The following is a 72,089-nucleotide window of genomic DNA, read 5'->3' on the forward strand; positions in this document are numbered from 1 at the left end:
TTTTCTTTGGCACTCCGCCCCAGTGTCCATCCCCCTTCAGGGCTCAACGTCCTTGCTAACACACTGTCCAGTGTCTGTGTAATGGCACAAGTCCACTGTTAGCAGATATTGTCTTCTTTGGTTTTTTCCTTTCGGGCTTCCTCTCAAAGCTTTAAAGTGTTTCGTTTTCTTCCCCAACCAATATGGGATATCACAGTCTGACTCTAATACCATTTGTAATTACATAAGCCCACAACTAGTAGATATTGTCCTCTTTGGGCTTTCCTTCAAGGTTTTTAAAATACGTCTACTAGGGAGAGGTTTCCACACTCAGTGTTTCGTTCTCCTCCCCAACTAATGTGGGATATCACAGTCTCGCTCTAATATCATTTGTAATGACCCAAGCCCACTACTAGTAGATATTGTTTTCTTCAGGCTTTTCTCTCTTGGGTTTCCTCTCACGTCTAGCATTTCAACGACTACATCTTTAATGATTCTATAGACATGACTAAATTAACATAACGACGTCAATAATAATAATATGAGTGATATAATAAGTAATTATATGTTATTTAATGATGGAGAATAATTTAATTAAATAAGTAATTATTGTAATTATATAAGGGTAAACATTGAATGATATTTGTAATTAAATCATATGGGGAATCCCAATGCAAAGGGAAAAAGCTGATTTTGGTTGTGGGGTTTTGAATCCCTTTAACAGAACATAATAAAATGTTGACAAATAATGCAAAAAGTTATGGCCATAAATGGTTCGACAGACATTTTTATAATTATATATCAAATATTATGTCACATTTTTAATATCTCCTTTTTTTTTTTATTATAAATAAATAAATAAATCATGTGTTTAAGGTTTTTGTTTATGTTGTCTCGAAATAACATGTCAATGTCTCGTGTTGTATGAAAATGTTTTCAAAATGTATTTTTGTTTGATTTCCATAAACATAGAATAGATCATATCTGTATATAATAAAATAATCTATTAATTTACTCGTTTGTTACTATGAATTAAGGAGAATCTATGATTTTATGGTTTGTTACAATGTAATCCTCATTATAAACATCTATAAATACATGAGGTGGTGACCCATATAGATCACAGTGTCATTCAACCTAACCATGATGTCCCACATTGGTTGGGGAGGAGAACAAAACACCATTTATAAGAGTGTGGAAACCTTCCCCTAGCAGACACGTTTTAAAGCCTTGAGGGGAAGCCCGAAAGGAAAAACCTAAAGAGGACAATATCTGCTAGTGATGGATCTGGATCGTTACAAATGGTATCAGAGCCAAACACCGAACGATGTGCCAGCCTTCTCGCTGTTCCCCGAAGGGGGTGGATTTGGTGGCGGTCCCACATCGATTGGAAGAAAGAAAAGAGTGCCAGCGAGAACGCTAGGCCCCGAAGAGGGGTGGATTGTGATGTCCCACATCGGTTGGGGAGGGAGGGATAGACATGAGGCGGTGTGCCAGTAAGGACGCTAGGCACCGAAGGGGGTGGATTTGGTGGCGGTCCCACATCGATTGGAAGAAGGAAAGAGTGCCAACGAGAACGCTGGGCCCCGAAGAGAGGTGGATTGTGATGTCCCACATCGGTTGGGGAGGGAGGGGTAGACATGAGGCGGTGTGCCAGTAAGGATGGTAGGCCCCGAAGGGGGTGGATTTGGTGGCGGTCCTGATGGTGTTAATTAGGATCTTAGGCACTTTTAGAACATCAATTATAGTAAATAACTAGCATGTTCATAAGTATTAAAACTTAATGAGTTTGAATACTAACCTTTTGTAGTTCAAACTTCTTTTTCCTCACGAACCGGTTTCGAACCACCACTAGTGTCTTCTCCACTATCCTCCGGCCTTAGAACGGGATTGTGGAATCCGGTGAGTGACTTAACTTGGGAGGGATTTTGTATATATGAAGAGAGTGTTTGTGAGAGGTTTTTTCTCAAGGTTTTTCACCAAGAAGAAGAAGACCTTCCATGTACCATGATCACTCTATTTAAAGAGTCATGTTTGCATGTTCATGCAAATTTGAGATCACCAAATTTTGACACTTAAAATTCTACTCAAACTTGTGGGGTTTATTTGGCAAACATGCAAGTTTGGTTAAATCAAATTTTGACACCTCAAAATTCCACTAACATGGATTTTTCCATGAAATGAAGTCAACAGTTTGACTTTCTTCATTTTAATTCAACAATTAATTTGAATAATGAATTTCAAATTAAAGTAACATTAAATGATTAATTAAACTATTTAATTAATATTTAATATTAATTCAAATGCCAATCCCAATCAATTCCGACACATAATTGATTAAGATATTTAAATCTTATTTAAATATCTCAGATTCTCTCATTTTGTTTAATTCGTAAATAAACAAAAATGCGGTTAAATATATCGTATATATGTAGCCTATATTCCCTAATTTGAATTCGAACACTTCGAACTCGTTTTGTCACAATGTTCTATTGTTTAGTCCGATATGAGCTAGTAGAGGGACCTAATGGACCTATAGATCATGGACTCCAACGATCCAAGATTAACCGGCTAAACTCATTAACCTTGTTAACCAACATTCGTTAACTACTAGGACACTCCACTATAGCCTAGTAGTTGCACTCCCCTCACTATAGATATATTTCTGTCCATTTGATATAACCATGATTAGTAAGTCGATCCTTCACAAGTTGTTCGTAACTAAAGCTGGGTCAATTTACCGTTTTACCCCTAAAGTTACTTCTTGTTCCTTATGTCTCACTGATCCTCTAATGAACAATTGTTTTGTGGTCCAACCAGTAAACCGAATCCCTCTCAGGCCAATGAGAGGGTGGGGCCCCTTGTTCAAGACTTGGAGTCAGTGCTTAAGGGAACTACCTCTCTTCTATCCCTAAAAGTGGGTAGGAGTGAATTCCATCTTGCACCCCACGTCCCCAGCCATTCACCCAGTCTTACCCCTGAAATGGGAGGCCTATTGAGTCGGCGAACTAGAGCCACTCTCACCCATGCAAATCTAAGGATAATTCCGAATAAACAGGAGTTCATGATTAGCTCAGGATTAAAACCGAGTTACCTAGGTTATCGAATGAAAAGAAAATCCGTCTCAACAGTAAACGACATTATAAAGTGAGAGTGGTTTTCTTCATGGTCTGATCTTATGCAATACTCATTGCATAGGACGCCCCCACTCACATGTCTCCACATGTACAATTTAGTGATCACATTGTTTATATCATATACAAAAGTGGGCCGCATCCATAGTGTCCACAGAATAAGGTACTCAGCCTTATCCTTATACTATAGATCATTTTGACTATATACTTGAACTTGATTCATTCTTATGTCTGTACATATAGTTCAAGTAATCATACTATAGCCAGAGTGTTCTTAGTTTATTGGATTCAGATTAATGATCGTAAATTTCACTTTATTCAATAACAATCTTTACTGAATAAACAACAATAACAACTTTATTGAAAATAGAATATGTTTTTGTTTACAAACTATGAGTTTTAGGACATAAAACCCAACAAGTCCCACATCGATTGGAAGAAGGAAAGAGTGCCAGCGAGAACGCTGGGCCCCGAAGAGGGGTGGATTGTGATGTCCCACATCGGTTGGGGAGGAGAACAAACCACCATTTATAAGAGTGTGGAAAGCATTGAGGGGAAGCCCGAAAGGGAAAGTCCAAAGAAGACAATATCTACCAGCAGGGTCATTACATTAACATTTTCAACTCATAAAATTGATGTGGATAGTTATTTTAATTTTATTAAGTTAAATTATTAAAATTATTTTAATCAATTTTAATTAAATAAATATATTTTAAATTTTAGGGTTTTGAGTTTTTTTTTTTTTTTTTTTTTTTTTTTTTTTTTTTTTTTTTAAGTCAATCAATCTTAATAATTATTTTCAAATAAATATTATAATAAAATTATATATATAATAGTAAACAATTAGTGCAATAATCAAATCAAAAAATTAATCATGCATGCTATATTTTAAAAATAAATTATCATGTATGGTGGAGTTAATTACTTTAAATGATTAGAATTATATAATTATGATAAATTATTATTAAAATAATAAAAATGGTCTTATAGCATATACTTAATTAAAAAAAAAAATTGAAGGTAAAAATAGAAGGAAAACAAGACAAAAAAATAGAAAAGAAAATATGGAATGAAGTTGAAGAAAAAATGAAGGAAAAGATAGAAGAGAAGCCTAAAAGGTTTTCTAAAATCCATTGGTTTTGAGATGGATTGTGAGATCTCACGTCGGCTATAGAGAGGATTGAAATATTTCTTATAAGGATGTGAAAACCTCTCTCTAGTAGACATGTTTTAAAACTGTGAGGTTGACGGCGATACGTAACAGGTCAAAGTGGACAATTTTTGTTAGCGGTGGGACTTGGGCTATTACAAATGGTATCAGAGCCAAACCTCGGACGATGTGCCAATGAGAATGAAACATTCTTTACAAGGGTGTAGAAACTTCTCCCTAGTAGACGTGTTTTAAAACTGTGAGGTTGACTGCAATACGTAACGGGTCAAAGCAGACAATATTCGCTAGCAGTGAATTTGGGGTGTAACGACCCTAGATTACTACTAACCTAAAGTCACTACCGTCATTATAGTCTATGCTCTTAAGCGGAATTAAACATTTAAAACGTCATCATGAAACATAATCTTCATCTTAAGAACTTAGTTTCAACTTAAAACACTGTCATAGTATTACATGTTCGAAAACATATTCAAAACAAGATAAAAACAATAATAAATAAATAATGCAAAACATTAAATGCAAAACACCTTATACTAACCTTAGTCTAGGAAACTAAAATACTACTAGCCAATGCATGTGTCATAACCTCTAATTACGATGTCGTCAACCCCCGTATATGGGTGACTTGCCTTTACCTAAAAATAGAAGTAGCACACGGCTTTGAGTATTTTAAGAAATACTCAGTAAGTGACCCCAGTGTTGGGGTTAGGGAATGCAAACATAGAGAACTCATGATCTGGACCTATCGTTAAAAATAATAATAATAAATAAATAAATAAATAAATAGAGGTGACCTCTAGTCTGGACAAAATTGGATGTATAGTACTTCCCTACATACAACCTACACGTGTGAGCGTGGATCCCTAGGCGATTCGCACCCCCCCCTTGGACCCATCATAGTTGAGTTAGCTATCTGTAGCGACGTCTGGAGATCAGCAGACTCCTGAAAGTCATATGAGGCATGATAATGATCATCATCGTAGTGTAAGTGTCTGTACTCATCATCGTAAAAGGAGAAGTAGCCCGACGTATATGTACATATAGAATGCATGAGGTACCTGTAGTTTCTCATCTTTAAAACATCTTTATGACACAATCCTAAGTTCCGTTCACATATTACTATAAGAAATATACGTGCATTAATCTTCGTACATTAATCATTAACATTAATTAGGGTTGTGTCCTAAATTCATCATCACAATGCACCATTACATTTAAAATATGCATTTCATCTTAATATAGAATAACATTATATTAAGGAATTTCATAATCTTACATCTTACATCATCATGTTATCATGCGTCATCGTCATCATACAATGTCATCATATAAAAACATCATACAATGTCATCATATAAAAACATCCTAAAATATCATATACTATCATATGACATCATCATATAACTCAAATAATTCATCATACGTGATACATCACATCCTACATCCATCATCATAAAATATAATCACAACATCAAAAATATAAAGCATAAATGATACGTGCAGGGGCCACTAGGCACGTGGCGGAGAATATTTGATAAAATCACTCCACCTAAATGGTGGTGAAAGTTTTCTATTTATAATCATTTACAGAATGAAATAAACTACAAATGATATGGAAAGAGTAATAAATGGATACAAGATATTTTCTTATAATAAATAGTTAAATATGATACCTATGTAAGTCGTAATGGAAGGCAAATATCTAGATATTTGCCTATAATAAAGAGTCAAATATGATACCTATAGTAGGTCGTAATGAAAGGCTAAATGTCGTAGGAGTGGAGTTCGAAGACTCAAGGGAGTGCTGGAACAACTCAAAACTTTCAGCTTTAGAGACTAAATCGGCAAAATAGGAGAGAGAAGTGAGAGACATATGAGTAGTAGAAAAAGTTGAAAAATCTATGCCGAGTCCACGAAGGAACTAGTACACTTTATCAATGTCTTCGAAGGGTATGTCAATGGCATGAAGTTGGTCACAGATTGTTTTGAAGGTACGGTCATAATCAGCAACATGTAACGATTCAGATTTTTCATTTTTGTGTTTTGAAGGTACGGTCATAATCAGCAACATATAACTATTTAGATTTTCCATTTTTGCCTTGTTTGGTTAAGATTTTATTTTTATTTCTATAAATACCAGATATTATGTTATGCATTTATTCTCACCAGAAAATTCATTTTATTTTTATTTCTATAAATGACCAGATATTATGTTATGCATTTATTCTCGCCAGAAAATGTGAATTTTTCAACAAGGAAGTTATTACTTTAAAATGGAAATGTATGAAAACCTTTTATATTCCTATATTCAATTTTCTCCTTCCTTGAAAACAACTTTTACCGGGAAAACGTGTGGGTTGGTTCGCTGGATAGTTTTCTTGTTCGGCGAGTTCTCGAAACCGATTGTATTGCTGTTTTGGAGGAAGAGTCGAGCGGAAGTTACGACATCAGAATCGCTGCGTCAAAGAAGGCAAACGTCGGAACGAAGGAGGAGGACGCCACGTACCGTCGTCAGAAACGGAAGGGATTGCATCGTCAGTGGCGGCGACACATCAGATTAGGGTTTTCGTGAGGGTTTGTTGGATTTCGATAATCAGCCAGGGAAATTCTTTCTTTTCGGTGAGAGGAAATAGTCGACGATAGGTTGTTGGAAGAACCGAAAAGAGGAAATAGTCGATGATAGGTTGTTGGAAGAAAAATAAAATGCGTAACATAACAAAGAGAGAGAATGACTGAAATTTTGACTCCGCTCAAAATCAGGTTGTTTGATATTCTAAACAGATTTCTTATTTAAATATAAATTATCCTAAAAATGGCCGGAGAGTGGCCAACTAAATCTGTGCCACTCCCTACAAAATTGCCACTCCCTACAAAATTGCCGTCTAAAACTTTGGTGATCCATTCGACGTGTTTGTCAAATGGTCAAACAGAGGTATTCTGAAATTGTGTGAATCTAAATAAGGAAAAATCTCCTCCTAAAACCTGTGGTATATCTACCTTATTTTGTTTGAACTCCGATTTGAGCCCTATGGCTCGGTGTCGGCTCGGTGTCCCTGGCGGCATGCCCTCTACACTCCACGTCTTGTTCGGCTGCCTCTTCTTCGAGTTGGGGCGTCGCCAGTCCAGGTGGTTCACCTCTTCCTAATAGGTCTTCCATCTTCCGGTATCTGGCCGAGAGGTTGACTAGTTGCTCTATCTCCAGCTTTAGGATGTAAAGGCGGTTTGCCGTGCACCAAACTTGCGTGAGCAATCGTCGTCGATCATCGCGGATCCTAAGTAGCCCGCGCTTGATGGAAATGTGGCAGCCGGCCTTATCGAGTTGACCCAGGCTCACAATATTAGCCTTGAGTCTCGGGATGAAGTAGACGCCGGTCAGCTTGTGATGATTGCCTCCCTTGCCGACGAACAGGATGGTGCCGTGCCCTTCAATCTCGACGACGGAGACGTCGCCGAATTTCACCGTCCCGCGAATCCCCGAGTCAAGCTCGGAGAACGCAGACATACTCCAGTCATAGGTTTTTTTGCCCCCGTGTCGAGGACCCATCGCCGGTGCTCTTGCTGCTCACCTCTTTCACTGATTTGAGCGAACATTCGCTCCTCCTTCAGTTGAATTGGCTCCCCAGTCGGTGCCTTTGTTATGCACAATTGGAACTCTTCCTCGGGTTCGACGCTCACCGGAGCATTTATGCCGTCGTCGATTACCTATGTGGATTTGAGGAGCTCTTCCTCGGAATTAGGGACGTCAGGTAGATTTGGGGAGCTCTTCCTCGGGTTCGACGCTCACCGGAGCAGTTATGCCGTCATCGATTACCTATGTGGATTTGAGGAGCTCTTCCTCGGGATTAGGGACGTCAGGTAGGACTGATGCAGTCACCATGAAAAGGGCCGGCTCATCCTCCTCGGATTGAGCCACATGGGCCTTCTCGGCCGTCTCCTTGTTCCTGAGCTTACTCCAGCAATTCTTGCTGAGGTGACCTCTCTTCCCACAGTACGAGCACTGGATTGGCCCGTCATCAGTCGGCTCCTCCTTCTTTTGATCCGCCTCTTTCCCGTGCATGCGCCGACGAGATTTCTACGGCTTTATACCGCCTTTGCGGCTGGAGGGCACATTGCTCTCGCCGGTGTCGTCACGGAGCTTTAGGCGTGCAAGTCATTCCTCCTCAGTGAGGAGTAGACGACCCTCCTTGTCGACAGCTGAAATGGTATTTTTCTTTCGCTGCTAGACGTTACGCAGTCTTTCGGTCACCTCTTCCACCGTTAGGTCGTTCACGTCAGGCAATGTCTTGTCTTCACGATTTCTGTCTCGCTGATGCTGCTACCGAGTGTAGTGATGCTGTTGGCGAGCCCCGTGATTCGCATTGAAAAATCATCGACGGATCGCCGTCCTTAAAGCGGATATCCGAGAGCTCCTTTCGCAGCTGCTCGATGTTGGATTCCCGCACTCGCTGTACACCGCGACCCGACGGGATTTGATTCCCTCCTAGGCTGATCCTCCCCGGTACTCAATCGTTTCTCCTTCCTCTGGCTCGACAGCGTGCGATAACCCTTGCTCCTGTAGGTTGACGCGCATCAACAAGGTCCACTCGTTATAATTGTCTCCCTAATCACTCGCTCAACGACAACTCGACGCCCATCATCACGGGGTCGACCTCTTCGTGGTGGTGATGGAGATGCCGACACTTGGCGGCGGCATGGAGGAGTGAGCGAGCCTGCTCAAGATGGACCCCACAATGTGTTTATTTTCGCGCTTTGCACTTTCTTCTAGAAGAACCTGAGACCTGTGTGTTGTTAGATCGACGCTCTAACCACTTGAGCTATTTAACCTGATTGTTGATAGGTTGGCTCCTCTGCAATGATATACCACCGATGACTTCAACCGGGATCTGATACCACTTGTTGGATTTCGATAATCAGCCAGGGAAATCCTTTCTTTTCGGTGAGAGGAAATAGTCGACGGTAGGTTGTTGGAAGAAAAATAAAATGCGTAACATAACAAAGAGAGAGAATGACTGAAATTTTGACTGCGCTCAAAATCAGGTTGTTTGATGTTCTAAAGAAATTTCCTATTTAAATATAAATTATCCTAAAAATGGCTGGAGAGTGGCCAACTAAATCTGTGCCACTCCCTACAAAATTGCCGTCTAAAACTTTGGTGATCCATTCGACGTGTTTGTCAAATGGTCAAACGGAGGTATTCTGAAATCGTGTGAATCTAAATAAGGAAAAATTGAAAAACTCAGGTTTTATCTAACAGGGTTCGGGCGAAGAAGACGCAGAGTCGGGTCGGGTTTCGGCCTCTGAACCGGCCCACTGAACGAACGCGGGCCTTGTGCGTTTCGGCCCACCATGGACGCGCGCTGCAGCGTTGGTCTCGGCTCTGCACGCGTGCTCTCGGCTCGGCTTGACGTGTACGGTGGCTCGGCTCCGTCAAAACCCGCAACTCGGCTCCGTCAAATCCCGCAGCTCGGCTTGGCGGCTTAGTTGGTCGGCTCGGCAGCTCTGCTTATCGGCTCAGTATCACTATAATATATCGATTCCAAGGTTCTTGGCCCTTCCGAAGCCGTTTCTGCCCTTAGTTTTACCATTTGATGTCAGTATGGTTCCTAACCGTCAAAGACAGATTGGGTTGGAAGTTTATTTTGATAAATAGCATGAGATTTAGCTAGGGAATGTTATGAAAGGTTACTAAGTTTTTATGTGGTTATTATAGGACGTATTTAACCGTTGAGATTACCTTGTTGTGAGTGATTTCGGCCATCGAGGTAAGTGACCTTACTGTTGGAGTTAGTTTACTACGTGTTGTATGATGGTGCGTGTCCTGTGGCCCCTGCATGCACCATATTTTATTATGTGATATGACTATATGATGTATGAATTATGTGACTGTTTATGCTATGAAACGTAATGGGTTATGTTGACTGTTTATGTTATGTGAAGTTATGAATGATATGTTAGTAATATATGCCATGAAAATGTTGATCGATGTCATGGATACACGTAGTATTATCCAGTCATGTCATGAGATGTTTATGCAACTGGAATGTACTTTCATGTTATGTAATATGCCATGTAATGTAAGTCATATGAGATGCCATGTAATGTAAGAAATGTATATGCAATGTTAGCACTGCTTATGTAATGTCATGTTAGATATGTTAAGGAACCTCATGCATATATGTATGTCATGTGCATCGGGTTGGGTGTGTGGTACTCCTTCACACACGGCCCATGTACGCATATATGGACCCACCAAGCACGCTCGTATACATACCACCTAGGCCTGACTTGGTCGGGCACAACGTGTTACATGTCGTCGAACACCACAGAACATAAATATCGTAATTCATTCTTTCGTATCATAAAGGGGAAGAATCCGATGCACGTGACATACATATATGCATGAGGTCCCTTAACATATCTAATATGGCATTACATAAGCAGTGCTAACATTACATATACGTTTCTTACATTACATGGCATCTCACATGACTTACATTACATGGCATATTACATAACATGAAAATACATTCCAGTTGCATAAACATCTCATGACATGACTCGATAATACTGCGTGTATCCATGACATCGATCAACATTTTTATGGCATATATTACTAACATATCATTCATAACTTCACATAACATAAACATTCAACATAACTCATTACGTTTCATAGCATAAACAGTCACATAATTCATACATCATATAGTCATATCACATAATAAAACATGGTGCATGCAGGGGCCACAGGACACGCACTATCATACAACATGTAGTAAACTAACTCCAACAGTAAGGTCACTTACCTTGATGGCCTTGGCCGAAGTCACTCACAACAAGGTAATCCCAACGGTTAAAAACGTCCTATAATAACCACATAAAAACTTAGGAACCTTTCATAACATACCTAGCTAAATCTCATGCTATTTATCAAAATAAACTCCCAACCCAATCTCTCTTTGACGGTTATGTACCATACTGACCTCAGATGGTAAAACTAAGGGCAGAAACAGCTTGGGAAGGGCCAAAAACCTTGGAATCAATATATTATAGTGATACTGAGCCGATAAGCCAAGCTGTCGAGCCGACCAACTAAGCCGCCAAGCCGAGCTGCGGGATTTGATGGAGCCGAGCCACCGTACACGTCAAGCCGAGCCAAGAGCACGCGTGCGGAGCCAAGACCAAGGCTGCAGCACGTGTCCGTGTTGGGCCGAAACGCACAGGGCCCGCGTTCATTCCGTGGGCCGGTTCAGAGGCCGAAACCCGACTCGACTCTGCGTCTTCTTCGCCCGAACCCTTACGAAAACCCTAATCTGATGTGCCGCCGCCGCCGCCAACGCAATTCCTTCCATTTTCGACGACGATACGTGGCATCCTCCTCCTTCGTTCTGACGGTTTGCCTTCTTCGACGCAGCGATTCCGACGTCGTAACTTCCACTGGACTCTTCCTCCAAAACAACAACACAATCGGTTTCGAGAACTCGCCGAACAAGAAAACTACCCAGTGAACCAACCCACATGTTTTCTCGGCTAATACTCTCGATTTTTCCCGTACTCTCAGACACCCTCGAAAACAAAAACAAGTTTGAAGAGCAAAAGTTGTTTTCAAGGAAGGAGAAAAATTGAATATAGGAGTATAAAAGTTTTCATAACATTTCCATTAAAGTAATAACTTCCTTGTTGAAAATTGTAGGGGAGAATAAATGCATAACATAATATCTTGTCATTTATAGAAATAAAAATAAAATCTTAACTAAATAAGGAAAAAATGGAAAAATCTAAATCGTTACATTGTTTGGTGCCACACTTAATCCGCTGCATGTCATCCTTGAGTCTCAGTCCAACGCGAGCCAAACGTCACGTGAAGTGGAGACACCAACGACAACAACAATGACTTCCTGGGTGAGAGAGGAGAGCAGGAGTAAGAGAAGTCGTTGATCGTCTGCTTTCCACGCTAAATATTTGGTGTTGAGTATTGAGGAGGTTTCTAGTTCAAAGCGAAGTGGTGGAACCATAGTTCCATCGACATAGCCCAGCATATCTTGACTCTCAAGGAGAGGGATAAGTTGGTTTCTCCAAAGAAGATAATTGAAGGAAGAAATTTTGATGGTGGTCATATGGATTAAAGTGTTGAAAGGAAGAAGATTCGGAAGCTAGAGAGAATAAAGAATCAGAGTTGTTAAATCGAGGAGGCTCTCATACTATGAGAATATTTTCAAAAACCACCAAACCTAAATAATGGTGAATATTCTCCATTTATAATCATTTACGGAATCAAATAAATTACAAATGATATACAAATAACAATCAATAGAAAGAGTAATAAATGAATACAAGATTTTTGTCTATAATGAAAGGGAAAATATGATACTTATGTTAAGTCGTAATGGAAGACAAATATCTAGATAGTTTTCTATAATAAAGAGTCAAATATGGTACCTATGGTAAACCGTAATGGAAGGCTAAATATCATACCAGATATTTGACTATAATAAGCGGTCAAATATAATACATATGGTAAACCATAATTCAAGGCTAAATATCCTTAATAGTGTCGTCATACATCAAGCAAGTCATTCAATCTATCCCATAATAAGGCCACTTATTTGGTTGGCCTTCGCCAGTATTTCCTTAAATTCGAGTACGCTTGTCTTCCGTTCTTCAAAGTTGTTCCAAGTATCACTGAAAGTCGTTTCCTATTAGGATTGACATCTCGTTTCATTAGTATTTCACATTTCTATTGTAACTTAACTTGTATTTGGAAATATGGCATCATACTAACCTCAATTATCTTAATTAGGGTAAAAATCAGCTTCGGAAGGGTCAAAAACTTTAGGATCAATCTCAAAATTCACCCAAGCCGAATAAGCTATTTTTTAGTCAAGGGATTGCCCGAAACTGAGCCGGGTCGACCCACTGGAGCCGAAGGAGTCGACATCTGCATACGCGACACGTGTTGCTAGAGGAGAGGTGACTCGCCAGGGTCGCGATATGGGTTCGCATGGGCCCCGAGTTCCTCTCTCGGGTTCAAGGGTTGTTTACTGTCTGCGTGGAGAGCCGTGACTATTGGACTAAGCGTCAGTTGGGCCGTGACTTGCAATTAGACCGAGTAATTTACTGCTAGAATCAGTTACTAGGCTGGAAATTGTTGCTGGGTTGGAATGAATTTCAGGTTAGACTGTTGTTTTGGTACTCAGGTTTGAGACCAACCTGACTTCTTCGTGATTTTTTGAGGATTCTCTCTCCTCAAAATTCGCCGATGTCATTTCTGTTGCGTTTCTCGTTTATCATCCATTCACTATAAGTCATGCTTGCCTCGTCTCATGCAGCCATGGTGTTGTACGTCTCTGATGTACCTTCAGCAAAGATCCGTTAAGTTTTTATTTTCTGGTTGTCGATGGCGCAACGACGGCGGAATGGATACAACAATGTCAAGGTAGTTGGTAATGGCTTACTATGTACATATGCAAAGTCACTGGTCACGACACACGTTTGGTATCTCGCTCGTCGTTCTGCGTTCAGTTCGGTTTTTCCTTCATCTTTGCCAGTATCGATTTCTGATGAAAAGAATGAATTATCGTTCGTCTTCTTCATAAAGTTTTAGTGAAAACATCTTCCAGTTGCATTTTAGTCGAAACATAACACGGCTTGATGATTCCAGCTTGTAACTTTTCTCGAACTATATGATAATTGATTTCAATGTGTTTCGTACATTTATGAAAAACTGGATTGGTTGCTATATGTAATGTTGCTTGATTATCACAAGACAACAATACTGGTTCCGACAGCAGAACTTTTAAGTCTTAAAGAATATATCTCAGCCAAGTTAACTCTAAACAAGTATTTGCCATAGCTCGATACTCGACTTTTACTGATGATCTGGACACATTGGTTTGCTTTTTAGACTTCCAAAAAGTAATTGAATTTCCCAAGAAAATGGCGAACCCAAAAATAGACCGTCTGGAAGTTCGACAACCACCCAGTCAAAATCACAATATGCTTGTAATCTCAAGTTGTTTTAAGATGATAGTAGAAGTCCTTGACTAGGAGTACCCTTAGTGTATCTCAGAACTCGAATAGTTGTCTCCCAATGTGGTTTTCTTGGTTCATGCATAAATTGACTAAGCATATGAACTAAATACACTATATCAAGCCTAGTAACAGTTAAATATATTAGTCTGTCAATCAACCGTATGTATTTACTTAGATCATTCAACTTCTCTCCTTCTATTAAAGAAAGTTTTATTTTACTCCATAGAAACTTTTTCTAGACGTGCTCCTGTAAGACCTGTGTCTTAAAGAATGTCTAGAGCATACTTCCTTTTAGACATAAAAATTCCTTTACTAGATTCAGAAAATTCAATGTTTAGGAAATATTTCAAATTCTCTAAATCTTTGATAAGGAATTTCTCGAGTAAACTAGTCTTGAGATGTTGAATTTCTTTGAGGTCATTGCCTGTCAACAGAATATCATCAATATAGATAAGAACGGCAGTGAAAGAAGTATACTCTTAATAAATAAAGAGTAATCTACTTGAGACTAGTGTAGCTTGTATTTTGTATAGTGGTAGAGAATATGGAGAACCAATTGCTTTAAGCTTATTTTAACCCATAAAGAGATTTATATAGCTGATATACTGTATTCTCCCCTTGTTGGCGAAGACCTGGTGGTGAAAATATGTAGACTCCCTCGTCTAGATTATCATGGAGAAAGACATTTTAAATATCCAACTGATGAGTGAACCATTTTCGAGCAGCAACAATAGTGAGTAAGCAACGAAGTGGAGTAAGTTACGTTGTAGGAGAAAATGTCTCTTTGTAATCAATACCTTAACCGTGAGTGTATCTCTTTGCTACCAGCCGAGCTTTATAATGTTCAAAAGAACTATCAGAGTTGTAATTAATCTTGTACACCCAACGACAATCAATAGCTTTATGGCCACGTGGTAGAGGAACGAGAGACCAAGTATGATTATGTTCCTAAGCTGCAATTTCAACATTCTATAGCCCACTGCCATAATGGGTCGCCAATTGCCTCATCATTTGTTTTAAGTTCTGTCTCGGCTGTATAAGAGTTAGAAAAGCACGTTGAGTTGGAGAAAAAAAGAGAATCAAAAGTAATGATGAAGGGGATACTTGGTGTTAGTGTTGGGACTTGAATATTTTGAGCTAGAGATTAAAGTGACCTCTAAATGACATGAAATTTGACGAGCAGTCTTATGTCATCGTTTAAAAGAATTATACAAAGTTACAAGACCATTTGAATATTTTGAGAATTTAACCAAAGTTTGAGGTGGTAAATGATCAAAATACCCCAGAGTTTGAAGATGTCTTCAAGACTCTATGAGGCTCAAAATACTACATAAATTTATCTAAGACTCATGTATGATATTAAGGGTATGTAAAATCTAAAGAGTACCTAGCATGTAAAGTTTTAATTAATCAATTTCCATTTATTAACTATAGGTAACTCCACTAATAGACCTAGAGTTTCACTCTTATGTACTGTATGACAAGTTATGTTTATTGATATAATCATTATAAACAAGTCAATCTTTCACGAGTTTTCATAATTACAGCTGGATTAAAAGTCGTTTTACCTCTGTAATTACATCCTTCATTTCAAGTACTATTGAATCTCTAATGAACAATTTGTTTATGATCCAATCATAAATTAACGTCCCTCTCAAGCCAATGAGAGGGTGGAGCCCCATTGTTCAAGTCTCAAAATCAATAATTAAGAGAACAACTCATTTACTTTTCTTATATGGAAAGGAGTGAATTTCATCTCATGCTATTATGTTATCAACTCCCTATTTGTTAAGTACCCAAAATGGTTGGTACATTGAATCGACTACAACAGACATTCTCACTCATGCAAATTAAAGAACAATCCCTCACAGGCAGGAGTTCATAACTCACTCAGGATTAAGATCGAGTCGTATCTGATCATCATGTGAAATATTAATCTTCTCAATTAACAAATTTATAAGGAGCTATAAAATATTTCTTGGTCTATTCTTATATAAACTCATTGCATAGGATACCTCCACTCACATATCTCCACATGAATTATTTGGATCAAATCAATTGTAACAATTACAAAGTGGGCCTTATCAATAGTGTCAACAAGATAAGTTACCCAATATTGATAATTTGTTAGAAAACTTTATTTATTATTTTTAATTTCACAATGGGCAAAAGGGTGGGATTTGTCGAATTGACTTCTCCCAAAAGCTTGGAGGTGTTAATTTCTTTGATTCAAGGATTTGTGCTTCAACAAAAGTTTGGATCGTTGGGCTAAGGATTAGGGTTGCCTTATCGCTGGAGGAAGTTGTGTGCAAGTCATTGTCTACTTACCGACTCAACACGCGCATCTCATGGGAGGGACGAAGCTCATATCGAGTACGTAGGTCATGTGTTGGGCCGCACTTAATGACTTCCATGGGGTGAGCTAGTTCTTGTATTGGGTCGCACTTATTGGGCTGAGACTAGGTTTGTGAACAGTCGGACTCGTGGATCTCTTCTTCCTCTCCCAACTCCCTGTCTGACTCGTGGATCTCTTCTTCCTCTCCCAACTCCCTCGATTTTGACTGAAATTCTCTTTCTCTCCCCATTTTTCCTACCCCTCTTTTCAACAGTCCTCTGCTTGACATCCAACCACTGTGATCCTCTGTCTACCTTGTCAACCACTGTGATCCTCTGTCTACCTATTTTCCACACCTTGGCTGGAAGCACTTGTATGCACCTACAATATTGAGTTTCAACGTCACAAATTATTCATAAAACTCATGTTTTCACCGATGGCATGATCAAGCTTACCGCTTGTGTACTTGGAGTTGTAGGTCTTTTCCCACACTATGTAACTTGTCCTTTGTTGAGCATTAAATCAAGCCTATAGCCTCACTAACCGTTGCGCCGACCTTCTTCCTTTTTATGTCGTTACACTTTAAGTTCAAACTGTTAGACGAACACGACTCTCCACAATGGTATGATATTGTCCACTTTGAGCATAAGCTCTCATGGCTTTGTTTTGGGCTTCCCCAAAAGGCCTCACACCAATGGAGTTAATATTCATCACTTATAAACCCATGATCATTCCCTAAATTAGCCGAGGTGGGACTTTCATCATCCAACACAAATCACACAAAGTACTCACTATTTCTTTCTTAAACTTCCAGCAAAACTTTTTTACCTCCAATTAGGGGCACATGACCTGGATAGCATGTTAGGAATCACGAACTGATATTGTTCACTTTGAGCATAAGCTCTCGTGGCTTTGCTTTGGGCTTTCCCAAAAAGTCCTCATACTAATGGAGATGTATTCCTTACTTATAAACTCATGATCATTCTCTAAATTAGCCAATATGAGACTTATTCTCAACAATCCTCAACAATCTTCCCCTCGAACAAAGTACACTATAGAGTCTTCCCTAAGGCCTATGGAGCCCTCGAGCAGTCTCCCTCTTAATCGAGTCTCGACTCCTTCTCTAGAGTCATTGAACAAAGTACACCATTTTTTTGACATTTGAGTCATTTTTTACTATACCTTCGAGGCTCACAACTTATTTGTTCGAGAAGAGAATACAAAACACCTTATAAAATACTACTACTTTATCCTTCTTGGGATGATAACCTACCCAGCGTGGAGGGGTATTTATAGTAGAGGTCAGACCATTTATTCCTAAAATTTCTAAACTTTTTTCTTAAAATATCTAAATCTTTTTCCTAAAATATCTAGGTATATTTGTTCCTAAAATACCTAAATCATTTTCCTAAAATAATGTTTATTCCTAAAATATCTAAATCATTCACTTAAAATAAATATATAATGGTTCATACAATTATTGGGCTTGACCCTATTAGGCTAGTGATGATATTTTAACACTAGTCCTCATTCGACGCACCATGTTGAGCTGACAACGAAAGCTCTCATGTTACCTTTTTGTAAACCAGTATGCCACATGGTCTTCTATCTTGATCTACTGCATCTCGATTTCTTACTTCAGGATTTTCTCTCTAATGAAATGGTAGTGCGCCTCTACATGCTTTGTTCTAGTATGAAACATCAAATTTTCTGCTAGGCGAATCGCAGATTAGTTGTCGCAATGAAGTGGTATTGGAAAGTCAATTTCTGGTGTCAATTTTCTGGTGCCAATCTTTCATCAAGAGTTTCAGCCATGTACTTTCTTGAGCTGCTCCAACCGCTGCTATGTACTCTACTTCTCTAGTTGACAATGATACAGTTGGTTGTCTTTGGATATACCAATAAATTGTTCTCGAATCGAGCTTGAACACATACCTAGTGGATGATTTCCGAGTATCATGGTCTCCTGCATAGTCAGCATCACAGTATCCAACTAGCTTGCAGTCTTTGCTTCTTTTGTACAGAAAACTATATTCGATTGTACATTTGACATATCTCAAGGTCCATCGAGTCACATCCAAATGACGCTTTTTTGGACTTTGCATGTACTGACTCATGATTCCAACTGCATAAGAAAAATTAGGCTAAGTTAAAGTTAGGTAGATAAGACTATCTACTAGTTGTCGATATGTCCATTTCATCGTTCAACTCTTTGCCTTCATGTGCACAAATCTTGGCATTCGTCTCCATCAGTGTTGAAAGCTGCTTGCACTCTAACATATTGAACGTCTGAAGCATATCTCTTGTATACTTTTGTTGGCAGAGAAACAATCCTTCATCGGTGCAATTGACTTCTAAGCCCAAGAAGTGTCTAACCTTTCCTAGCTCTTTCATCTTAAAGCATACTGATAAATTTTCTCTTTCTTCGTCCCCGATGATACTCAAATCGTCCACATAGACCAACACAATTGTCAATTTTCCTTCTCTTTCTTTAATAAACAGGCTTGAGTCTGCATGCGCAACTGAATAACCACTTGGGTAAGAAATTCAGCAATCTTACCATACCAAGCTCTTGGTGCTTGTTTCAGTCCAAAAAGAGTTTTTCTATGCTTGCATACGTGATTAGGATTAACTGCACTCTCAAATCCCTTTGGTTGGTTCATATAATCTCCCTGTCTAATTCTCCGTGCAAAAAAGCATCCTTCACATCCATTTGCCACAGTTTCCAATCTTTACTTGTCGCGAGTGCTAGTAGGACTTGTATGGTAGTGATCTTTGCCATAAGACTAAATGTTTATTCATAGTCTGTTCCGTATTGTTAAGAAAACCCTTGAGCTACGAGTCGAGCTTTGTATCTCTCGATTGATCCATTCAGTCGTCGCTTTATTTTGTAGATCCACTTGCAAGAGATAAGTTTGACAGCTCCTAGTTTTGGCACTAGTTTCGAAATTTGATTTTGCTCCAAGGCTATAATTTCTTCCTCCATTGTTTGCTATCAAGCCGTATTGTGTGCTGCTTCTTCATATGTCTCTGGCTCTTTAACATCGTCTTTTATAATAGTTGTACTGGTATACTTTGGATTTGGTTTTATGATTCATTCTGACTGTCTAAGTCATTGAGGTGTCATTTCCTTTTCACCAGTTTCGCTTGATTGAGTCACTTCTTGCTCACCAACATTAGTGTCACTTGGATATTCAGACACATCATCACTTAAGCAAATGTGTACAATTTTCTCCCCCATCTTCGGTGGAAGAATTTCTTCAGTGTTGTCCAAGCCTGATAATACTTCCTTCTCTGAGGGTCATCCCGCTTCCATTGCATCACTCTGATTGTCAATCATGTGGTTTGACCATCTTGAATCAATGATACAGTCATCATCATAATGATATGTTCTCTCATCATCGTCATGAGCGCTAACTCATCTTCTTCTATGGCACATATTTCCTCTGCGTCTCATTCCTCCTCCATCTCCATGTTAGAGGATGCCACGTTGATTTCAACATACTTTTTTTTTGGACTAACAATCCCTAGACATGTGACCCTTCTTCCCACAATTGTTCAAATCTCTTTCCTTGAGAACTCTTGTTGTCGTTCTTATGAGCTCTCTCAGGTTGTGCAGTTCCTTGATGGTTTCTTCTTTTGTTACCGTTCTTGTATCCACGTTTGGTAGACGACTTATTATTGATCCGACTTTCACTTGTGTAGAGTGCTTCTTCTTCACCCTTCAATGTGACGCCTTCCATTTGTTTAGCCATGAAAAATTTTCAAACTCTACAAGTGATGGTTGAGTGGGTCATCCTTGTACAACAATAATGAAGCTTCTATATTCTGGTTGCAATCTGTGGATAATGATTATCTTCATTCGATCTTCTCCAATTGCAGACTTCGGGTCTAGTTCAGTAATCTCTCGGCAAATTGACTTGACTTTGTGGAAGTAATGAGTAATCGTCATGTCACATTGTGAAATTGATAATAGCTCATCCTCTAGAAATTGTAGCTTCGTATCGTTCTTCTTTGAGAACAACATCACGAACATGTCTTATGCTTCTTTTGGTGTCTTGTCATCCCAAATATGCTCTAACATCTCTTCTTCGATTGTGGTTTTCAAGACAACATTGCTTTGCCTGTTTTGATTCTCCATTTGCGCAAGACGCCGTTAGGATCCTCCTCTGGTGGCGTAGTTTCACTCTCGTCAACGATCTCCCAAAGATCATGTCCTTGTAAATATGACATCATGCATGTTGCCCACGTGCTGTAATTATTGTTGAGTTTCTTGATTCCTACAACGAAACGATTTGAAAATCACCCATCGTGTTGGCAATACCCCAATAATACCAAACAAGCCTTTTCGACACAATGCTTGTAGAGTCACGGACTACTCACGGCACAAAGAAACTCACTCACTAATAATAAAACGATTTGAAAATCACCAATCATGTTGGCGATACCTCAATAATACCAAACAAGCATTTTCGACACAATGCTTGCAGAGTCACGAACTACTCACGACACAAAGAAACTCACACACTAATAATAAAATGATTTGAAAATCACCCATCATGTTGGCGATACCTCAATAATACCAAACAAGCCTTTTCGACACAATGCTTGCAGAGTCACGGACTACTCACGACACAAAGAAACTCACTCACTAATGATATCAAGAAATCGTTTCTGATGTGGAAGATCAAACAGAGCTACAACCACAGAGCATACTAAGAATTCTAGAAGATCAGACAACTTACACCAACCTAGCTCTGATACCATGTTAGGAATCACGAACCTTCACAATGGTATGATATTGTCCACTTTGAGCATAAGCTCTCATGGCTTTGCTTTGGGCTTCACCAAAAAGCCTCGTACCAATGAAGATGTATTCCTTACTTATAAACTCATTATCATTCCCTATATTAGCCAACATGAGACTCATTCCCAACAATCGTCGACATAGCATGTTATAAAACTTTTTAATCTTCTTGTTCTTCATCAAAATTGTTCCTTTCTTCGCAGTTTCACCAAAGAACATTGAGCCTAGGGAGAGAATTTTGCATTTTATAGAAAATGGTTATAATCTTACCCAAATTTTCTTCTTTGATAGATACAAGGCCCGTTAGCTTTCAATTTTTTTTCGTAGAAGTTGTTTCTTAGATTAAGGGAAAGCTTCCTTAAATATTTCTCTTGAGGTGTTTTTACCCGTAAGTGTTATATAAATAATTAGTTTAAAAAATCTAATCAATATTTGTAATTTAGATTAAAAAATTTGTTTGAGTAACAACTACATCAAGTGGAACTATGTAACGACCTGATTTTTTAGGGACTCGAGCCATGAATCGTTACTCACTGATGTGAAAATAAGCAAAAATGTGTAAAATTTAAAAACTTTTGAACGTGCATGCACATAAGAAAGTTTAGATTCAATACGACATCATTTGAAAATACATCACACCGCACGACGCACACCCAAGAGAACATGAGACAGATAGTTCATAAAATTCAGAAATACAAAAAAATAAAAATAAATAAATAGACAAAGGGTTCATAAGGAAAATATATCAATGGGTACATGACACGGATGTAGCCCAAAACTCCATAGCCCCTAGCTTGTGTGAGCCTCCACCTTGTCCGCTCCCTCAAGCCACATCTAAAAGAAAAGTAAGAGGAACTGTGTGACGCTCCAAAAAAAAAAGTTGGCCAAGTCAACCGAGGCCCTCCAACCATAATAATAAGGGTTCAAGTAAAACCCACTCAAACGTAAGGAGTTAGAGAGAAAATTGAGAGGAAACAAAAAAGAGTCTAAGTTTCGTCGGACCGCCCCCAGAATCCACCTTCGGACGAGACCGGTATAAGGACTGATAGGCTCGCGAGGCCGACGCTCTATCAAGATCCAAGGGCGTTTCTTGAGGTAAGGTTCTTGAACGAACTTTTGCGGATCTGAGCTTTTCCTATGTAAATTGAGTTCTAAAATGTTGACATATTAAACTAGGAAAAACTCTCCACACGATCTATGAAGAAGTTTTGTTGAAATCTCGATCCGAAGGCGAAAATTCGAGAAAGGTAAGCAAACTTCCAATGCTCGTAACTCGTCTAGTAATTAAGCAAAAATTACGAAAAAATACCAGGATCGTAAACCATATCAATCTAGAACTTTGTCGAAGAAATCATATCTATCCGAATTCCAAATCAAAAGATATAGAAATCGAAAACGACGGATCGAAAAATGGCTCTATGTTACAGATTGCATGAGAGAGAGAGAAAAGAAAAAAAAAGGAGAGAATTTTTCGACAGCCACTTTCCGTCCAGCAGGCGGCGGAGCATGACTTGGCAAGCGGTGGACATGCGTCGATTGTCGGTTGGAGCAACGCAGCTCCAGTGCAACGGTGACACGTGTTACCTGCAAACCCAAACCGAACTGCTAATAGACCCGAACTGAACCGCTGACCGGCCTGAACCGGACAGGACTGCCTGACCTGCGACTGCACAGAAGCAGTCCACGCGTGGCAATCACACGTGTGCCCTGTGACTTACGCCCTTCCCCACGCATGAGGGCGTGTGGGCGATGCGTGAGAGGCTCGTTTTCGCCCGTTTGCCTTCTGCTTGCCCGATGTTTGTCCCGATCCCAGTTTTAATAATATTTTTATGTGAATAGGGACCTAATCGAAGAAAATCAATATTTTTTGACACCTCACGGGCATAGAAACGCTAGCGAAAGGGCACGCGTCAACCAAGTAAATCACCACCCGGTGTTTAAGAAGAAATACTTGTAGGATTCGCTTGGATTACATGCATGCTAGTTAATTGTCTTAGGTGGTAGCCTTCTATGATTGAAATTAGGCATATTGATAACAATGAACATGAATTATTGGGTGAATTAACTGAGTGTGTGATCATGCTTTTAATTTTCGTTGTATGTATGCATATGTTTAATTCATGTTGGAATTGTATACTCCGCATTCCGGGTGCTTGATGGATGACTTCGCCCCATTGAGCGTGAACTTCGCATTCCAGGTGCTTGATGGAGGTCATCGCCCCATTGAGCCTGCGTGTCTAATTTGCATGAATTACATATTATGATGTTAGATAACGGTTGCATGCACACTCTATTATTTTCTATGACACATTACTGGGATAAGCCTAGGGATTTGCGGTCAAGAGTGACAAGTCACTCTAGCTAGATCTAACCTTCTCCTAGGAACCTAACAGATTACCACGGTGACAAGGTACCTTAGGAGTGTTCTTAGACTGCTAGTTGTGTGAACGGTATCTATAGCATCGTGGGAGGACTAGGGGTTCCTAATCAGTTCTTACTACTCCTAGTCATTTCGCATGGGAAATGTGTCCCAACGTCGTACGACCCATTAACTGCATGGAAACGGGTGGGCTCGCACCCCCATAGGGGAACTATATGGGCTTATGAAGTACTCAGCACACCCCTAAACTAGACATCATGTAGTCTCAGATAGCCATGCAGAGGTAACACCTCATAGAGAGATACCGACCATTTTAGCTCGGCATAAGGAAATCTTAGGTATCAAATGAAAGGACGATGAACCAGTGAAACTCCAAGGAGCAAGTCCCCAGGAGCAAGCTCCAAGGGACTAAGACTAGAACTAGACATCCTAGAGCCAATTAGGAGACCGTGGAAATTCTATTAAGTTACGATGCGATGAGAGCCTACAAGTAGGTGGGTATAATTTTTATATTCATCCTTGCTATGTTTTCCTTTTTCAGGAGCGCGTGGCGTCGGTCAAGGGCGGGCATGATAGAGATGGGAATCGTCACAGAGGAATGCGTTGTCCCGGAGCGTCAGTCCAATCTTTCTTTTGTAATTGCATTTTTTCATATTTTGGTTCCAAACTGTTGATGGCTTGATTTGTCGTTTCAAAATTTTACTTTATTGGTTCATAACTCAAACAAAAAATTGATTAAAAAATATTTATTTTTATTGTATTTGAAGGAGAAGACATATATGCTTATATCTAATTTTTTTCAAGTCTTTTTTACAGTAACCCTTAAACTATCTTCCACCTCTCTTCTTCACCGGAGTCCTCTCCGTGCGCTCTCTATTTCCCTCCCTTCACTGCGAACCTTCCGGCGACATACTCACCGAGACCATCCAGGCGGCGCGGCACGACGGCGAAAGACAGGTCTGCGCCAGCTCCTATTTTGCGAGGTTTGCAAGCATCATGATCTCCGAAATGACCTGCCTAGCATTCATCTCCGTTCCTAAAGAGTTTTGAGAATCGAAATTCTGCAGGACCTAAATACAGGCGTTGATGATAATTAGTGAGTTTTTCTTCACTGTATGAGCTAATTGAAGCCGCTTGATTTTAGATTTTGTGGCACCATTTTGATTTTAGTAGAACTAAGGATCTGTTTAGGTGAAGTAAATTTTCATTTTGTTTAGTATAATTTTAATTTCAGGTTTGATTAAGTTAATTTTTTATCATCTGTTAGAATTTATCGATAGTTGTTTACGTTCATTGGTTGTAAAATGTTACGTTCATTCTTGGGGATGAGAAGAACTGCGACCATTATATGATCAAACTGGCTGTATTGATGATCCCATAGGTACTTATTGAACTTATTCTCTTGAACATTGTCATCTAAATGATCAAGGCTAAGGATCTGAATGGTACAGAAGCTTGATGTTCCTTTCCATTCTTGTTATTGTCCTGCTCCAGTTTTTTTTTTTTTTTTTTTTTCTTTTTTCGTCCTATCAGAAAAGAAATTTGTGATGTTGGTAGGCATAGACTCATAGCAATCCATTGCGCGAGGGTAGCAGAAAGAAAATTATGATATGTGCTTTATATTGACCATGCTCGGAGTTGATTATATTTATATCATACTGTTGTCATGTATTGTACAGCGCAGTTGTTCAAATCGACCTATTATTTGTCGAGGATTGCTGGGAGGGAGTCCTACATTGGCTAATTTAGGGAATGATCATGGGTTTATAAGTAAGGAATACATCTCCATTTGTATGAGGCCTTTTGGGGAAGCCCAAAGCAAAACCATGAGAATTTATGCTCAAAGTGGACAATATCATACAATTGTGGTGATTCCTGATTCCTAACCTTATTCATTTGCCTCCGTAGGGGTTTAGGAGATTTGGTGCTCTATCATTATGCTATCTGCTATTTGGAACGGTGTTTTCTTATTGGGAGAACATTTTCTGCCTTGATCTAGACCTTTTTTCATATCTATTGTCAACTACAGTCTATTCATGCCCTCATTTGTATGTATTGTTCACTTTTTTTCTTTTTTTTTTTTTTTTGTCTGTTCTGATAGGTTTCTAAAGGCGAAAAGCTGTTTCAGTCAGATATAGAAATTGGGCCAAAACAATATTTCGTATAAGATATTTGGGTTCACTGATTTGTGTGTTGTAGTTCAATGATACAGAAATTGATCAAGGGATCAAGATTACTCGTTTTTCACCGAAATGTCTGCTTATTACATTTCCAATTGCTTAGCACTCACCGGCCAAACAAATCTGACTATGTGAGTCCTCATAAACAACATCAAAAGCTCCGTGAGCCCATTCCTTTCGTCACTGATGTTAAAGAGGTAAAGGATCCATGTGAGGCATTGGCTCTCTTCGAGGATTACCATGAAAGGGGATTCAAACACCACTATCCTTCCTACTCATCTCTCATCTACAAGTTGGCCCGTTCTCGTAGATTTGAAGCTGTCGAGATGATTCTTGGTCATTTACAAAATAGGAATATTCGCTGCAATGAGACCCTTTTTGTCGCTTTGATTCAACATTATGGGAAAGCCCATTTGGTTGAGAAAGGTATTGAGCTTTTCCATCGAATGCCTTCCTTTAATTGTTTTCGTAGTCGGCAGTCCTTGAATGTATTGCTTAATACACTAGTTGACTGTGACCAGTTTTCTAAAGCAAGTGAAATCTTCCAGCAGGCTTATGAAATGGGCTTCCGTCCTAATTCAGTGACCTATAATATAATGATCAAGGGTTGGATCAAGAAGGGTGAGTGGGAACAAGCGTGTAACCTGTTCAACGAAATGCTTGAGAAGAGGGTGCAACCTAGTGTAGTAACATACAATAGTCTTTTGGGGCTTTTGTGTAGAAATGGTGAAATGGACACAGCACTGTGTTTGTTTGAGAACATGATTCAGAAAGGAAATCATCCAAATGCTGTTACTTATGCATTGTTAATGGAAGGATGGTGCTTCATAGGTAAATACAAGGAAGCCAAAAAGTTGATGTTCGATATGGAGTTTCATGGTTGTAAACCACGGCCTGTGAATTATGGTGTTTTAATGACACATCTTGGAAAGACGGGGAACATCGACGAGGTGGAATCTTTACTAAATGAGATGAAGAAGAGACGTTTGAAGCCTGACGTTGTGACGTATAATATTCTTGTGAATTACCTGTGCAAGGAAGGAAGGGTTGAGGATGCTTATAAAGTATTGGTTAAAATGCAAGTTGGAGGTTGTAATCCTAATGCAGCAACTTATAGGATGATGATTGATGGGTTTTGTAATGCAGGGGACTTCGATGGGGCTATGAAGGTTTTGAATTCCATGTTGATGAGTGGGCACTGTCCTCGTTTACAAACTTTTGCTTCTTTAATTGTTGGCCTTTTGAGAGGCGAAAACAGTGATTATGTTTGCTTTGTCTTGGAGGAGATGGAGAAGAGACAGATGAGGTTTGACGCTGAAACTTGGAGGACTTTGGTCATGGATGCTTGTGGACAGGATGTTGATATAGGCAGCCGGATAAGCGAGTTGATCTCCTTGCAACACTGAATCTGCAATGAAACAATGGTAACATTTATAAGTCTTTGTATATTTTACTGTTATTTTAGTGTAGAATTTGATTTTCACATACCAATCATCAGGGTTCTTGAAATTTTCATTCATTTCTTGTTTTGTTTGAGGTGATATTAATGCTGGAAACTGCATATTTACTTTAGGATCTACTTGTTTATGCTTCATTTTTATTTAGTTTAGAAGATTATAAAGATTTAGGTTAGGTAGGTCTGTGTTGATATCCATTTAAGGTTGGCATAATGATTCAAGTGATGTCCCACATTGGTTGGGGAGGAGAACAAATCACCCTTTATAAGAGTGTGGAAACCTTCCCCTAGCAGACGCGTTTTAAAGCCTTGAGGGGAAGCCTGAAAGGGAAAGCCCAAAGAGGACAATATCTGCTAGCGGTGGATCTGGGCTGTTACAAATGGTATCAAAGCCAGACACCGGACAATGTGTTAGCCTTCTCGCTGTTCCTCGAAGGGGGTAGACATGAGGCGGTGTGCCAGTAAGGACGCTGGACCCCAAAGGGGGTGGATTTGGGGGCGGTCTCACATCGATTGGAGAAAGGAAAGAGTGCCAGCGAGGACGCTCGGCCCCGAAGGGGGGTGGATTGTGATGTCCCACATTGGTTGGGGAGGAGAACAAATCATCCTTTATAAGGGTGTGGAAACCTTTCCCGTAGCAGACGCGTTTTAAAGCCTTGAGGGGAAGCCCGAAGGGGAAAGCCCAAAGAGGACAATATCTGCTAGCGGTGGATCTGGGCCGTTACATTCACATTCAAAGTTGGTAGATTTATTTTTGTTCGTGTTGGTGTTCTTAGTATGCTATTTTCTCCTTTTATTTTCTCTCTTTTTTTCTTTTTCTACATTGTTTATCATTCCTCAATATCCTAAAAACTGTGAGTTGGGATCTCAACTATGCAATTGTCTTCATGTGTTAACAACAGAACTTCCGTTATCTTTATAATTATGTGATATTATCGATTTTGATATTGTCGATTTTGAGTATAAACTCTTATAACTTTATCTTTGGTTTCTTCTAAAAAGTTTCAATAAAAGTTTTATATTGATCGACGATAGTTGTTTTGAGCAATGGATTGATTTTAAAAGATTTAATTTAGAAATGAAAACGGTTAAGAATAATGCTCTGATACCATGTTAAAAATGAAAACTGTTATTGACCTATTCTCGTAAAGACAAGTCGGGTGTTATTGACCTATACTCGTAAAGACAAGCAGGATGTTATTGACCTACCCTCGTAAAGACAAGTTGGGTGTTATTGACTTACACTCGTAACGACAAGTTGGGTGTTATTGACCTACATTCGTAAAGACAAGCAGGGTGTTATTGACCTACCCTCGTAAAGACAAGTTGGATGTTATTGACCTATTCTCGGAGAGTATTGGAATATATTTTATATAGCTGTGATTAGTTAAAATTTTATATTTTATATATTTTTATCTATTTAGTATGTAGTTTGTATTCTATTTAAACATTGTGGACATTAATTTCATAACAATGCTACTGCGAAGCTTCTTTCAAATTTTGAAGGTGAAAGTGACGTTGAAAGGAAGAAATTTTTTATGGTGTTACATGTAATTTAATGATATGAAGAAAAAACATATTAATTTACTTTAGTCGTTTCTGTAATGACCTTATTTTTATTATTAAAAATACTCAAAAAGTGGTCTCGCTACACATATCTCACACATGTGTACATGTATCCACTCGACATGTTCCTATATGTACCCCTAGGTCTAACTATGGTCTAGCGCACACTCACGTTGCCTGAAGCCATAGAGGAAAAGGAGTTAAGGAGTTCGCATAATATCATAGTATACACGTTTGTACTAATCATAACGAGGAAATACCCTGCACGTGACATACAAAATGCATGAGTCTCATGGTTTCAAATCACGACATATGCTTATGATGCAAATCCTACCTCCATTCTTTTCATGATATAGCGGTCTTATGAGACATGCATCTGTATATTGGACATATCTTTCATGATTAATATATATGACTTATCAATGTCTCGTAGGCATAGAGTGAACATGTTGCCATAATATAAGTGGCATGACATGTGGAAGTTTATGTATTGCATGACATTGGTATCACAACATAGTTTCATAATATAGCATAATCATATCATAGTTCATATCGTAGCATAAATTGTCACATAATCTTGATGTGCTCGATAACTAATACATTTTTAGCTATTTATTATATATTGATTTCCATACCATACGAAAATTTCTAAACAATTACATCGAACTTCTGGTGTGATACTCATATAAAGAAGGAGGCGATCGTAATGATATGATAGAGGGGCAAAAAGGTCATTTTGCCCCTCCAGCCATGATAGGGGTTCAAGGAAAACCCATCAATCCTCGTGCAAAAGAAAGAGAAAGTTAGAGAGAGAACCGAGAGTAAACAAAAAAGAGTCACCGCGAAGTTCATCGGACCACCGTCGGAATCCACCTTCAGACGAGACCGGTACAAGGACCGATAGGCTAATGAGGCCGACACTCTGTCAAGATCCAAGAACGATTCGTGAGGTAAGGTTTTGAACGACATTTTCAGATATGAGCTTTTTCTATGTGAATCGAGTCCTAAAATGTTGATTTATTCACCTAGGAACAACTCTACACCCGATTTGCGAAGAAGTTTGGCCAAAATCTCAACCCGAAGGCGGAGATCCGAAAATCGTCCGAGAACGGTAAGCGAACTTTCGATGCTCTTAACTCGTCCGGTAGTTAAGCAAAAAATTACGAAAAAAATACCAGAACGTAACCCGTAACACGATCTAGAACCTTGCCGAAGAAATCATATCGATCCGAACTACGAATCAAAAGATATGAAAATCGGAAATGGGACTCTGTGTTATGGATGGTAGAGGACAGAGATGAAAAAAAAAGGAGTCGGCAGGCGAGCGGCGGAAGGTGGCGTGAGGCGTCGGTCAAGGGTAGGCGTGATGGAGACGGGGATTGTCACAGAGGAATGGGTTGTCCCGGGGAGTCAGTCCAGTCTTTATTTTGTATTTGCATTCTTTCGAAATTTATTTCCAAACTGTTAAGTGTTCTGTTTGTTTGTCGTTCAAAAACTTTATTGGAGTTAAAGGATTTTCTCTATTTCATATTTAAATCACTTTGTGCATTCATGTGTTGTAATTAGTCACGGTCCGTAATAAAATATTGGGTCGTGACAAAATTAAAAAGAATTGAAGTTACTATGTGTATACAAACCTTCTTTTTCGATGACTCAATTATAAGAACACTAAAGTTGAGTGTGTTTATCTTGGATCAATTTTATATCGGGTGATTTTCCAGAAATTTTTCTAGTAAACATGTAAATGAAAATAAAATATGCTGAAAGGACCCATGTCAGTCGATGCATTACAATACCTGGGGATATGGAGGAACGCTCAAGTATTGAAGCGTTTGTGCCGTTACAATTAGATGAATTGCGATAAGAAACATCCGAAGAATACGATATTGAAGTTGAAAATGTGCCTCAAAATACAAAGATAGAAACTCAACAAGGGCTTAATCAGACTACGCCCCCAGAACAACCTACGATCACGTTCACCCTGGAGGCTCTGCAGTCCTTCATGAAGACAACTATGAAAATGCGGACAAGCTAAATAATTTACGCGGTCTTGACATCCCAAGGAATGCACGCATCCAGAAGTTGAACTATTGATGAGTACCCGACGCATGACTAGAAGCTACTTCCTAGAAAATTTCAAGGTCCATTACGTCACGTACATGATAAATAAAGAGACGCGTTTATGGTGGAAAACTACCTTCAAGACCTTGTGCATGTAAGAAAGGGTCATCCCTTGGACCTGATTTAGGGAAACCTTTTCCGAGAAGTACTACCCCACCGTAGCGACGTGCAAGAACCAAAAAGCGTTCCTGAGCCACGAGCTATCACAACGGAAGTTCACCGAGCTATCTAGGTTCACCCATGAGCTTGAAGACACAAATGACCAATAGTTGCCCATGCCTTAAGTGACTATGCTTATCGCTTCAAGGGTCGACACTCAATTGGATATTAGGAGTGTACATTGATCTCGACAATTGAACCAACCCAACCCAAATTATAAGGACTGAGTTGAGTTGAGTTAGCACTTCAGATTGGATTTGGTTAATTTTCTGAAAACTGAATAAATTCGTTTCGGATTTTGGGTTCATTAGACAAATTTTCAGGTTGACCCGAAACGAACAATATCTTATAAAATATATTTAGGTATTACAATCTTACACGTGCGAGTTCAATTCCAGTTTTATACACTACAATTTAACCGACAACGTATATTTTATATTATTTTTAAATATAGTGTTTATAACCGGAATGAACTAACAAACAATCATCTATAAGTTTTGTCTTAATTTTAAAACTGTGATTTACGAATTCTTAAATATATTTTTTGAAACTAGTGATTTCTGTCCTTGTGTTGGTTCGAACGCGATTGAAATTTTTTTTAGGATTCTTTTTACTTTCGATCATTCATTTTTATCGTCGAATTCAGTGGAAAGTAAATGAATTTAAAATCGAGTTTTATCAAAAGTTGACCGTATTAGTGTCTACGGTAGCTTCTCAATAAACATTTGGTATGAATCGATCTAGTGGCCGGCGAATCACTGATCAAAGAGCGAGTAGCCGCTGGGTTTAATGATTTGGTGGGATCCACAGATGTAGTGGCTGGTGAATCGCTTTTCACCTGATCAGATCTGTCAAGAACGAGCTGACTACTATAAAAATTCTTGATTATTTTAGGAGTTCTTCGACATCTAAAATCTAAAACAGTGGACACAAAATTAGATTGGTAAAAGGAGAGACAAGTAATTTTAAATTCTAATTTATTTATTATCTGTTTGTTGCAATATTATATTACAATTTATATTTTTGAAAGTAATTTTTTTTGTTATGCATTATTTCTTTAAATTAATTATTTTTTAATTTTATGATCTATCATTGTATTTTCATAATTTTTAAAATAATGAATTGCTCGAGCAGCTATTTAATTGCTTTATCTTTATGACAATGTTGAATTATATAGAATGTTACAATTTTCGCTTGTTGTTGATGAAAATTTGTTTGTTGGAATAATTATAGATTGATTTGTATTTGTTTGTGAACTCTTACTGTTATTTGTTGAGGATTATTGAGAGTGAGTTCCGCTAATTCAAGGAATGATCATGAGTTTAGGAATACATTATGAGGCGTTTTGGGGAAGCCCAAAATAAAGTGATCAGAGCTTATGCTCAAAGTGGACAATATCATATAACCGTGCAGAGTCGTGATTTCTAACATGGTATTAGAGTCATGCCTTAAACTTAGGCATAACAATAGAATCCTCAAATATCGAACAAAGAATTGTGAGCCTCGGACGTGTAGTAAAAAAGTGACTAAGTATCGAACTACCCTTTGTTCGAGGGTTCCAGAGAGAGGAGTCGAGCCTCGATTAAGAGGAAGATTCCAAATATATCATACCATCGTGGAAAGTCGTGATTTCTAACATGGTATCAGAATCATGCCTTAAACTTAGGCATAACAATAGAATCCTCAAATATCGAACAAAGAATTGTGAGCCTCGGACGTGTAGTAAAAAAGTGACTAAGTATCGAACTACCCTTTTTTCGAGGGCTCCAGAGAGAGGAGTCGAGCCTCGGTTAAGAGAAGATTCGAGAGAGGAGAACACAACATTAAAAAAAAAATAATAATAAAAATAAAAAATACCATAATCGTTTCATTCGTTTCGAACTTGTGAACTTAATGGCATTGTTTTGTAAGATCGATATCTTCATCGATCACTCAGATTCTGGAGGCTCCACCATCGCTTCCGAGTCCAAAATTGCAGCAGTGTTCTCGCCCTCTCGGAGGTTTTCACTCGGACGCTTTTGTAAATTGCAATGTTTATAGCAAAAATCATAAGATGTTGCCGGCGTTTTTAGCATTTAACTACAAAATTGTTGGAACAACAGTTTTTAAATTTCATTGCATCGTTCTCTGTTTACGATGTTAAGTAGGTTTGATGTTTCTGAACTTTGTTTTTCACTTTTGTGTTTCTTACTTGTAATTGAACGGGAAAAGAAATTAGGATTCTGCTGTTCTTTTTGTAGTTTTTTCTTAATTTTCTTTCACCTTGCGGTTCTGTTCGTGGTTGTGATTTTGTTTGAGCTTTGCGCAATAATAATTTTATCATTATTAGCGCAAGAGTACTCTCTTAACGAACACTGTCCTTTGAAATTTTCATCTACACAAAGCAGAATATCAAGTATTCAAGTATTCGCAACGTTTACTTTTTTTTTTTTTTTTTTTTTAATCGTTCTTCTTTTTGGCAATTTGTCATCGGATGGTTTCCGGTTCGTAGCTGAATTTTCTGTTAAAAAATATCCTGCATTGTTTGTGAATCCATATAATAGGGCTTATGTTTTGGTGCGTTCTAAATTTTGTTCTTGAAGATTGCGTAGGATCCTACCTTGTATAACTGATGCCTAAACTATACTGACCATGATCCTAATGGTTGTTACAACTTCATTCAAGTTAAGAATAATGCATTTGCAAGTTAATTGGTCCACAATCACTTCTGAACTTATTGATGTTGCACGGAAAAGCTAGCATTCTGATATTTATTATTATTTTCTTACAGGTCGAAAGTATGAATGACCAAGCCAGTATCAGCAGTGATCGCTTGAGGACAAATTGGACACCGGCAATGGAGCAATATTTTATTGATCTTATGTTAGATCAAGTGCATAAAGGCAACAGGATGGGTCATACATTCAATAAACAAGCTTGGAATGACATGCTGATGATGTTCAATGCTAGATTTGGGTCTCCATATGACATTAATATCTTAAAATGTCGTTACACTAATTTATGGAAACAATTTAATGACATAAGGAATCTCCTTGATAATGAAGGGTTTTCTTGGGATAATACTAGACAAATAATCATCGCAGAGAATAATATTTGGGACAGCTTCATCAGGGTGAGTAATGTTTGGACTGACATTTTCTAATCTTCATTATAAATATGAAATTAAATGATACTATTTATTTGCAGGCCCATCCAGATATTCAGTCATACAGGAACAGGTCTCTGATAAATTTCAATGATTTGTGTTTGATATATGCACATACTACTGCTGATGGGAGATATAGTATGTCGAGCCATGACTTAGAGTTTGATGATGACATGATGGGATTGTGTATAGGTGTGTTTCTGTGTACTTTAAGAAACCTACAAAATTTGTACAATTTTTGTTGGAATTTGAAGACTAGCTTCTCAGATTTAAATTATATGGAGCCTGCCTCTGTCATCGTATATTTATGCTTGTGGGATAGCCGAGTCTGAGGAGGATGCATAACAAAAGAAATGTAGAAAAATTTTTAGTAATATTTTTATTATTCAGGTGTCAATGTGGAGATAATGGAGCTCTGCATATCTGGAAAATAGACAAAAACTTAGAAGGTCTACGATAAAGATTTTATTCCGATAACACATCAACGTGTGGAGATGAGAAACACGTTTCCTGCCTTGGCCTATTTTCAGAGTCAAGCATCAGTACCTTCTGTTCTGCTCGTTTATTCTGGGTAATAATATAGCAGTTTTTGTGAATGTGATCTAATCTAGCAATTTTTAGGAGAAAACGAGCATGGGATGTTTTAACTGATGAATCACGGGAAGTTTCCCCACCCCTTTTTATAGATGTTAAAATTATTCACCTCTGGCTGTGGTGTGCTAAGTTGCTAAGAAGCAACAGGATCCTCTTTTGTCATATTTATTTCTTCTTGTTATCAAGGAAGTATTTTCATCCTTAATCCTTCAATGTTTGCTTGTTTATTTAAAGAACCATCATATCTTGATGAATTGAAGTTAATAACATTACTGTTGTAGATGCTGGCATGAATGGCCTTGCCCCTGTGATTAAAGAGAATTCAAGAACAGACTGGACTCTTGATATGGATCAGTACCTTGTGAAACTTATGATCGACCAAGTGAGAAAAGGCTGCAGGATACATGGTGCTTTCAAGAAGCAGTCATGGAGAGATATGATCACTATCTTTAATGCTGAATTTGGCTATCAATATAAGAAGAGTTTCTTGAAACATCGTTATAGGAAATTGAAAGCATACTATATTGATCTAAGGATTCTACTCGAGGCCAGAGGCTTCTCATGGGATGAGAAACAACAAATGGTGGTAGCGGATGATGGTGTGTGGGATGATTATATCAAGGTGCATGGTTGTTTTTAACTTTGTATAAATAAATTAACTATATCATATGTTATATCTACTACTGTCAATGTAGGCAAATCCAGATGCCTGTGCATATAGAAAACGGACCTTGCTAAATTTTCTAGATTTGTGTTTGATCTACGATGATACGATGAGCAATGGGCAATGTGATCATATGCAGCAATTGAAGCATTTTGAATGTGGCTTCTTACCTCAAGATACTGGTAAGGCTTACATAATGCTTGGTTGAAACTCATTTATTCATCAAAATTAGTACTTTCAACCATGTAATTCTTGTTTTAAAAGAACTATAATTATGAGAGTTGGCAAGAAAAAAATGAACTGGCTGTGAACTCCTAAGAAGCACAGACACTTTAGTTTGACCAACGTGTTTGTCCCCATGTTGGACACTTCGACACATATTGAAACATGTGAGCACAATATTGATGTGTTAGACTCTAGTTGTGTAAAGTCAATATGGACTCAACAGTGCTTAGACGTGTATTGAACATTTATTAAGGATACTAAATAGACACATAATAATATAGGACAAAAACAATAAATTTTGAGAGTTCAATATATCAGACTAATTTTTAAGCAGATAAATATTTTGTTCTTGTATATATATTTTTTAGTTTATATTTTAATAATTGCTTCGTATTAAAAAAATGAGTTATTTCCATGTTTGTATAGTAGATTTTTCTTTTTTTTTTTAAATGTCATGTTACCATGTCTGTGTTGTGTTATATTCATGTCTCATATCTGTATTCGTGCTTCTTAGATGCTTTCAATGGTCTGATATATTTATGATAGCTGATATCTCCCGTAAATGCAAGAAACAATATATATGTATTATGCGTGTTGCTAGACTGATTTTGGTGCTCATTCAATAATGCAATATTATTGAAAGTAAGACCTTGACTTCTGGTCTTATGGCATCTTTAAATCAGTTATCATCATGATTAGTTATCTTCTCTTAAATTTGTGAATGTCTTTCTTGTTGAAGGAGAAAACGTCCATTCCCATGCTGACAATGATTCTTCAAGCATGCACTGGTCTCTTGAAATGGATGGTTATTTCATTGATCTTATGCTGGAGGTTGTGGGTAAAGTGAAGAATATTGATTACAATGATGATCTTATGTGGACTAACATAATTGCCTCGTTCAAGGAAAGATTTGGACTGGTATTTAACCAAGATTCCTTTCGGAGGCATTTCAAAAGTTTGGAGAAGCAATACTTTGATTTAAAAAATATTCTCAAGCAGAGAGGATTTTGGTGGGATGAAAGACGACATTCAGTAATTGCATACGATGATACTTGGTCTGCATATATTAAGGTGAGCTTTTCCCTTTCTGCCTCTAGTTCTTCAATTCCAATTGCTACTGTCTAACCCTTATAAACGTAGGAACACCCACATGCAAAATCATACAGAACTGGTCCAATACCTAGCTATAATGATCTGTGCTTGATTTATGGAAATTCAGTTCCTGATGGAGGGCAGGGGCCAAAACAATTTGATCAAGGAATCGCTAGTGGTGGCAAAGGTGAGTTTTTTTCTTTTGTTTTGGGTAAATTATCACCAACTCTAAGAACTCAAAACTGTTTTGTGGGTTTAAATACTAAAATAATTTTGATTAATCCTCTCATGTGTAGGCTTGTTTATTTATTTTGATTCGAGTTCTAGTCTGTGCATGGGTTGGAAGTGTAAACTCCTTTATTTATTTTTATTTTTGATTTGAGTACTAATCTGTGCCTGGGAGGAAATGTAAATTCTTTATTTTTTTTATGAAATTGTTGCAAAGATAACCAAAAAAAAAAAAAAAAAAAAAAAAAAGTATTGTCGTCATAATTTACCAGATTATTGACCTCTATGACTATGAGTTTACAAAAAGGAAAAAAGAACCATACCACAGTTCATTATATTAGGGGAATAGTTAGAACAGGAATCTAAGAGAGCACCAATTAGAATAACGAAGTTTTGCTAATTTTATAGCATTTTTTGAAGCTTTTCCTTTCGTTAAACAAGTTCAAACGTAGATTTAATACAATCTCCTAAATGCATTCATCCATAGAATATTAGTTTGCTTTTAATTAATGTGGAGTGTCCACATGGTAAATCTCATTATTCTCCATGGTGAGTGTTGTGAGCCCCTAACTACACTTGAATATGAGAAGCATAGCCTACCAACAACTCATACTGTAGAGGCACCAAAATGGCAAACAATCTAGTGGTTCCTCTCATTGCATAAATATGCATCTACTGAGATTAATCAGCCTACAGTCGTACCTCCTAATCCTTCCTTGAGTTGTATTTATCCCTAGCTTGCATATCAGGTGCAAATTTTGTTGACCTCTGCAGGCCACTTTCTTTTTCTCCAGCGACAAAGAACTTTTCTTGCTCATTCTCATGGATACTCCTGTTAAATGCCAGATGAATTAGAAGTTCAAACTTTTATATCCTCTTTTCAATTCGCACACAGTCACGTATGATTCCACGTAAAGCCCTGGCATGCTCCTTTCCCATTAGGTTCTTTCCGTCTTATTCTAGATTCTAATGCTATGTTTTCCTATAAGTTTTAAGTGGTTAGGATATGGTTAATTTATTTTTAGTTAGTTTCAAATTTTCAACTTTGTGTCTAATAGGTGTGTGAAGATGGAAGCTCCCTAAAATTTTAATTTCAATGTCTACTTGGTCCTAAACTTTAAAGAATTGTTCAATTAGTTCTTAAACTTTCAATTTTCTGTCAATAGATCTATGAAGTAATTGAGAATTTTAAAATTTACTAAGGTATTAGACCTAAAATTGAATTTAAAACATTTAATTATATGTCTAAAAAATTTATGTATTTAAAAAATTCCAGTAGGTCAAGGATGTAATTGGCTCAAAATTGAAAATTGAAAGGCCTATTAACAGAAAATTGAATGTTTAAGGATCTGTTAAATATTTTTTAAAATTTGGAGACCTATTAGACACGGTATTGAGAATTCAAAGACCTAGTATATACTATTTAAAGTTTAGAGATCAAATAGTCTCAAATCCCAAGTTTAGGGAATCTAAAATGTAATTTAACTTTTATTTTTCTATGTCAATTGTTTTTTTTTTCATTTTCTTGGGACAATAATATCCATTTTATTCAATCAAATTTAAGGAGTCAAAGAAAATTCCAATTGGAATTTATAAGAGAAGAAATGTAATTATCTGAAAGAAAAATCCTTTGGAAATAGAACTCGAAATAGAAACTACACTATAAATATTCTCGCTGAAAATGACCTTGGAAGCATTTTGCCAAATGACTTGGGTTCTTTTCAAATTGCGACCTCAAAGAAAAGATTATAAACAATCTTTGGTTGAGGGAGGCAGAATAATCCCATTCTGCAATAGAGAAATCATTGGAATGTTGTGAAGTCACGTTCCTTTCTTTGGTTACAATTGGTGTCTCTTACTCTAAATTTTGCCTTGTTTTGTTTGTTTGTTTGTTAGTCTCTGTTCTGTGGCTCGTTTTTTTGTCATCTTTATTTTGTACTTTCATTTGTCAAGCGGGCTTTCTTATTAAAAAGAATGTAGATGTTCTTTCTTGGTAGATTAATGCCCGCCGAAATTGACCTTGAGACATGATGCTTTCCCTAGAATTCTCACTAATTCAAAAAAAATTGCATGCATGAACTTTATCGTTTGTAGTGAGGACCATATTATCCCCAAATTGGGGGGATGAATTACCATATATGCTCATAAATGCTCTTGGAAAGGATTTATTCAAAATGGTATCTATGTAGGCATGTAATCCCTCCACCGCACTCACACATGTCACACACACAAGAAAAGAAAAAAGAATCTTAAGCAATAAACTGAAATTGATGATAATGCAGCATTTGTAATATGAGGTTGTTAGCAGTTAAATCTATGAGAGATATCAGTCCTCTTTGGATCTCCCCCAATTGTCTACTGAGGTCTTGAGTTATTTGTTAAAATATAGAATTGGATCTTGTTTACTTTGAGGACTTCCCTTTCCATATCATTTATTTTCAATTTTTTTAAAGGTGTCAGAACTAGCAATAGCTATCACTGGAGATCTGATTGGACGCCACAAACAGACAGATGGTTTATTGATCTAATGTTACATCAAGTTCGCATCGGAAATATGGTTGATCAAAATTTCAACAAACAAGCTTGGGATCATATGGTTTCCAAGTTCAGTGCAGAATTTGGGCCTCAACACGATGAAGATGTATTAAAAAGTAGATTTTTTAATCTTAGGAAAAGATTTCATGATATGAAATTTCTACTTGATCAGGATGGTTTTGTCTGGGATGAGTTACAACAGATGATAATTGCTGAAGATGACCTCTGGGACACATACATTGAGGTAATTATATCATTAAAATTTTTAAGTTCATTAAAGTTTTCTTATTGAAGTAGGCTCATACCTAGACTTTGCAGGAATATCCAGATGCAAGATCGTACCAGAACAGGGCTCTTCCAAATTTCAATGATTTGTTCTTGATATTTGGAAACAGCAAGACTTCAAATCACCAACATTATTTATTTGACTCTGTGGATACCATTGACAGTTATCCGGAAGTAAATATTGGTCTCTCTCTTTCTAGCATATTTTCCGTACAGAAAACACTAGAATAATTTCTATTTTCCAGTACTTCTCTTCAGGATACGTGCAGTTATAAACTTGAGTCACATGTGAATTCACGTTGCATACTTCACATTTTAGTTTATGCAAGCTGAATTGCAGGTCGTCTAAAAAGTGTATGTATTGCACTTGTTCGAGATGCAAATAGACTGATAGTGTGCTATAAGTTTATTTATTAACGTGCTGCAACCATCACATCAAGTGATTGGTTTCACCCTTGTTGAGGCAAAAGGAGCTCAGTTAATCTTTTTCTTTAAGGAAACCAATTTTAACATGCATCTGTTAGGAACCACGAACCTCCACGATGGTATGATATTGTCCACTTTGAGCATAAGCTTTCATAGCTTTACTTTTGGTTTTCCCAAAAGGCCCCATACCAATAGAGATGTATTCCTTACTTATAAACCCATGATCGTTCCCTAAATTAGCCAATGTGGGACTCCTTCCCAACAATTCTCAACCGCATCGGCTCAATATTGCTTTACTTTGTCGCTCTGTATATTCTTTTCTCTGGTCACTCAGTATAACTGGGTGATGTTTGGTAATCTAGTTTATGTCTACTCAATTTCATATTTAGAGAACAAGATCAAAGTGAATGAATTATTAGAATAGCTTAACTTTGATTATTTTGGGTCTCAAGTCTGCCATTTTGAAAAACAATCTCTAATAATTTGTCCTTATTGTCTTGTTTTGCTCCAGTAGATGAAGAGGAGGAGCAATTCTTTTCTGATAACAGTGATCAAGCAATAATTGAATGGACGAACCAGATGGATGATTATTATGTTGACCTCATGCTAGAGCAAGTCCGTAGAGGGAACAAGATCGGATCTACATTCACTGATCATGCTTGGGCCTGGATGGTTGCCTCATTTAACAAGACATTTGAACTTACGTGTGATAGAGATCTCCTTGAAAGTCGATTCTTTAGCATAAAGAAGGAATATAAAGATGCTCAACATATGGTCGATCAGAAAAATATGGCACGTGGCGGAATTCACCAATCTATGGTAACCGATAATGATGTATGTGAAGCTCGTATTAAGGTATGTGATAATAATACTATGAAGGGCACAATAGATATAAGCCAAAAGATTGTCAGTGGGAGTTGGATTGTAAATAGAGTGAGTGGGAGAGGAGGAAGTTGGTCACAACACACACTCGATCTAGATGAATTCAAAGAAGTAGAAGAGAGAAAATACAAGAAGAAATATTGGTTAGAGGTTTATATGGATAACTACAGTAAAGTAATGTAAGAGAATACAGAAAATGGAGAAAGTTCATTTTCAAAGACGGTCTAGGAGTACATGGAGTATATATATAGTTCAGTTTACTATATATAGATTTATCAGATATAACATCTACTATATATAACTATTTAGTTCAGTTTACTATATATAGCTTTATCAGATATAATATCTGGTCATATATAACTATCTATCATATATAGCTCTTTACATACATAGCCGCGAACAATTTATATGTCATTTATCATATATAGTTTTAGTACGTATAATAAGCTATAAATCCATAACCTAACAATTTGGTTTCTCTCGGTGTACTTGTTTATTTGCCTTGTCATATATGATTGAATATTGGTGATAGGCACACGAATGACGCATTTATATGCGTTTTGTGTTTCCCGACTTCGAAAACACATTGTTATCCTTGGCGTAGCAAACTCCCATTTCTTAAAATGATGCCCAATTCACTTCTTTTTCTTTTTCTGCAGGAGCTTGCAAATGATAGTGTACGCAGAGGCAGAATCATCCATAGGTATGAAGATTTGTGCTTGATATATAATGATGAGTTTCGAGATGGAAGATTAGATAGCTCTCGTCTGAATGTAAAGGTTGAAGACGCTACTCGAAAAATTTGTAGAAGTGATTCGTTTACAGAATGTAAAACACCTTATGAGAGAAAGGGGTTTGAATCTTCCACTCCATCAACTTCCGTTGGGAGCAAAAGGGTAAAGAGAATCAAGGAAGAGATGCAGGAAATAGACAGCAGTAAGGGAAGTTTGGTGAAAAATATGGTCCATGTCGTGGATTACTCAATAGAAAATGTTGTTTCTGCACTCCAGAGTGTGCCAGACATGGATGATGAGTTGTTTTTGGAAGCTTGTAAACTTTTAGAAGATGAGAGGAAGGCCAAGGTGTTCGTCGCCATGGATGTCATGACACGAAAGAGATGGTTATCGAAAAGGCTTTGCGGATAGCATCTCCTGTGATGTCCCACATTGGTTGGGGAGGAGAACAAAACACTATTTATAAGGGTGTGGAAACCTTCCCCTAGTAGACGCGTTTTAAAGCCTTGAAGGGAAGCCCGAAAGGGAAAGCCCAAAGAAGACAATATCTGCTAGCGGTGGATTTGGGCCGGCTTTTCAGTAAGTCCCCATATTATAATCTTTGTCATTGTATTCTAGATTACATAGAAATGTAGATTAAGTCTTGTGAATGCAAGGTTAGGCCTATTTGTTTCAAAAGCTGATTTTGGTCATAGAACTTTCAATAAAAGCCAAAATTTGAAGACTAAAATATGCATTTTTATTAGTTTAGGTTAGATTATAAATTTTGTCGAAACTTTAAATTTAGTCGTATGAGTTTATTATGATCAAATTGTAATTTGACTATTATTGTACTAAAATAGACATTTTGAGTGTTGAAGAATCAAAATATAACAATGGAAGAATCAAATGCAATTTAAATCATAATTTATTCTCGTGCTTGTGCTCGATCTCGTATGCAATCATAATTAAATGTAATGAGGTCTCGTGCTCCCTGTCTTATTACCAAAGAGTTTGTGTTATAATAGTGTAATTACGATTGTTAGGACCTAAACTTGTGGCCATTGTCTACGTAGCACACGATCAGCTCAACCAAATAGAAAAGAAAGGAACACAAATCATTAACTTACCCCCTAAGTTTGACTACGGGCAAACGTTCGTTCACACAACTCAACCAAATAGAAAAGAAAGGCACACAAATCATTAACTTACCCCCTAAGTTTGACTACGGGCAAGCGCACGTTCACACCGTCAACCAAATAGAAAAGAAAGGAACACAAATAATGTCGTAAATGTATGTATCTGTACATTATATAATTAAAAAAATTATTCAGGATCGTATAATCATACAACATGCACGAGGTCTCACATAAAATTATAGTTCAATGAGATGATTCACACATATTTCTTTGCATGACATGATATAAGTTCCTTATAAGATGAAAAACACATCTTACATCATGGTGTCTTGCAAATCATATACATGACTATAACAGTTGTGAACGAGGACACATGGAAGCACATATAACGAATAATCATACAACATCATAACAATTCAATAACATGTAAATAAAAGCTACACGATACATGTTTATTCATTTATCAAAATGTTCGATCCAACCTAGTCCTTAGACATTTCCACAGTGAACTCAGTTGTAGTTTAAGATTAAAAAAAATGATACCAAATCTCAGATCTTGTTTGGATTTCCACTTAGCTGATTCACACAGGATTCCACGTACCTCATACTATTTAGGTCAGAGCATAAGCTAGTAATGCTTTTGGCTACTGGACTCTCGCCATTTAGGGTGCAGCACTCCACCACTTCGCCTCACAGCACGACGCTTGTATTGCTTTCCCACAACTCCGTTTTCACAATTTAGGCTGCTCCCATTTTGCTTGCCGCTACTACGAGAATTGCTTTTGCTTTCTTTTCCTCTAGTTACTAAGATGTTTCAGTTCACCGGGTTGTCTCTTGCTTATCCATGGATTCAGCAAGTTAAATTTTGTGATTTCTGATGTGGTAGATGAAGAATTCAAGTTGCGAATTTCAAGTTTTTAGGTAACTCCATTAGGTTTATTGGGTCCAAGTATTGATTTGATGATGTACGAGTTGATTCAAGATCTAAATGATTCACTCTATTTCCCTAGTGTTGATATAGGCCGAAAATCTGAAATGATGACATAACATAAGCTGCCATATCCTAGAGGTGTCGCTTTGACATCCACTATGATTTTGTCCCGAACTTCTCCTTAATGAGCGAGCAGAGTACATGGAACGAGGAAGCCCACCAGATCCCTCTTGGTCCATTCTAGAAAGTACATTAGTTTGAGATTTGAATCACTCCACAGACAAGATCAATCATGTCAAGCTTGAATGATTTTAAACATGCAATCTAAACTACGTGGAATTACAACGGAACTTAGCTCTTGGCTAAAGAATTACTCAAAGGGAAAGTAAAATTCGGATTATCTTATTAATCAAATATCTCAAGGCAAGAACACTGGTAGAAATTCGAATAACTCTACAAGCAAGATCGATCGTGTCAAGCTTAAATGATTCTAAAAATGCAATCTAAACTACGTGTAATTGCAAAGAAACTTAACCCTTATCAAAGGGAAGCAGAAAGGCTATTTCTACTATATTTTTCAAGTCTTTCTTACGAGTACATTGATTTATATACCCTCAAAATAAAACCCTTGACCTTCCGTGAGGCATTTCAAGAGTTCGTAACCTTCATACTCTATGACCATAATTAACCACGTACGTAAGTGTAACCTAAATATATTAATGAACTATTGTAAATCTAGTTTTCAATTATCGATCGTAAATTTGTAACTATCTTAAAATTAACAAAGACTCACTCGAACTATCTTAAAAACTCTGTGCATAAATGATCAACTTTTGCCTACGAGAGCTTGTTCTTTAATTTGATTGAGTGGGAGTGGTTTTGATAGCCGATTCAACGGTCTATCATTTTGGAGACTTGACTAAGTAGGGAACTAATAACATAGTTTCATGAGAAATAACTCACTCCTATCTATACGGGAGTAAGTAGATGAGTAGTTCTTTTAAGTAATGATTTCAAGACTTGAACAATGAGAGAACATCTTTTCACTAGCCCGAGTCGAACTTAATCTATGACTGGGTACTGAACAAATGGTTCATTTGAGGTTAATGGTATTTAAAGGGTAAGATTATAATAACAACTGGTGAAGAATCAACTTGTCTGTAAAAAAAACACCAAATGAATTGGTTGGGCCTTCACATTTCTGGCCCAAAATGGCAACGCGCTCATCACTCTGTTTCATTTGTTCGATCCGTTAAACCCTTCGAACCAAAAACCTCCCTTCCTGTGACCGATCTTACTTTTCATGATCGGAGAAAATAGCGCCAGAGGTTTTCAGATTTGGTACTAGAAATGAATTCCAGATTACTCCAAACCCTGTATCGCACGGCACAGAATCGAGCATTTACTTCTCGGTAAGCATTTGTTATATAGTTAGTGATTTCATTTTTTTTTTGTTTGGTTTCCAAGAATTTAGAAAGTTGAGTGGCTGATAGTAAGGGAAAATTGAACTCTGCTACTGTTTTTTTTTTTTTTTTTCTTAAATTCACAATTGATTTTTTGGGGAATGAGAAAGCTCAGGTAGGTAATGGCGGTCTTTGAGTGTAAGGCGTTTTTTCAATGATTGTTTAGCTGGTTGGAAAATGTAACATTCTGCCGGAAATCTGGAAATGGAATATATCATTTACTTGAATACAGCTTAATTTCTATTCATACTGTTAGGTGCTAAATGAATGTTATTGGATTTTTTGTTCTTTATTCTCATTTTCTTGGCAACATCGGTGTTTATCCTTTCCTTCTTATGTAGTGAGAATTGAATATGTTTCATCTTCTTATTTTGGTCTAACGGTGTTATTGTAAAATGTGTAATGCTCAGGGTTGGAAGTTCAGCAAACTATTCATGTGGCATCACAAATGGTAACTTCGATGATTATTATTATTTTTTTTTATTTTCTATTTGAATTTTCTTACCTCAGACTTAGTTGCAGGAACTTCTTGAAATTAATATGGTTTTCAGGTGGTTCAGTTAGTCAATTGGGTATTCAGAAAACTTCTTTCCTCAGTAACACTCACACTGCTTTTTCACTGGCTCGGGGACATAAAATGATAATATGTTCTGCAGTGGTAGTTTCCTGAACTTCTACGACTTTGTTCGATTTTACGTTTCATTGAACTTATATACTTGTTTTTTTTTTTAAACTTCTTAGGCTGCAGATTTATCAATATTCTCGCATAGCATTGGCATTAGGTTGGCGACAACACAAGCAAAAGCCCCCCCACAAGCACGTCAAATGGTGAGTTTATTTTTGCCTAGTTGATGACGTTATAGTTCATTCAAGACAGTTCCATTGGGATTCAATCATTAATTGTGGAATAATTATGGTTATCTTGATCTAAGTTCGTTTTACCATTTATTTGATTGTGTTAAACATGAAACAAACTCCTTGTAAATGCAAAGTATGATAATTTTTTGGTAATTGGCTTTTCTATTTTGAAAATGTTGATTGTTGCTTGTTTATCTTTCTACATTATTTTTTTAAAAAATTTATTTGTTACATGGTTGGATTGATATCATATAATGTAAAAGGATAAATATGTTTTTTGTTTTATGAGTAACCGAGCTTTTATGAAGAGAATGAAAGTATACATAGCCCAACGAGAGAAGCTAAATATTCAAATAATAAATAAATTTTTTTAAGAAATTATCAATAAAGTGTTATTTATAGCAACCCCATTCTCTACTTTGACTGGCAAATATTCACGTATGAAGCTCCAAATGGTCATTCCTCAATCGAATCAGCTTGTAACACATGAAATAGAGGTTGAACCGAGCCTATCTAATTTTGTAGATGAAGAATGAATGCTTGTTGAATCTTTTTGGCCTTGGATCGTGTAATAGGTATAGTTGGAACATTTGGATAACCATGATCCTTATCTTGGCTTCATTTAGTCCTATGAAAAAAAGGGTTTTTCATCAGTTTCGAAGTCTGAAGGTCCAAAACGGTTCAATATTCTGATTTGGATCTTGCTTAACAGTTCTTTTAAGTTCTGCTGAGGTGCTCCGAAAAAATTACCTTCATAATATTTCATGCATTACAGTACGTTCACTTTGCTCTGCGGATGGAGAGATGATAGTTCATTTGTTTTTAGAATGTCCTTATTCTTTGGCTTGCTGTTATAGTCTTTTCAACATATTCAAGGCACAGTGGGTGTTTTCAAAGAACACAAAATGTAATGTTGTTCAGCTACTTATAGGGCTTTCATTGCTTTTGTGGTTGCATTTTTTATGAACAAGAAACATCTTTCTATTTATGCATGAAAGGGTACAAGATATTTGAAGAAACCACCTCATGAGAGTAGAAAAAGAAAAAAATGATAAACCGACCAAATAAAGTGGGCTGAAAGCAAACCAAATAACATCCACCGTCTAACCAAAAGGGAAAAACTAGAAAAGGAACAAAGCAACTCTTCCCAGACAACCAAAAACCTGAAAGACACCACAGACAATCTAACAATGGCTAGAAGGAAGGATACTGGAAAACAAGCGTATTCTTTGGTTTGATTGTTTTGAATCTTTTAGGCTCAAGGCTTCTCAACAGTTTTTGAAAAAGCTCTTTTTTGGTTTTACCTTACAATATATTTATTTGAAGTCGGAAGCTTTTATTTTTACATTGTAATTTTGTTTTATCTTTAGTTGTTAGTTTGTTTCTTCTTTCACTCCATTTATTCATTTGTATCTTTTGAGCATTAATCTCATTTCATTCCTTTAATGATAAGTTCTATTCGAGGTAAAAAAATGCAGTTGTCTCTTTCAACCTGTCTAAACCATCCGGTTATATTCATTCCACGTTGTTCTTGCACTCAACATCTTAAAATAATCGTTTTTAGGAGAAATATCAATATCAATTTACCCTAAAGGTTTATTTTTATGGACAAATAGAATGTTGAAATTCTTTTATGTTTTAATTTCTTTTATCGTCTTTTTCATTGAAAATGAATTGTCAAATCTTTTACTCTTTCATCTTCTGTCTTAAATCTTTTGATACTTTTGTTAAATCATGCTTGCAGGGAGCCCTCAAAGTTTCCATGTTGAGTCCTGGAATTATCTATGAACCTTATTCACCTCGTCAACCAATACCATTTTGGCAGAGGTTAGTTGAATTCCAAAAACTATTCTATTTAAAAAGAAAACAACTATTTTTTAAATTTCGATATTATCTCATCCTACACTCGCCTCCCGACAACCAAAAACTAAATAAATTAAACTCATGAAAATCAAACTAATTAGAGGCTATTTGAATTATGTTGGCAACAATTTACCAAGTACTTCAAGCTCAACACTAGTACTACTACTTGTGAGTATTTCCTTTGAATGCTTTTTTTGCATTTGGATTTTGGTTAAATTACCATTTCTTTGTGTTAAATCACCACTCAACCCAAAAGGTTTTAAGTGATAGTTATCATAAATTTAATCTTATATCAATACTAATTTACAAGGGTACGAAGGACTTCCTATTTTGACGTCATTGAATTACCACTCGACCTAAATGCCTAAGCTAATGAGTATTGGTCTAAGAAGCATGGATACGGTATGAGTCACGGATACACACTGACACAGTGACACCATTTTTTAAAATCCAGAACATGTTTATTAAAGTATATATCATTTTTCTACAATATGATATTCAAAGTCATTGACTTTATGATTTTATATGCTTAAAAAAAGTTGACGAATGGGTACCTATTATTACGGTTGGTCAATTTAATCATCAGAAACACCTTTTATTAAATGTTAGTTCATTATCTACATCCGAAGAGAATAGCCAAGGTAAGAAAATTGTTCATATTTGGTAATGTAAGTGACGATTTAAGAGATTTAACCAATTAATGGGGTCTAAATTGAAAAGTTTAAAATTATAGGGATCATATTGAAATTAAGCACGAATTATTGATTTAACCCTTGCAATCTGTTTCCATTTTATAAAATAGTTATTAATTTTGATTATTCCTTAATTGGTTTATTTGTGTTTCTTTTGTATGTCTGTCTTTTGTTACGTTAGGTAGATGACAGTTGCATAACCCAGAAGGTTTAGTTATTTAATTATATATTTATTTCTATTTTAGTATTTTTGGAATTTGTCATTATTTACCATGTTTTGAACACTTTTGATGTTTCTATGTCAGATGGTTCACAAGAAGTGGTTGGAGGAGAACAAAAGACGATATCATTTTAGAGGTGAATTGTGCCATTTCAACCTTTTGATTTTGAGCTGTTATGCTGCAACTGCAAGTTCTTATTTTATTTATTTCTTATTTTTAAAAAAAGGCTATTATGCTGCAAGTTAACTATTAATCAGTGTTCTTTTGAGGTCGCAATGCCCAATTTTCAGTTTTCTACTTCCCTATCCCTTTTTCCGGTTTCTTTTCTATCTAAGCTTTAGAACTTATCCCTTCATTGTTGCATGACAAAATGAAGTACTGATGAGGGAGATGAGATATAGAGGGTGTGCATCGATTAGGAGGTGTTTCACCTTAAAAAAGGTGGTTGTGTAAGGTGCGTAGAAGAGCATAGGAGAACACAAGTGGAGCGGTTGGAGTTGGAATTGGGAACGCTAGCTTGTCTCAAGGATTGCTTGGGTCACATTTTTGATCTAGAAAACCCATTAGGTTTTTGATGGAGGAGGAGGTTGGAAACATGAGTGACCTTCTTCCAAGTTCCATCTAAAGCGAAGGATAGATTTGCTCTAGCTTCTTTGGAAACCGTAGAGGAGGAAGGTTTTTTTGACAGGGGTATGGGATGATTCTCCCTTGTTTTGGCATTTTTTGGAACTGGCTAAGCTAGTGAAGAATCAACCTAGGGCAAAGTGTAAGATGTCTGGTGACACAATTGATGTCCTTTGAGACTCCCAAAGCAATTGTGTGACACTTTCTCCTGCCCTTGATCAAGTGAACCTACTCAAAAAGGTGGTTATGAAAGGTGTGTGTAGAAAGAGCACAGAGGAATGTGAGTGGAGACCGGAGTTGGAATTGGGAATGGTTCACCCAAAAAGGTGGTTATGAAAGGTGTGTGTAGAAGAGCACAGAGGAATGTGAGTGGAGAGGTTGGAGTTGGAATTGGGAATGGTAGCTTGGCTCAAGAATTGCAGGGGGCAGCTTTTGAGCTAGAAAACCCATTAGGTTTTTGATGTAGAAGAAGGGTGGAAACACAGTGATCTTTTTCCAAGTTCCATCTAAAGCGAATGATAGGTTTACTCCAGCTTCTTTGGCAACTTGGAGAGGAGGAAGGACTTTTGGCAAGGGTAAGGAATAAGGAGATTCTCCCTTGTTTTGACATTTTTCTGAACTCCTTGCATCGGGGGCTTGGGGTACGATGTTTGGTGTCACAATTGTAGTCTTTTGAGACTCCCAAAAATGATTGTGACACCTGCTCTCGCCCTTGCTACGTCAGAAGCTTGCACGAAGATTAACCGGGCAAGCAAGGAAAGTCAAAATGTTTATGGAAGGTGTCCGAGTACTTAAACTTAGTGCTTGAGCAAGTCAATCAACTCAAATTCAGGATTATTGATGTTTGAATTTACAAAAAAGGATGCATGATGTTTACAAAGACCTTCCCAATTTATAATGAGGGAGATATGACTATAGGAAGCAAAATATTAGACAATTTACACCACGATATAGCTTGGTAAACTGCATTGTAGAAGAGCGTCGTATAAGTTTGTGTCTTTTTCGTGATTACTCTTTTATTTTTTTTCTTTCCATAGATTTAAAAAAAAAAAAAGGCTATGGTGAGGTCGACTTTTGCATTCTTGGAGGAGTGGTATGTTAAGGCCGTGTCCAGTAAATCCTTTGCCTCCCTAGGAAAAGTTAGATGCCATCCAAAGACATTAATAATCCTTGTCCAGAAATTTTGAGCGTATGTACATTGCATAAATAGGTGGTTTTGTGATTTGTTGGCACAGAAAAAGTTTTTGTTATTCATAAAAATAAAACTTTACTCTTGTTCACCTTACTACTGAAACAATGTCTGCTCAATATACATTGGCTGCGTATCTGATGTGAACCTCTGTGTGCTGATTTATTATAGAAGAACTTATGCTCATGTATGGAAGTAATAGATAAAGGCCGCCTAAGTTTTGTGGAGTGTGCCTAATAGAGGCCTGATATCTTTTTTTTTCTTTTTTTTTTTTTTTCCCTTTTTTGCAGCTAAAAAGTGCTTACGCAATTGCAAAATTAAGAAAGAAGGGGTACTCAAAGAAACAATTTTACGAAGAGGCAGTAAATTTATATAAAGAGGTATTCAAGATTCGTGTATCACATTACTGGTTTACGAAGTGCTTTATGAAATATATTTAACATTTTCTTTCAGTAAGATTATCTTAAGAACCGTTTCCTTTGTGGAAAGAACCTGCCTGGCTTTTCATAATTTTGTGGATGATATAAGATTGTAAATTTCTTGAAGGCCAAAGAGTTGCTTTTGCTTCTATTGACGACTATTTTCCTCTGTGAAAGAACCTACCTGGCTTTTTCATAATTTGTGTTTGGATATTGAAGATTGTAAATTCCTTAAACCTCTAATGGATTACCGTTGCTACATACAGTGAAGTTGTAACGTTACATTAAAAATGAGTTTGCTTTTGCTTCTTGATTTGTTCTTGGAGAAGTATCTGGGAATGGGAACAGTACACAAATCATTTTCTGAAGCCAATTTTCCAGCAGGGGGAAGGCCATTTCCCTTGTCACATAACCTTTTTATAGTTTCATTACCCTTGTAGCATAACCTTTTTGATTTGGCAATTGATGCATTTTCCTGTTTTCTTCAACGAAATTTGTTATGAGTAAGAAGAAAAGTCAAGTTTGTTTACCCACGAGCTGATGGCTACCTTCTCATTTTATCTTCTTTTTATTTGATGTAAAATTGCTGAACCTTGAATTGTACGTTTTCCAGATAAACACTTTGATAGCAAATGGTGACAAAACATTGTTGAGGAAAGCAGTCACAGAGAATATGTATTCAGTACGCATCACCCTTTCCTTTTGCTCTTCAGCTATGCCTACTTTGAGATCGAGTTCTCTTTCCCACGTTTTCTTTACTTGTTCTCGTCTATTAACTATGCAGATTCTGTTTTTTTTGGAAAGGAAACAAAATCTTTGTTGGATTGAAGACTGATATGTAGATTCTAACTTATTACCTCGGCCTCACCTACAGGCATTGAAGAATGAAATCAAACTCAGAGAATCCAAATGGAACAAAGTTTACTGGGAAATGATCCTACCAGTTGTCAAGATCCGCACGTTACGAGCTAGATTGGCAAGTATTATTACTCTTACATTTCTGTTTGTCCTATTCATGCATTTGTCAGGCTGCTCACAATAAGATATATTTTTGTGATACAATCATAACCTGCCCATGTTCCAGTTCCTCCTTAATTTTTCTAGTTACTCAGCTTTAGAAGGTCATGCCTGCATTGAAGAGAAAAATAGTAGGTTAATTATTTTTGGCTAAATATACGTTATGACCTCTAATGTTGGGGTATGCCTTTTCCATTATTCCCTTAAAAAGTTCTAATTTTACTCCCTTACTTTAACATTTTCAATTTTAGTCCTTCACTATTGTTGAATGTTAAAATTGGTATGATTAACTTACATGTCGTAATACTCGATGAAATCATGGAACTTATAAATGTTTGTAATTCCTTTTCTAATTCTCTATTAAAAGGGTAAAAACAAATATTCTTCTCTTAAATGATATTCTTTCTCCACCAAATTTCTTTCCGTTCATCAACAGTCTGATAGGTTAACAATAAAAAAAAAAAAAAAAAAAAAAAAAAAAAAAGAAAAAAAAAAAAGAAAAGAAATTCAATAACTCCAAAAGAGGAACAATCCCTCTGAGACGTTCCATCAAAAACAATGCCTGTCCCCACTAGTTCATCCAGAGCCTTAAAATAGCAATACTAAGCCTAAAACCTACAGTCCAAACAGAAAATGAATATCCGAAACATAATAAAGCATAAACATAAATGACCCACAGACATAGAACCAAATAACAGGCCCTTATCTGCTTCTTCAGACACAAGTGTTCGTAACCAAGATCTTACACAGTGATGGACTAAATTGAGAAGTATTAATATATTAGAGACTAAATTGAACAAAATACTCCAACATTAGATTCACAAATATAAGATTTCATTCGTGTTAGTGGGGAGTTGAAAAGAAGGAGAAATGAGACATCTCTCCATGACATGAAGGGAAAAGGCTGTTTATCACTTCAATGTTTTACCAACATTGTTCGATCTTACCATCTTCCCCTTTTGTGGTGCATCTTGAAGTGCTCCTTACCTCATCTGCAAATAATAGTTTTACCAAGTTCCATGAACTTTGAGTCATCTGGCAGACCTATGTTTCTGACCCGTCACCCTTCCATACATTTCATGATTAGATCCCTTCATCATGACATACTGCACTGCAAATTCCCTAGGAAAGTAAAAAAATTCTTCCTTCGGGAGCTTAGTTATAAATAACTATGACAATCTTCGAAGAAGGAACCCAAAGAGGGATCCCCTACAAGAAAAGAGAAAGAAAAAAGGAAAAAAAGAAAAAAAAAAAGAAAAAGAAGAAGAAAAAGAATTTTTTTTTTCATATTTTTCAAGCCAAGTCCACATTGGATGATTCTTATGTGAAGTTAAGCCAAAGAGTTCTGCGCTGTCTTTAAACAGACGATTGAGAGGAGAAAAGAGTTTGTCAGCCGCTTCTATTGAAATAGTTTTTATCTTTGCTATTTCAGAAATTCTACTCTTGATTTTCTTTTTCCCAACAATTCAGTATTCAAGCAGAAGGCAGATGCCTAATACTTTAACCAAAGTAACTACCTATATTTACAAGATTGTTTGACATTGATTTCAAAAGCATGTAATTAGGCCAACTATTGTTATACCCTGAAGAGAACCGCATACAGTCATACCCATGAGTTGAATGGTTCAAACTATCTACAATGGTCGCAGAGCATATTATGTTCTTTGTTAAAGAGTGTTGTTTGCAAATCCAACTTGTAACTAAAAACTTCACTCTTTATGAGTCTAATGCTGCAGTCTGCCACCACTTAGAAATTTAAACGGTTTGTCCAAGACATATAATTTCTACATTTATAGAGCATTTTCAATTATTATGGTTAGATAAAAATCATCAATATTATCACCAGCTAATTTCCTCAAAGTGGAAGTATGTCGTTGTTCTGGTTTGATTATAATCTTGTACCCTTTCTTTTCCCTGCATGCACAGATTGGTGTTGATCGAAGTGACCTTGAAAAGGTTTTCGTACAGCTTACCCTTGAGATTCTTGCCAAGCAGGTATACTGAGCGTTATACCTATTCTTGTTCTTATGCTCTCAACTGTTTCATACTTTGTGTGCATACAACCGTGTGCCTTCTCCGCAATCTGTAAAATATGGTGCCTTATTGTAACTAATTAATGCTAGAAATCATGGCAACTAGTGAGGCCCTATAGTTGTGTAGTCGGTAAACTTGTAGAGGGGCTTTTATTATGCATGACATTCTAATCTAATAATTGTTGATCATCAAACATGGTAATGTCACTCTGGATTTTTCCTAGATAGAGCTTATCAAAGCTTGCTTTTTCTTTGTTCTTTTCCTTTTTCTTAATTTGATCCATTATTTTTTTGTTTATTGTATGGAGGAGTTGTGATAATGGAACTGCCTCTAATATGCATGAGAGCTCCCCTTAATCTAAGTGAATTTCCACAACAATAGCAACAACAACCCCAAGAAGGTTAAACAAATTTACTTAGAAAGATGATCATTGATCAAGGAGAACTTGTTTTTATCTTCAAGATTTTGACCTCTCCACAATCTATCAAACGGATTGAAAGTTCTAAACTTGTATTCTAAAAACAGGAATACAAAGTTCTAAGGGAGGTCAGTTATATTCAAGGAGTTTTGGATCGCTTTTTGTTTGCCAAAGAGGTCGATGATTGGCTTGTGGAAGTGTTAAATGGTTGGTACTTTAAAAGAAGAGGGAAGACCCTTTAGTGTCGTGCTACTAGAGCTTTTTGGTGGCATCTTTGGAGAGAAAGGATCTTCGAAGATGAGCTTGTCTTTTGATTCTTTTTATATGTATTGTAACAAAAGGTCTATTTAGCTATAATCAACTGAGATTTTTGTTCCACTCAAGATATCTATCAATTTGACTTCATTGTAGTCTTCTAATCTTCTCACTTCTAATGAAGATGTTCACTGATATAAATTTGCGTTTGTAGAAGTTTGAAGCATACAATGCTGAAGGTGCTGTCGTTGCTGGAGATAAATCTAAGGAGGTAAGTGCATGATATCATATTCACTCCCCCTTTCGAGTAATATTTGTCTACAAAAAGTACAGAAGCATCAGTGAAATCAAAATGTCACCTTCATAATGTTCATATTTCAGGTTTTCTCTGTCTTGTTTCCAATATTTGGTGTTCGATAACCATTCCTGTTTTTTGTTTTTATTATTTTTAGAAATGTTTCTAAAATTGTGTAGGAATTTTAGAAACAACAAAACGAATTTTCTTGTTTTTGTTTCTAGTTTTTTCCGAAAACATAAATGTAAGTATTAGTTTATCATTTTTTTTCTTCTAAAATGCACTATCATTTTTGTATAGAATATAATTTTTTTCAATATTAAATTTTAAAAACTTATTTTCATGTAAAAATTTTATTTTTTAATTCAAAACTTAAAAAGAACAAGAAACAAGAAATGCTTATTAAACATGTTCTTTTTTTCAAAATCGAACCATTAGATTTAGGGAATGTTCAATTTTAGTCTCTGACAACAGGATGACAATTTAAAAGTAAAATGTAATAATTCAAATAATTATAAAAACTCTCCCATCTCTACTCTTCCCCTTCTTTCTTTCCCACTCTCTCTTCTTCTTTTCTTCCAATTTTTTTCTGTTTTCAAATCTTAATTTCTTCGAAGTTTTTTTTATTATTTCAATTTCTTTTCCACATTGTTTATTTAGATTTTGCTTAAAAAGAAAATGTATATTGGGTTAGGTCTGGAAATTTTTCTGAGGAAATGAATTTTGAAAGGAAAAACAAGAAGAAACAGAGAGTGAAAGTGAATAAAGAGATGAAGGCGACATTGTGAAGTTTCTGGAACTTAATAATAATAATAAATTATTATTATTATTATTATTATTATTATTTAAAAAATTTCTACATACTCCAAACTTTAAGGTTCAAAAAGGTAATTTTCCATTTTCATTATTGGAAAAAGAGGAAATTAGAAAAAGAAGAACCGGAAACACAAAATAATTCATTCAATCACTTCTTGGCCTATGAAGTAGCGAGTATGAACAGCTATTTGTAGTGCCTTTTCCATCCTTGGTGTGCATATGACCATTCAAACATTGAATAGGCTTCCCACAACTGAACCGAAAGAAATAAAGGCTTATCATGATTCCTTCATAAGTTCAATTGGTATCTTTAATTTTCTTTCATGGCAACGATTTTGATTATATTTTATGTGTGCTACTACTCCTTTCAGGTCCTTGTCCGTGATATCTGGGTATTTGAGAAATCTCTTTTTCATGAGGGAGCTTTTTGGCGTCTCTGTGGGCGAATTCCAATCTAATATCATCCTTCACAGTAGAAGCTTCTTTATCCAATTTTGTAGATCAACAGGTTCCATCTTTATTTTAATAATCTCTTTTTATTATTCTATCATATACAATTGTGTAGTTTGCGACTTCACTCCTAAATTATGATATCAACACGAGAGACGTTCCTAGGAATTTTAATTCTAATAATTTTTGGTATCTTCCTTGTTCAAGCCATCTCTAGAAGAGATAAGCGTGACAGTGATTATTCAAATAATTATTTTAATCCTTTTACTTTCTAGTTCCCTGTTCATCAGAATTGCTTTCAGCTAATTAATAACAGTTTTCATTTTTTTATTGTGTTGGGTGGTTATATGATAAAAGAATGTCACTTTTAGTCCATGATGTTTGAGTATAGTAGCATATTGGTCTGTGAGTTTTCAAACTCGAAATTTAGTCGTGAGGTTTGATTTTAGCAGCATCTTAGTACCCATCAGTTTTTCCTTTAATTTTTAATGGAAAGCTGGTGTGGCATTTGTTTTTTTATTTTAAAAGATATATTTTAGTTTTTTTTTTTGTATTTTTTAATTGAAAAGATATATATTTTCGTTCTGTTGCTGGCTCTCTTTTTCCTTGTTTGTTTCCTTTCCTCTCTTTGTGAAATCCCACATCGGTTGGAGATCGGTTGGAGAGGAGAACGAAACATTCTTTATAAGGGGGAAACCTCTCCCTAGCAGCTGCATTTTAAAATGCTTGAGGGGAAACCCGAAAGGAAAATCCTAAAGAAGACAATATCTGCTAGCAGTGGGCTTGGGCTGTTACAAATGGTATCAGAGCCAGACACTGGGCGATGTGCCAGCGGGAGGATAAACCCATAAGGGGGTAGACACGAGTCGGTGTGCCAGAAAAGACGCTGGGCCCTGAATTAGGGGGTCCCACATCGATTGGAGAAGGGAATGAGTGTCAGCAAGGACACTGGGTCCCGGAAGGAGGGATTGTGAGATCCCACATCGGTCGGAGAGAACGAAACATTCTGTATAAGGGTGTGAAAACCTCTCTCCCTAGCAGATGTGTTTTAAAAACCTTAGGGGTAAGTCCGAAAGGGAAAGCTCAAAGAGAACAGTAGGCTTGAGCCGTTACACCCTTCTTTCTTACGTTTTCAAAAAACATAGATCTGGAAGACGCCTAGATCTGAAACGATGGCAATGTCCTTGTGTTCTCTTGCAATTTTGATGTTGGGTTCACTGCTTGTTGCTGAATCTCTCAACCATACTGTTTCTGCCACACACTGCCTTCGTTGCTCTGTCGCTTATTGCGACGTCACCATTTACGACTCCCAAATGTGCCATACCCTACTTCTTTGCTGCACACTGTTGCCATTTGTTTCTCGTCTGTCTTTGCACATTGATGCTTGAAGCTATATTCAGGGCATCAAAATCTGCATATTTAAGAACCATTTTCTCTTAATTGTTGCCTATTAATGCTTGAAGCTATATTCAGGGTGTTTTAAGGTTCATTTTTCGGGTATCAAAACTGTAGCGTGTCGAGTATCAGCAGCGTTAAGGAGAAAGCCGTGACTTCCATGCTTTGAATTGGGATCTCTTGGAAGGAAGTTTTGCCTTACTTTTCAAGTAAAATACCATATGATTCTGATATGATCTTTTCTTTACTCTTCTTATATAAGAGATTGATTCATAGGAAGACAAACTCTTTGGGGCCAAGGTTGCATCCTTTCAAGGTACGAATTATTCTCTATTGTCTCTACTCTCTTCATCAAGTAAAGTATATATGCATTTGGTGCATTACTCATTCACCCAACATTTTCTTTTAATCCAACATCCCTTCCCAAAACATTCCAATGGACAATCGAGAATGCAAGTTCCCATTCTTCGACATATGTTACCAATTGTTCCATTTTATTATGAAAATCCTATCATCTAAAGCCCGAGAAACGGTTACTCTTGGAAACCCGGTGTCACATGATTCAAATGGTTCATCCCAAGAGCTCAGATCTGTGAATTCAGATCATTCTGTTTCGTCTCTTAAGAATGATGTTCTTGATGAACTGGAGCTCCATTCGTCTAAAGACGATGATTCTTGTGTTACTCCATCGCATATCGAAGATAAGAATGATAAGAATCATCATTTTGTACCATTGCCTTCTACAATCAAACATGCTCCAAAGAAAATCGTTAGTATCAAGGAAACAGTTGAGGATATTGATTCTATTATGAAGGAAAGGAGGAAGAACAAAGGAGCAAAAAAGTCGAAATCTTTTGATTTTGATAATGAATATGATGGTTCCTTGAAGCCTACTCGGTCGATTCTCAAGGTTGGCTCATTAAACGGTTGAGTAGAGCTAATAAGAAAGTTGGTAGTTTGCAATTTAATGTTGCATCATGAATAAATATGTACATTAAATAAATTAAAGTCGAACTAATATGTCAATATTTTAGTTCTACTGTTATTCACAAATATTTGTAATTCGAATCAATTGGGTCGATTTTGTTTTTATTAGTTTCATCGAATTTTTTGTTTGCAAATATTCTTGTACGAACCTACCTAAGTCTTTCTTGAATTCATTCCAACCAAGGTCTCAACAATTTGATCGGGAGTCCCGGGAGTCCTAGGAGTTGATGAAGCACCACTTAGCTTTGTGCGGGAGGCCCGGGAGTCCTAGGAGATGTTATCCTAGTTGAAGGGGACCGATACATAATTAATAGAACTGAATTTTATTCCGTCGTGAAATTATATGGTTAATTGTTGCATTTTCATAATTTACATATCAACATGTCGTTCATACCCGAGGTCTCAAAGTTGACGACATGCAATGCATGACATATATGTATGAACAACCATCACATTCATCGTATACTCAAATAAATATCGTGACTTACGACCTAACCCAAATTTCCATTAAAAGGGTCGGTTATATATTCTTTTCAGTAGCAAGTAATTTCTCTACTTAGTCCAAACTTGAACATCTCAATTTTAATAATAAAACCGTTTCGACCAAATACTATAGTAATATCTAATTACACTAGTTTAGATAATTTTCAAAATCTGTTATATATATATATATATATGTATAAAAATCCGGCGAACGCCGGAGACCGAAAACTCCGGCGAACGCTGGAGTTTTTGTTTGCACACGACCCACGAAGCGCGCCCGACATCGGGATCATCACGAGAACCAAACCCGATCCTCAGCCAAACCACTTGCAAGAAACAAAACGAAAAAACATGAGAGTTTGAGAAAGAAACCGACGACGCTTAGGCGAAGCCAAACCATTCAAAATTGACTTTGAAACCTCCAATCTACACCACGAAAGCAATACTAGAGACCTTTACACAAAACAGGGATAGATTTCGACGTTGCTTACATGTCGTACACCATCAGGGAAGGAAGACAAAACTCGGGTTTTTGGACCTTCTCAGATTTGGGAGTCTCAGACTTTTTTCGAGCCAAACTAAGACCATAAATGGGATTAGGGGGAAGAGGAGACCGAAAATGGAAGAAAAAAGGAGGAAAAAGGACGTTGAAACGACGTTGTTGAGGAGAGAGAGAGACCGCTGAAAAATTTCGTTGTTAATTGGGCGAAGGAGACGAAGTCCGACCGAGATCCGGACTTGTGACCCTAACTGATACAACCTAATCCAGTCCAAACCCTCGAGCGACAAAATCTCCGCGGTCCAGACGCCTCGGCCTAAACCAGAAAGCCCAATTACGACCTAACCCATCAGCCGCGACCCGAGACCAAAAACCAAACCGACTCGAAACTCTCAAGCCCAATCCAATATCGACGCTGACAGCCCAAACCCACTCGGCCCAACGAAATAACTCAGGCTCTATCTACTACCCGCGGTCAGCCCAGACCTGTGATTGCAACCCGAAAACCCATGCCTTGAATCGACGACCAGCGCCTCGGCTCGACTTTGGCTAGCACACGCAGCCGCTCCTGGTTGCGCCACGTGTCAACATTTGGCGCAAAACTCTCCTCGGCTCTGGCGGCTTATTCGGCTCGGAAAACCTATTTTCGACCTTTTTGGCACTGTTCATCGAGTCTAGTGACAATGGTGTATCTTGATCAAAGGCACTTAGAGAATTCAGTGAGGTGGAAGGCTAAGGCACGACTTGACGTGCAAGAGCTCTATGAGAGAGAGAGGGTCGGTGGTAGGGCTAAGCAACGCCAAGCAATAAGTAACTGTTGAGATATGATTCAAAGTATTAAAATGAAAATATGATTTAAAGTAGTTGAGATATGATTTAAATATTCAAACTACCAAGATTTTAGGAGATTTTAGGAGATTGTTAGTAGATTTGAATTTATCTCGATTTTGATGATTTACTATTTCTAGTCCAGTGTATAGGCTATAAATACTGGAATTGTGTAACCCTCTAAGCATAAGTTAGTAGACATTAATAAAGCACTGCAGCTTCTATCTATTCCCATCTATTCCTATCTATTCCTATCTATTCCTATCTATTCCTATATCCCTTTTTCCAACAATTGTGGTATCAGAGCCAAGTTCGTTCGACGCGAGGGCAAGTGATTATTTTCTTTCACAAAACAAAAATGGCAGTAGCTGGTTTTTCTTCCTCTGCACCGTTGTTACCAATCTTTAATGGTGAGAAATATGAGTGGTGGAGCATCAAGATGAAGACCTTGCTCAGATCGCAGGAGCTATTGGACTTGGTGGAGCACGGGTTTGCTGATGTTTAGAACCCACAATAGAAGAAAAGGAGAGACTAAGAGAAACCAAGAAAAACGATGCCAATGCTCTATTCATTATTCAGCAAGCAGTTCATGAGACTATCTTTTCACGAATTGCAGCAGCAACCACATCAAAGCAGGCATGGTCAATTCTACATAAGGAGTTTCTAGGAGATTCAAAGGTCATGACTGTGAAATTGCAATCTCTAAGACGTGATTTTGAAACTCTACTCATGACGAATGGCGAATCAATTGCTGATTTTTTGTCAAGATCAATGGCAATAGTCAGTCAGATGTGTACCTATGGAAAGAAAATTTCAAACGAAACAATTGTTGCAAAGGTGTTGAGAAGCTTGACTCCAAAGTTTGACCATGTGGTGGCCGCCATAGAAGAAGCTAAGGATCTAGCCATACTCTCCGTTGATGAACTGATGGGCTCGCTTCAGGCTCATGAGGCAAGAATCAATAGAGCATCAGAAAGGAACGAAGAAAAGACACTACAAGTGAAGGAGACAACCAATAATGAAAGAGAAAATATTCATTTAGCAGCTAGAAGTCGTGGAAGAGGAGGATTTAGCAACTTCCATGGTGGTCGTGATAACAGGTGGAGAAGTGATGGACAGAGACAATTCAATGAACGAAGGAATGTCATACAATGTTACCATTGTAGAAGGTATGGGCACACAAAATCTGATTGTTGGTATAAAAATCAACGAATGAATTTTGCAGCAGAGAATGAAGAAGAAGAAGAAAAGTTGTTTGTGGCGTGCATGGATACTAATCCGAAAAAAGGTAACTTATGGTTTGTTGATAGCGGATGCTCGAACCATATGACAGGCACCAAATCCTTATTCAAAGAGCTTGATGAGACGAAAGATTAAGGTGCAACTTGCAAATACAAAAGAGATGCAAGTTGAAGGAAAAGGTACAGTGAAAGTCGAAACCAGTCACGGTAAGATAAAACAATTAGATAATTGTAACGACCCGGGAAAGAAAGAAAATATATATATATATATAATAAATAAATAAATAAAAGAGGAAAACGAGAAAATGAGAAAACAAGAAAAAAAAAAAAAAACTCAGTCGGTTTTCCGGCGACCGCCGAGTTTCGCGGAACCCACGCAAAACGAAGGCCACAGCACGCCCAGCCCTTAGCCCACGACACCCAGCATCTTCAGAACACCTGCAAAGGGAGAAAAGATAGAAAATTTCGAGAGAGAGAGAGATTTCGGACAAACGTCAGCGAGTGTCTAGTTTCTCCGACGAGCCCTCAAACCACCCTCAAACCGACACCAAACGACCTGTTACCACCATGAGAAGGATCCCTAACGAAAACACAATAACTCGGGGTGCGTTTTGTGTTATTTCGTAAGCGTCGTCGTCGGTAACCGAGGTCGAAAAATTAGGTTTTCTTAATCGTTCTTAGATCTGTGGCTTTTATGAGCTTTTAGGCCGCAAAACTCCCAGAAAAGAAAGAAGGACGACGAACAAAGAGAAAAAGGGAAGAAAGAGGACCGAAATCGGCAACGGAAATGCCGTGGGAAGGAGAGAGAAAGCTCGCCGGAAAATCGGCCGAAGTCGGGTAAGGAAGACGAGATCCACGTATCCGGGTCAACCGGAACCCAAAACCTGAGAGAGCTAGTCCATTCCTCCCTTGGCCTTTGCCTTCGGCCCAGCCCAACTACAGCGGCCCAAACCTCAAACCAGCCCAGAAGCTACGGTTCAGTTGAACCAACCCAGACTAGACCCACAGTCCAATTGAGCCGGCCTGCAAACCAAACACTTGCGGCCCAGCCTAGTAAGCCGAGGCCCAACGATTAGTCTTGGCCCAGTAGCCTTCCACAGCCTGCGACCCGAACCACGACCCGAACCGGACTGCGACCCGCGCTTCGACCCGACACTACCGCTCGACGTGGCTCTCTCTGCTGCCGCCACGTGTCACACAGCGGCATAGGCAGTCCCTCGGCTCGGCTCGACGCAAACGACTCGGCTCCCTCCGGTGACGCTCCGGCGGCTGTTCGGCTCGGCTCACCTGTTTTCAGCCCAGTTTCCACTGTTTCGACCCTCCCGGATCTGTTTTCGGCCCCGATTAAGGTATCCGAGGCCGTTTTAGAGCTGTATTTCAAATTTATTAAATTATAGGTAAATTAATTGTGAAATACTGACGGAAAATGGTGAACGGTGTGATAGGAAACAAACCCCAGCGACGTAGGAAGCAGCTCTCATGGAACGAGAGCTTACGTTTAGCTATTTAGGGAGTACTTCGGCCAAGGCCAACCAAGTAAGTGGCCTTACTATAGGATAGGCTAAATAATTGTATGAGTTATGATGATGTGTGGATTATGATGCTTGATGATATGTGCGGTATATACATATTTTGTTGAGTGACAATTGATATGTTTGACGCACGTTGTGGCATTATGATGAGCATGATGATTGCATGATTTTTACCTTAATATGATGATGTTTTCCATATTGAGAATGCTAGATGATGATGAGTGCCATATTGCATCATGTCGTTAGATCGACGTAGGACACAACCCTAAGAGCATGAAAATGATATTAATATAAATATCCACGAGTATGCGTTACCTAGAGTAACAAAGAGATGAGACTAGAGGGTTGTGTCAGAAGAGACATTACGATGGATTTAGAGGGACCTCATGCATTTTGTATGTTCATAAGCATAGGGCTACTTCCCCTAGAGACGATGAGTGCGGACGCGCACCTTATGATGAGCGGGAATGCGCACAGGTGCGAAAGCACACAGATGAGGGTGTTCATGAGGCGCATGACACTATGGGGTTCCGCTGACCTCCGGACGTCGCTACAGATTAGCTTGACCAGAGGGTTCAGGGGGTGTGCGAGCGCCTTGGGGACTCACACTCGCACGTGTGAGTCGTGTGTAGGGAAGTACTACACATCCAATTTGTCAGAAACTGGAGGCCACCCCTAAGATGATTAGAGATAGGTCCCTAAATCATGTTTGCATGTGTTTGCATTTGCATGGCCCCTATAGCGGGGCAACTTACTGAGTATTCTTTGAAATACTCAGGCCGTGTGCCACATCATTTTTCAGGTAAAGGCAAGGCGCACTTGTACGGAGGACGGCGACATCGCGAGCAGAGACTGTGACACGTGCATAGGGTAGATTCATATATAAATTTATAGTCTTAAGTTAGAATAGGTTGTTTTGCATTTCATTGTTTTAAATTATTTTGTATTTGTTTTTGTTTTCTGTAAATTTCAGTATTTCATATTTAAACACGTAAGACCATGACTGTGTTTTCCAAAGAAGAAGTTGTTTTAAATGTTTTTTTGAAAGTTTACGTTATCAACTATGTTCATGTAAGAGTTATATTTCCGCATTATAGATGAGCATGAGACATTAGTAGCGACTCTAAGTATGTGGAAATTTAAGGTCGTTACAATAATGTTCAATTTGTACCTGATTTAGGGTACAATTTATTGAGTGTTGGACAATTGATGACCAGAGGACATTCAGTTCTATTTGATGATAACACATGTGTCATTACACATAAGAAATCATGTCATAAAGTTCAAATTTCCATGACTTCAAATAAGATGTTTCCACTTGATGTTTCTAACATGGAGGATTTTGCTCTTACTGCTAGCATGAAAGATGATTCAACATTATGGCATCTCAGATATGGACATCTTCATATGAACGGCCTGAAAATACTCAGGGATAAAGGTATGGTTTTCGGATTACCAAGAATTGACTCAACTAATTTATGTGAAGGATGCATTTATGGCAAACAGACTAGGAAGTCCTTTCCTGTTGGAAAACCTAAAAGAGCTTCACATTATCTAGAACTAATTCATGCTGACTTATGTGGGCCAATGCAAACGAAGTCCTTGGGTGGGAGTATATACTTTTTACTATTCATTGATGATTATAGTCGCATGAGCTGGGTTTACTTCCTACAACATAAGTCAGAAACGTTTAAGAAGTTCCAGATTTTTAAAGCTATGGTAGAGAACCAAAGTTGCTCTCACATTAAAGTTCTTCGCTCAGATAGAGGTGGCGAGTTCATATCTAAAGAGTTCAATCTGTTTTGTGAAGAAGAGGGCATCCAAAGGGAATTAACAGCTCCCTACACTCCAGAACAAAATGGAATCGCTGAACGAAAAAATCGAACTATTGTGGAGATGGCAAGAAGTATGTTACAAGCAAGGAAACTTCCAAACCAATTTTGGGCAGAAGCCGTAGCAACATCTGTTTATCTATTAAACATTTCACCAAGAAAGGCGGTTATGAATCGAACTCCTTATGAAGCATGGGATGGAAGAAAGCCATCGGTAAGTCGTTTACGAATCTTTGGTTGTGTTGCTTATGCTTTGAAACATCCTCAAACTCGTCAAAAGCTTGATGAAAAATCTGAAAAATGCATTTTCATTGGCTATTGTACTCAATCAAAGGCATATAAACTATACAATCCCGTTAGTGAAAAGATTTTAGTTAGAAGGGATGTAATATTTAATGAAAACGTGAGTTGGGATTGGAGTAAAGAACAGGAGCAGCAAAAGATTACAGTTGAAGTTTCCCCAAATGAAGAGACAAGGGTCAACTCCAGTGCATCTCTCAGTGCATCCACTGCAACACTGTGTCAAATTCATCATCTTCAGCATCACTGAACAACAATTCTTCTCTTGAAGAACTTTCGGATGAGACACCTCCAAGGAAGTATAAATTTTTAGCTGACATATATGGATCATGTTAGTTTGCTCTTACTATTTCAGACCCTATGAATTATGAGGAAACTACTGAAAAAGAAGACGGGAAGAAAGCCATGGCAGTAGAGATGCAGTCCGTTAAGAAAGATGGAACATGAGATATGGGTGACCTATCAAACGAAAAGTTTTATGGAGATTTACAAAAAGAAGTTTATGTAACACCGCCAAAGGGATTCATAGAGGAAGACAAAGAAATAAAGGTATACAGGTTGAGACAGACATTGTACGGGTTAAAGCAGACATACTTACGAAGGCCTTGTCAAAAGAAACGCTCTGTACTTGACATCTGCAACTTTGAATCAAGGGGGAGTGTTGAGATATGATTCAAAGTATTCAAAATGAAGATATGATTTAAAATAGTTGAGATATGATTCAAATATTCAAACTACCAAGATTTTAGGAGATTGTTAGTAGATTTGAATTTATCTAGATTTTGATGATTTACTATTTCTGGTCCAGTGTATAGGCTATAAATACTGGAATTGTGTAACCCTCTAAGCATCAAGTCAGTGACATTAATAAAGCACGGCAGCTTCTGTCTATTCCCATCTATTGCTATCTATTCCTAAATCCCTTTTTCCAACAGTAACTAACCAACTTGCACTTAGATTTCAAATGGTTTGGTAAAACATGGACTGAGCTACTCTTTCTACCAAACCTCAAACCATCTCTTCTTCTATCTACTTTGTGTTGTTTATATCGTTCTCCCAATCTTTTGGACAGCGTTACTCGTAACTTGTACTAACAGAATGCTTAATAATTTGCGTTTTACTACCTCATCTTAGTAAGCTAAAGCTAAGATTCTACACCTTTTTCGCCATGTCGATGATTGCCTGACAATTATTATTATATGAGCATTCCATGAACGACAAGTTGGAGTTCCAACTACCAAGAAAATCCAACATACAAACGCGTTGCATATCTTCTAAGATCTTGTTCAAACATTTAGTTTCGTCATCCATCTATGAGTAAAAGGTTGTGCTAAACTTTAGTACACCTCAAAACTTAAAACTTTGCAAAAAGATGGATATGAAAGGATGATCTCATTCCAATACAATAGAAATAGAATCTGATGTCCTACATTGATTGGAGAGGAGAACAAAACACCATTTATAAGGGTGTGGAAACCTTCCTCGAACAGACGCATTTTAAAGTCTTGAGGGGAAGGCCGAAAGGGAAGGCCCAAAGAGGACAATATCTGCTAGCAGTAGATCTGGACCGTTACATAGAAATCCATATAATCTAACCACCTAACTTCTACAACTTATCTAAAGGTTGTCTTTTGGATTCACTTACATACATAAATCATAAGATTAACCATTCAAGGCCTTTAGTCATTACGTTGTACCCCTAGGTTTTAAACTCAATCCAAACTTCTTGAAATCTTAGTGTGCATTGAGGCTAAGTCGAGGCATACACAAAGTTCGAGAGAACGAGGCGACACAATTATCGAAGACAAGCTTGAAGAGAGCCATGTAGGACCTCGAGCCAAAACCTCAGAAGTTAGGATTTCAATATGAGTTTCGACATGCGGCTTGAGAATTAAGCGACTACCAAAACCATCCACTTTAGCAACCACAAAATTTCATTCATGAAATGGTATGATCAAATTAATGTAAATAAAGTGCCTAAAACATGCTCTGATACCAATTGATGGTGTTAATATAACACATACGGAAGCAATTTGGATCTTAGGCACTTTTTGAACATCAATTATACTAAATAACTAGCATGTTCATAAGTATTAAAACTTAATGAGTTTGAATACTAACCTTTTGTAGTCAAATTTCTTTTTCCTCACGAACTGGTTTCGAACCACCGATATACAAAATATAATTTACTCCCTTTTATAACCTGTTGTTCATTGCTATATAAAATAATTTTTTTTGCTCAACAACGTTTTTTTAATATAATTTACTCACCGCTAAATTAAAATATTTTAGGCTTAAAGACATTAATCATTCTTTTGTACTATTAAGCCCTGCTTAGTGGACTCACTATACAACAAGTAACCGAGTAACCGAAGTAGCCACAAACATTGGCAATCCAAAACAAAGCACAAAGATTTTAAATTCATTGTCAGCCAACATAGTGATGTACAAGATTTTGTTAGAAACTTGAACATCTTGTACATTCCAATTATCGAGGCAAAAAAAACAAAGTAAGATTACCAAATATTAGTAATTTGAACATTCCAATATTTAACTGCTTGCATAAAAATAAGTAGACATCATGTCAGCACGTATAGCGAATGTGGAAGTTAAATGGTCTTGCTTTTGTCCCGAACATGAAATGATAAAAAATAGCACAACGAGACCCTATAAAAAATTTCAATTTCAAATAAATATAATTCGCTTTCGCACTTTACCATTATTGTAATGTCAACAATAATAGAATCAAAACCTCAAACAACCAAACAAAAATAATCACGAGGAACCAGATACTTGAGATAGAGAGTCAACCCCTCCAAATGGTTAGGTTGGAATATAAACTAAAAATCAAATTAACAAAAAGAAAAAAAAAAAAATTGTTATAGTAAGATATATATTAGATGATATTTAATAATAAATTATAATTTACCATATATATTATATTTAATATTTTATTATAAGGCAAATATCTAATATTTGCCTAATAAGTATATTTTCTCTTATTATTATTTCCATTTATTACTATTTCCATATCCTTGTAATTTATTTGATTATAAATAAGATAACTTTCACACCATCTAGGTGGGGTGGATTAAGCAAGCATTCTCATGGTATCAGAGCCATTTTGGTTTAGCAACCCGGATCCTTTCTTTTCAGTGGCTTTTGAAATCTTCTACTGTTCTTCTCCACCACTGCTGGCTTTGACGCCGCAGGGGCAGTCGTCATGGCTGCCACATGCAGAGCCGATTGATTACTCTTCGGCTCCACCCTTTTGACCTCCAAATCATCTTTCGCCATACTCTGTAAATACAACCTCACCTTTTCCAAACATAGCCTCTTTCATTTAATTCCTAATTTTCCCTTCATCCTTCCTCCTTCACAAAAACCCTAATCTTAGGATCTTCATCAGCGTTCTCTTCGGAAATATATAGAATCTTGATAAGCCCATCGACCTTATGCAGAGATTTACCTTTGGAATCTGGGCGCCACACTGGCCTCTTTGCCAACCAAGTTGACGCCGCCCTTCTCGCCAAAATTGGCTCCTTCGCCCAATGTGGCGACTCTTTCGGCTTCAACATTGTCTTTGTCCCTTGCTCTAGGTTTCTCCTTCTACTTCTTGGGGTTAGACATATTCTCACCAGAGCCAAGGCAGCATCGTCGCTAAGCGACAATCCCTCTTCATGGGTTAGACATATTCTCGCCGAAGCCAAGGCAGCATCGCCGCTGAGCGGCGATCCCTCTGCAATTTTCGATGGTCAAGAAAGTGTTTCTCTACGCCTCCTCTGAACCAGGTTGTTGACATCTTCACGACAAGTGTTTCTCAACCTCTTTGAATTTTTCAGATCCAAGCTTCACGTTCGTTCAAATCCGACGCTCAGCTTGCGGTGGGGTGGTAAGGATATTTAGTAATAAATTATAGTTTACCATATATATTATATTTGATATTTTATTATAAGGCAAATATTGATATTTGCCTTATTACCATAGGTATCTTTCCCTTTATTGTTATTTCCATATCCTTGTAATTTATTTGATTATAAATAAGATAACTTTCACACCAGGGTGGATTAAGCAAACATTCTTAGATCCCTAAAGAATCAATTAAAGAAAGAAAAAGACCTTTATGCAGTTATGTAGATCGTGAAGAGAGATGTCGTCTGTAGAAGCAGATTTACTCGATGAGATGTCGTCTATAGAAGCCGATTTACATGAAGAGATGTCGTCAGTTTTTTAAGTAAGGTATATATTAGATCGCCAAATAATCGATTAAAGAAAGAAAATGGCCTGTACGCAGGTACGCAGATTTACTCATAGAAAAGAATCGATTAAAAATTGGCTAAGAATATATGTGAACAGAATTATGGAGAGAACAAAAATGGCCTTTACGTAGTTACATCATGTAGAAGAAGACTAACGTGAAGAGAGATGTCTTCAGTTTGTTACCGTAAAATACATATTAGATCGCCAAAGAATTGATTAAAGAACGAAAATGGCCTTTACACAGTTACTCAGATTTACCTATAGAAACAGATTTATGTGAAAAAAGATGTCATAGGAGTAAATCACGTAAGTGACCTTACTATCGACATGGTTAGATTTGATGTTGTGTTAGTACGTTCCCCGCGGTTCTGCACGTGTCATATATTTGATATATGTGAATTGTTTATGAAACGATATGACTAACCATGTCGAACGCTTGGACGGTTACATTACCCAACATACAATAGCTCCAAGTAGCACTTTATTGGTATAGGTAGTAACTCTTTTTTTAGTCATATTTTATTTTTAGAATTTCTCTCATTTGAAAAGTGTCTCCTTTCATTCATATACCTCCTCTTTATTTCGGTGTCACAAAAATATTTTCAAGAAACAAATTTAAGAATTTATATATGAATGCTTGATTACCACAAAGTCATTTCTTATCTTTGACCTTAATTAAAATTAGAATATTCTTAAATTTTTATATTTTAAATACTAATAATAATAAAGTCCCCTGTGGAATAAGATAAAGTTGAGAAAGAACAAACCATCTTATGAATCAACGGCTTACATTTGTTTTTCCATATTATGATTCTTATGAATAAATACTATCCGAAAAAGAATTAGGCCAAAAATTAGGATACATTCTGAAAAAATAAAACTTCCATCGAAGAGAAGCAAATGAAAGGCTTGTATAAAAATTCTCGTAGAATCGAGAATGAAGTTTGGTATGCGAAAAGGACAAAAATGTCGTTTTTCCAATTTCTAAGGAACATTTTTAATTCCTCGTCTCGAGGGAATTTCAAGATGCTAGGGAGAAATGACCAGGAAGGAATGAAGAATTTTTATGGAAATTATGGACTTTGGATGAAAAATAATAATAAAATATTTGAAATGTGGCAAATTACCAAAATACCCCTGAAGTTAAGGATAATTACGAATTTTCCCTTCTGCTAAAAAATCAGATCCTTCCCTGTGCCTTCTGCACAAAATCCTTCAAATCTCGACTCTCCGTTCAATCTCCTCCAAACTTGAATATATTCTAGAAAACTTATGGACCATCACATCCAATAGCTAGGTTTCAAAACCAAAGTCGGTGAGGCTGTGATCGGAGTAGATATTTCCGACTGATTTTTCAGAAAATTCAACCGACAATTCACGACAATTCTAGAGCTCCCAATATCGGTTTATGCTTTCCCTATAAATTTTGAAGTTGGGGCAATAGTTTGGAATAAGAATCGAGCAAGGTTGAGCTCCCAATCGTAGGCAATAAGCGTTTAGATTTTGGGTCTTCTACTCTCGGGTTTCTTCCAAATTCAAGAGCAATTCTGTACCATTTTCTTTCAAACTTGTTCCTATAGTTTCTAAACAATATTACCCACAAGTGCTATGAAGGAATAGAGTTCTGAAAGTGCCTAGAAACCATTCCCCCAATCCAATCCGCCATTAAAGAGCTTCAAGGAAAACTCAAAATTCCAATTCGAGGATACACGAGAATTCGTCGAGCAAGGACGATCTCAATAATTTTCTGCACCTTCAAGGAATATTTCCATAGAAGACCACGAAGAGAAATAACCTCAGAAACGTTTCCAATTGAAGAAAATTTGTTTCGTGTTCAAATTGAGGGTAAGTGTCGAATTCCTATCTATGACCTCTTTTCCTTAAATTAAGGATTTCTTCAGCTTAAGAGGAAGAAGATGAGTAACTTTGATGAAGGAAT

At 37.3% G+C, this 72,089-nt stretch overlaps 4 protein-coding genes across 14 annotated transcripts; all 4 read left to right on the forward strand.

The window, feature by feature from the left end:
* The first annotated feature begins 24,650 nt into the window (after positions 1 to 24,650).
* On the forward strand, positions 24,651 to 27,597 carry LOC111784225 (Tetratricopeptide repeat (TPR)-like superfamily protein). Of its 7 annotated transcripts, none has more exons than XM_087119582.1 (3): positions 24,651 to 24,934; positions 25,518 to 25,706; positions 25,940 to 27,597. In XM_087119582.1, exon 3 carries the CDS (start codon positions 26,042 to 26,044, stop codon positions 27,422 to 27,424), a length of 1,383 nt encoding a protein of 460 aa, XP_086975708.1. In that variant the 5' UTR covers positions 24,651 to 24,934; positions 25,518 to 25,706; positions 25,940 to 26,041; the 3' UTR covers positions 27,425 to 27,597. The 7 variants fall into 7 exon arrangements, with proteins under 7 accessions (XP_086975708.1, XP_086975709.1, XP_023520779.2 ...); XM_087119583.1 differs by having other exon boundaries at positions 25,523 to 25,706; XM_023665011.2 differs by lacking the exon at positions 25,518 to 25,706.
* LOC111784223 (uncharacterized) lies at positions 27,307 to 43,044 on the forward strand. 5 transcript variants are annotated; one of them, XM_087119581.1, is made up of 11 exons: positions 27,307 to 27,442; positions 34,091 to 34,432; positions 34,507 to 34,657; positions 35,341 to 35,681; positions 35,755 to 35,905; positions 36,688 to 37,019; positions 37,089 to 37,227; positions 39,722 to 40,047; positions 40,122 to 40,272; positions 41,029 to 41,369; positions 42,056 to 43,044. In XM_087119581.1, the coding sequence occupies exons 1-11, from the start codon at positions 27,440 to 27,442 to the stop codon at positions 42,539 to 42,541; spliced, it is 2,763 nt and encodes a 920-aa protein (XP_086975707.1). In that variant the 5' UTR covers positions 27,307 to 27,439; the 3' UTR covers positions 42,542 to 43,044. The 5 variants fall into 5 exon arrangements, with proteins under 5 accessions (XP_086975707.1, XP_023520773.2, XP_023520775.2 ...); XM_023665005.2 differs by lacking the exon at positions 27,307 to 27,442 and adding an exon at positions 33,198 to 33,320 and having other exon boundaries at positions 41,026 to 41,369; XM_023665007.2 differs by lacking the exon at positions 27,307 to 27,442 and adding an exon at positions 33,333 to 33,467 and having other exon boundaries at positions 41,026 to 41,369.
* A 2,356-nt stretch (positions 43,045 to 45,400) lies between these two features.
* Positions 45,401 to 57,067, forward strand: LOC111784221 (Mitochondrial inner membrane translocase complex, subunit Tim44-related protein). The gene is made up of 12 exons (XM_023665002.2): positions 45,401 to 45,591; positions 46,053 to 46,093; positions 46,194 to 46,300; positions 46,384 to 46,470; positions 48,245 to 48,327; positions 49,361 to 49,412; positions 51,380 to 51,469; positions 52,122 to 52,190; positions 52,383 to 52,484; positions 54,452 to 54,520; positions 55,447 to 55,503; positions 56,715 to 57,067. The coding sequence occupies exons 1-12, from the start codon at positions 45,530 to 45,532 to the stop codon at positions 56,799 to 56,801; spliced, it is 906 nt and encodes a 301-aa protein (XP_023520770.1). The 5' UTR covers positions 45,401 to 45,529; the 3' UTR covers positions 56,802 to 57,067.
* A 135-nt stretch (positions 57,068 to 57,202) lies between these two features.
* Positions 57,203 to 59,256, forward strand: LOC147786949 (uncharacterized). Its single transcript, XM_087119645.1, has one exon. The coding sequence runs from the start codon at positions 58,625 to 58,627 to the stop codon at positions 59,117 to 59,119; it is 495 nt and encodes a 164-aa protein (XP_086975771.1). The 5' UTR covers positions 57,203 to 58,624; the 3' UTR covers positions 59,120 to 59,256.
* The last annotated feature ends 12,833 nt before the right edge of the window (positions 59,257 to 72,089 follow it).

Source organism: Cucurbita pepo, chromosome 18, assembly GCF_057944985.1.
Source record: "Cucurbita pepo subsp. pepo isolate OVF chromosome 18, ASM5794498v1, whole genome shotgun sequence".
In the NCBI taxonomy this organism is placed as follows: domain Eukaryota; kingdom Viridiplantae; phylum Streptophyta; class Magnoliopsida; order Cucurbitales; family Cucurbitaceae; genus Cucurbita; species Cucurbita pepo.

Coding starts and splice junctions, on each gene's coding strand:
- LOC147786949 (XM_087119645.1), top strand. CDS start 58,625: ATGGACAATCGAGAATGCAAGTTCCCATTCTTCGACATATGTTACCAA.
- LOC111784223 (XM_087119581.1), top strand. Junction 34,658..35,340: donor CATGATGGGATTGTGTATAG/GTGTGTTTCTGT, acceptor TTACTGTTGTAG/ATGCTGGCATGAATGGCCTT. Junction 40,048..40,121: donor TCTGGGACACATACATTGAG/GTAATTATATCA, acceptor TAGACTTTGCAG/GAATATCCAGATGCAAGATC.
- LOC111784221 (XM_023665002.2), top strand. CDS start 45,530: ATGAATTCCAGATTACTCCAAACCCTGTATCGCACGGCACAGAATCGA. Junction 51,470..52,121: donor CAGTAAATTTATATAAAGAG/GTATTCAAGATT, acceptor TACGTTTTCCAG/ATAAACACTTTGATAGCAAA. Junction 54,521..55,446: donor TTGAGATTCTTGCCAAGCAG/GTATACTGAGCG, acceptor TTGCGTTTGTAG/AAGTTTGAAGCATACAATGC.
- LOC111784225 (XM_087119582.1), top strand. CDS start 26,042: ATGATACAGAAATTGATCAAGGGATCAAGATTACTCGTTTTTCACCGA.